Source organism: Natator depressus, chromosome 12, assembly GCF_965152275.1.
Source record: "Natator depressus isolate rNatDep1 chromosome 12, rNatDep2.hap1, whole genome shotgun sequence".
In the NCBI taxonomy this organism is placed as follows: domain Eukaryota; kingdom Metazoa; phylum Chordata; order Testudines; family Cheloniidae; genus Natator; species Natator depressus.
This window is the reverse complement of record NC_134245.1, coordinates 6,619,168-6,677,690: the sequence shown is the minus strand read 5'-3', so window position 1 is coordinate 6,677,690 and position 58,523 is coordinate 6,619,168. Positions and strand designations below refer to the sequence as shown.

General features: G+C 50.8%; 3 protein-coding genes across 8 annotated transcripts; 2 read left to right on the top strand and 1 right to left on the bottom strand.

Moving 5' to 3' along the window:
- Nucleotides 1-1,553: 1,553 nt before the first annotated feature.
- Nucleotides 1,554-40,178, top strand: SPMIP8 (sperm microtubule inner protein 8). 2 transcript variants are annotated; one of them, XM_074968481.1, is made up of 9 exons: nt 1,554-1,642; nt 3,330-3,554; nt 8,886-8,947; nt 14,457-14,631; nt 15,998-16,059; nt 18,017-18,081; nt 18,171-18,203; nt 20,044-20,108; nt 40,056-40,178. In XM_074968481.1, the coding sequence occupies exons 2-8, from the start codon at nt 3,332-3,334 to the stop codon at nt 20,072-20,074; spliced, it is 651 nt and encodes a 216-aa protein (XP_074824582.1). In that variant the 5' UTR covers nt 1,554-1,642; nt 3,330-3,331; the 3' UTR covers nt 20,075-20,108; nt 40,056-40,178. The 2 variants fall into 2 exon arrangements, with proteins under 2 accessions (XP_074824582.1, XP_074824581.1); XM_074968480.1 differs by lacking the exon at nt 40,056-40,178 and having other exon boundaries at nt 20,044-20,610.
- Nucleotides 32,696-42,497, bottom strand: ZNF319 (zinc finger protein 319). 3 transcript variants are annotated; one of them, XM_074968475.1, is made up of 3 exons: nt 42,415-42,497; nt 40,769-40,861; nt 32,696-37,248 (listed from the first exon to the last, which is right to left on the bottom strand). In XM_074968475.1, the coding sequence occupies exon 3, from the start codon at nt 36,948-36,950 to the stop codon at nt 35,301-35,303; it is 1,650 nt and encodes a 549-aa protein (XP_074824576.1). In that variant the 5' UTR covers nt 36,951-37,248; nt 40,769-40,861; nt 42,415-42,497; the 3' UTR covers nt 32,696-35,300. The 3 variants fall into 3 exon arrangements, with proteins under 3 accessions (XP_074824576.1, XP_074824574.1, XP_074824575.1); XM_074968473.1 differs by having other exon boundaries at nt 40,769-40,920; nt 42,415-42,474; XM_074968474.1 differs by lacking the exon at nt 42,415-42,497 and adding an exon at nt 41,358-41,374.
- Nucleotides 40,908-52,051, top strand: USB1 (U6 snRNA biogenesis phosphodiesterase 1). Of its 3 annotated transcripts, none has more exons than XM_074968479.1 (7): nt 40,908-41,014; nt 44,372-44,526; nt 46,910-47,093; nt 47,722-47,775; nt 48,638-48,743; nt 49,984-50,067; nt 50,449-52,051. In XM_074968479.1, exons 2-7 carry the CDS (start codon nt 44,373-44,375, stop codon nt 50,551-50,553), a joined length of 687 nt encoding a protein of 228 aa, XP_074824580.1. In that variant the 5' UTR covers nt 40,908-41,014; nt 44,372; the 3' UTR covers nt 50,554-52,051. The 3 variants fall into 3 exon arrangements, with proteins under 3 accessions (XP_074824580.1, XP_074824578.1, XP_074824579.1); XM_074968477.1 differs by lacking the exon at nt 40,908-41,014 and adding an exon at nt 42,334-42,528; XM_074968478.1 differs by lacking the exon at nt 40,908-41,014 and adding an exon at nt 42,817-42,971.
- Nucleotides 52,052-58,523: the final 6,472 nt, after the last annotated feature.

The following is a 58,523-nucleotide window of genomic DNA, read 5'->3' as shown; positions in this document are numbered from 1 at the left end:
TTGCAGAGGACGTGCATCCATGCCGATGACGGGTTCTGCTCGATAACGATCCAAAGCAGAGCAGACCGATGCATGTTCATTTTTATCATCTGAGTCAGATGCCACCAGCAGAAGGTTGATTTTCTTTCTTGGTAGTTTGGGTTCTATAGTTTCCGCATTTGAGTGTTGCTCTTTTAAGACTTCTGAAAGCATGCTCCACGCCTCATCCCTCTCAGATTTTGGAAGGCACTTCAGATTCGTAAACCTTGGGTCGAGTGCTGTAGCTATTTTTAGAAATTTCAAATTGGTACCTTCTTTGCGTTTTGTCAGATCTGCAGTGAAAGTGTTCTTAAAACAAACGTGTGTTGGGCCATCATCTGAGACTGCTTTAACATGAAATATATGCAGAATGCAGATAAAACAGAACAGGAGACATACAATTCTCCCCCAAGGAGTTCAGTCACAAATTTAATTAATGCTTTATTTTTTAATGAGCATCATCAGCATGCAAGCATGTCCTCTGGAATGGTGGCTGAAGCATGAAGGGCATACAAATGTTTAGCATATCTGGCACATAAATACCTAGCAATGCCGGCTACAAAAGTGCCAGGCAAAGGCCTATTCTCACTTTCAGGTGACACTGTAAATAAGAAGAGGGCAGCATTATCTCTTGTAAATGTAAACAAACTTGTTTGTCTGAGCGATTGGCTGAACAAGATGTAGGACTGAGTGGACTTGTAGGCTGTAAAGTTTTACATTGTTTTGTTTTTGAGAGCAGTTATGTAACAAAAAAAAACCTGCATTTGTAAATTACACTTTCAGGATAAAGAGATTGCATACAGTACTTGTATGAGGTGAATTGAAAAATACTGTTTCTTTTGCTTGTTATTTTTACAGTGCAAATATTTGTAATAAAAATTGATAATATAAAGTGAGCTCTGTGCACTTTGTATTCTGTGTTGTAACAGAAATCAATATAGTTGAAAATGTAGAAAAACAGCCAAAACTATTTAATAAATTTCAATTGGTATTCGATTGTTTAACAGTGCGATTAATCACAATTAATTTTTTGGAGTGACTCGCGTGAGTTAACTGCAATTAATTGACAGCCTGAGTATTTTCCTGTCCCCGGAGTGACACATCAGGTGCGGTGTCCTCTGTCTTCTAAGGAGCATAATTCCCTTTTAGCTTCCTGCACTGAACATGGGTTATTACACCTGGCACCACTATGGGTGGCTCTGTGGTGTCCTATGGGATTCTGTGCTTGGGGATAGCTTTGGCTGTGGGGCAATGCTCTTTCCCCCGTCAGCGCTCTCCACTAGGGATGCTTTCTAATAGGTTGCAGCTACCCAGCCCTGTGACTTTTCTCCCTCTGCAAACAAACCAGCTCTTTATCAGGAAGCTACAGCAGCTGGCTGGAGGCTTGCCGGGCTTGGAACTTTCCTTTCAGCCAGGCTGCATGGGGGTCACCGGTTACCAGGTAACTGCAGGGACACTGCTCTGGTTACTTAGCAACCCTGCCCTCATCACCTAACAACTACTTATGATATTGGCTGCCTGTTGCTATGGGGAATAAGGGATCAGTAAACAGAATGACTGGAGTCCACCTCAGGCCTGAGACAATGCGAAGGAAGCTGAGAAAATAGGTATCCCTTCGGTTTAGGTATTTATAATTATTTACTATTTATGCTATGGCAGCACCCCAAAATGTGCTAGGCTCTGTACAGACATTTATAGTCAATCCTAAAGCCCAGATGTTGCTTTTCCTTTGCACTGTCTTTGTCATGTCTTTCGACCAACCCTGCTCACAAGGGAAGAATCTAAGGTGTCCAGAAAAACTTGCACATCCTGGGGCTGATGTCTTTCTCTTTAGATCTGCAGGGAGCATTTCTCCTGGGAGTCAAATGTGGCAGTGCAGGGAAAACTCACAATGAACTCCCTGCCAAGTGCTTCCTGAATGCAGCAAGATGCACATTTCAGAGCTTCGCTCCTCCAAGTTCAGAGGGGTTAGAAGCCAGGATTTGAGTTCAGCTGTTTTTGGAGCTAGGGGTCAGCTGGGAGGCGGTTCAGAGGTGGATATGAACTTTCCCAAAGTTTGGGAGTGATCCAAACCAGAGTGTTGATTCCGGTGGACCTCTGTGGGTGTGGTATGTGGGTGATTGAGTCGTTTGAGAGTGAGATCAGCTTACAAGAGAGACTATGAATCCTGAACCAAAATAGTACATTTAATGGTGTCCATGTTTTTCTAGGCGATTTTCACCATTGGTTTTACTGATCTCGGAGTAAGAGGTTTTCCATTGACTTTAACCAAGTTCTTCCCCAGCTTTGCAGATGAAAACAGGCTTCCAAGCTGCCATTGTTCTCGGTCTCTTCTTCTACCCCTCCTGCTTCAGAAACTCGGCGAAGTAATCTACAGTCCCTTTTTGCCTCATTTGCAGTCACGTACCCTCCGCAGATCTGAGCACGTTGTTATTTCTGAAGTGCTGTGAGGGCCATGGCTCTTTACAGCTGACCAGGTCAGGTGCCAAACAAGACCGAAATCTGCCCTCCAGTGTTTTTCTGATTCCACTGCCATTGCAGTGAGCATCTTACAATTGACTTCAGTGGGAATCGGATCAGGCCCTAAAAAGTCATGAGTGGATCCAGTATAGACCAGTACAAACAGAACAAAGCCAGGGTGGCTCCTGGAAGGTGCAGCTGGAGCTATGGAGTCACATTAGCTAGGAAGCTGATCCCAGCATCCAGGGCAGCATAAGCAGGCATGAAGTGAGGAGTGGGCATAGGGCACAGAGGACGTAGTCAGGAGGGAAGCATGGGCGCAAGGCAGGTGTTAAGGTGTCTGTGTCTGAAGATGGGCACTGAAAAAGCACCTCAAAGTAGGAGCTGCTTCTGAGAATTTGATCCTGAGTGACTAAGGCCACTGCTGTCCTGAGACTGCGTGTACACCCAGCCCTGTGCCTTCACCAGGACTGCAAAGGGGTATCTGAGCTCAGAGCGTGGAATGTTCTAACAGGTCCTGTTTAATCACCTGCCTGGTATGCCTGCAGCCCGCCCAAGACCATTTGTGTTTTGAAGGGATTTATTTAGGGGCTCATGGAACACCCAGCAAACATTCATTGGGCCATCTCCATTTGATAGGTTTGTGTATTGTTCCCTTTGCTATCATACCGGCAACAAAACAGGGAAACAAACCATGCCTCACCTCTAGGGGATAAACTGGACATCCTGTACACATCACGTTATCAGGACACACAGTCTGTCGGTCAGGATAGATGTATAGCCGTTAGCAAATAAGTGCCATGATTTTCCACGTGTCTCTTTCATTTTGCTCTCTCTTTGGCCATTTACAGCAATGGCCCAAGTAATTGATTTGGTACCATGGCCTGAAGATGGCCATCGTGTCTACACGGCCCCAGCTGTGCTACTGCCCCTGGACCCTAGGAAAGTCATGCTGGCTGGAGTAAAGGACAGGCTTTTCCACCCAGACCTGCCAACCATACGGCGAATGGACATGGACTCAGCAGGGAACAAACTCCCAGATGAACATTCCAGGACAATCACGGCCTGCACCAAAGGTAATGCCATCACTGGGCTTTGATATACTCTCTGGGGAGGCAATGTGGGCCTGTGGATAGTGCACTGGATGGGGCCTCAGGAGAATGGGTTTTATTGGTAGTGCTTCAGTTGGACCATCTGTAAAATGGAGAAAATGATCCTCACCCCCTTTGTAAAGCGCTTTGAGATCCTGGGCAGAGACGTGCTATATAAGGTGCTAGGCAGCACTGTGGCCTGCGGGCAGGTAACACCACCCTTTCTCAAGCGCTGACATTAGCCTATAAAACAGCAGCCTGGCTTTCAAAGGTGCTGAGCCCCTACGACTCCTAGGGAAGTTACCGTGAGCTGTGGATGCTCCGCACGTCAGAAAGGCAGGCCGCAAGGTCTCCGCCTACCTGCAGCCACTGGTAACCCAGAGCACTCTCGTAGCCTAGGTCACATGGACACTGCAGCGAGGCACGAATGTGACTTTCTTCGGTAATGTCATGCAGTATCTGGGCACTGGGTGAGTCCAGCATAACCCAAGGGACTCAGCTAAATACATAGCCTGCCCTTGACTACTTTACTGATGTTTGTATGAAGTGTGCTACTGGTCCCCAGACAGACCATTCTACCAACCTGTCTTCAAATTAAGATCAGGCTGGTTTCAATAATACAGCCCTCCCATCCCAGGGTAACTTCTCACTTGTACGCATGCGCTAGCAAGCATGGCATAGGCCAGGGGTTCTACTGTAATCTTTGCCCTGGCTCTACAGAAAGATGATCTGAATCTAGATAATACTTAGGCCTGCCATGAGGGCAGGGGATTAGACTAGATGACCTCTCGAGGTCCCTTCCAGTCCTACACTTCTATGGGCTCACCTGAGGTTTGCAGAGCTGGGCACACCTCGTTGTCTTTAGGCTTATCCCTGAACCCAAAGCCAGCAGCTTTTCAGTTTTTTGGAAGATGAGACCCCATGCCCACGCCTCGCAGGACAGACGTGGATTTCCGTCCCACAGGAACAGCCCCCATTCACTATCTGTGGTTCAGATTAGCTACGATAAAACCAGATGTGTTTGTCTTAGAAAAATGACAGGGGGGGAATCAAAGCAAGTAAAAGTTAAGCAGAATAAGACATGACTGTCTAGACTTCATAAAGTCTACCTAGCCAGGCCAAATCCCATAGCTAGCGTCTATTGATCAGTTCCTTTCATCTCGGCAACGGCCTAGATTGCTCTTGCCAGCAGCAGGCTGGGTTCAGTCCGTTCCAATGCATGTCTCCCCTTGGCTAAGGCTTGTCCCCTCTCTATTTATAGATTCCAGCTCCTTTGTTTTAGGGTGTCAAAATCCCTGGTTGCAATGTCAAACTTCCAGCCAAGGCTCCCTGCTCAATTAGCACGAGACATTGCTCATTAAGTTTGTGATCCCTGCTCCCCTAAACTGAGAGCAGTTCCTCCCCAGTTAGCAGCTGCAGTGTAGTTAGCATATCAAAGAGTATCACCGCCTCTTAGACAGTGCCTTTGTTTTCCTGCCTGAATGAGTGGGGTAGCATATTTCCTTTACCTTGTCTATACACAGAAGTTGATTTGAATCAGCTGAACCGAAATCAGTTTAAAAACTGATTTAGGGCTTGTCTACATGGGGAAATTTACCAGCATAATTATACAAAGCTCTATAAGGGGTTAAGCGAAACTGGAAAAAGACACCTTCTGGAATAAGGGTGCGGCTTCACTCAGATAATCAGCACCTGGGTTAGCCTAGTCTGGGTGCGAACAGTCACATTACAAAGCCTTACTGCGTCCTCACTGGGGCTGAACTCACCTGTGTGTGTCAAAGACTCCTCAAGGCACATCCCATGGGTCTTTGTGCTGCAGAGCACTGAACTGCTCTCAGAGTAGCAACCGTGTTAGTCTGTATCCGCAAAAAGAAAAGGAGGACTTATGGCACCTTAGAGACTAACCAATTTATTTGAGCATAAGCTTTCGTGAGCTACAGCTCACTTCATTGATGAAGTGAGCTGTAGCTCACGAAAGCTTATGCTCAAATAAATTTGAACTGCTCTGTGAGTCTTTCCCAGTGAATTTGTGGACGAACTTAGAATCATAGAATATCAGGGTTGGAAGGGACCTCAGGAGGTCATCTAGTCCAACCCCCTGCTCAAAGCAGGGCCAACCCCAACTAAATCATCCCAGCCAGACAACTTGTTTGTCTTACTGGGCACAGGAGGGGCTTGTGGGAAGGCAATGGACAATGCTCAGCACCCGAGGGGTTTAGCCTGCATCCTCACTGCAAAGCGGGCCTTACCAGACCACGTGAAAGTGGCACCCAGGTTTTAAGGTGTAGCCCAGGCTGAGGCAGCTAGCCTGGGTGGAAAGAGGCACTAGAGTTGAGTGAGCGGGTTTTGTGTGAGAGGGGGCTCAACACCCAGTGAAGAGCCAAGTGCTGCAAAGACATCCCGAAGAGTGTCCCCACAGGGAGTGATACTCCTCTAACTATAGTGATATAATTATACTTGGGATAGTTGTACTAGTGACTTTCCCCATGTACACGAGCCCATCATTTAACAGGCGCAAACCTCTATGTAGACACACGTATCAAGTTACAGCTAGCTCTGTTGGTGTAGCGTTGTGCCTGCCAGGCCTTGTCCGCTTGAGGAAGTTGTACCAATTTACCCCCCAAAAAGACAATCCCTGCCCACAGGGCAAGCTCACCTCAGGTTTTAATTTACAGAAAACAAATTAACGCTGCATTCAAACTAGCCACCAGGGTGTTAAAGTCCATACCATGCACACTCGTCCTGCACAGAGCCCCGAGGCCAGTGTCGTCAAGGTTAGGCCCTGACCATGCTTTACGGGTTAAGGCCAGGACGGAGAGCTTTCTTTCCCTGCACTGGCTTCACCCTGACAAGTGACAGACTTTTTATCTAGCCTGCTGGGTCCTGATTGGCCCACGCCTCCTGCCAGGCTGATCATGGGAGGCCACTCTAGGCAAGCACTGGAGGTCTGAACTTGTGGCTCTTCTCTGCATGGGGGGTGCCCCAAGCTGGCTGCTAGCAAACACCTGGAACACCCCGTAACACGGCCCCAGTGAGATTCTCACAGATTCATAGAGTTTAGGGCCAGAAGGGACCATCTAGTCTGATCTGTAGGTCACAGGCCATTAAATCTCATCCAGTGACCCCCCCCCCATGTTGAGCCTAGTGACTCGTTTTGGACTACAGCAGCTCCCAGAAAGGCGTCCAGTCTGGATTTGAAGACAGCAAGAGCTGGAGAATCCACTACTTTATGTGCAGGCCAGGCCTGACACGCCATCTGAAATGCACTGTCCTTCTTGAATAGTGGCAATATGTTTGGACCAAGAAAGGCTCATCTTGTCACAGATGACATCATCCTAGGTCACTGTCAAGTGATCCTCACAGTCAGGTGAGGACAGTCGTAGTGCCTCCTAGTGGTTGCAGATGTGAGCCGAGAATGCGGCTAAGAAGAGGGTGCACAGTGCGATTTCAGGGGGCCAAGCCTTCCTCTCTACACCAGCCGTCTCGGGGTGCACTTCCATTTGTGGTACCAAAGGGCGGGGGCTGCCTGTGTATCCAGGGGAAGGGTGTCATGCTCTCTAATCTTGAGGCCTAGTGACACAGAGCTGAGACCTCAGGCAGCTGCCTGCGCCCCGTTGCCACAGATCCTAGTGAGCCTCCCACTTGGCCTCTCACTAGGACTGTTGTGAGGGGGATCCAACCGTCTATGCTCTGGGTCCCCTGGTGGGTTCAAGCCCCTGTAGACCAACAAAGTTGAGCCACTGCCCCAATCCAGGAGTCACTATGCACACGCTTAGGGCACAAACGTTCTATCAGGCAGCCCCCTCCGAGTGCTGGGACCTGCCGTCCACGCCCCCCAGGGAACAGCGCTGACCCTTCGGACTCCCTGTCCTTAAACACACCCCCTTCCAGAACTCCACCCCAAAGGTGCAATTCGTGAAGCTTCTGCTTACAGTCTAACTCTCTCTGGGACACGCAGTAGTTGCTAAGCAGTCAATATGCGTACACGGTCCAGTCGAACTCCTTTCTGTACCAAATAAGGCACAGGAGACAGTACAAAACGATCAAACATCCTAAAGGCAGTGTGTCCCTCCCTGCTTACCCTCCCTTTGGCGAATCACCCATGCTTCACAAGGCAGGGTCAGTCCTCCACCCCCTTGCCTGCCCTGCCCCTTGCAACAGCCTCCTTCATCTTAATCTGGTACAAAATGACTCTCTCCCCCCAGTTCAGTTTTCCCCAGTGAGTCCCTTTATAGACTCCTGCTGGGGTCACCTGCCGCTCTTGTTCTGCTTTTTGGTAATTTTCCACTTCTCTCAAGCACCCCCCAGATGATGTCTAGAACAAACCCATTGTCCCAAGTTGTTTTACTTCCACCAGCTTGTCCAGTGCTGCTGATCACTCACCGGGGTCCCTGGCTTGGCAGAGACACGTCACAACTCTGCTAACTCTGGGTGGATCCACACTAGAGGCTTTCCTTGACTGTAACTTCCTGATCCAACTTCATCAGATCAGCCCCAGTTCAGAAGCAGTGCCGACAGAACTTCGACTTCATCGCACCCATCCATGCTAACATAGCCACTCTTGTTACCACTGCTGGAGGAGCACCCGGCTGGCAGGCTTCTGAGGCAGTCTAGCACATAGAGGGCCTCTGCAGCCCTGTCTGTGCTGAAGCCTCAACACAGTTCCTGCTAAGCTGGTTTTTAACACTATTATTTATTTGTAGTATTTCAGAAGAGTCTAGAAGCCCCAATAAACATCAGGACCCAGTTGTGCTAGGTGCTGTACAAACACAGAGTGAGATAAGCTCCTTGAACCAGGGAGTGTATGTCCTAAACAAAGACAGATGCAGCATGGGAGGGGAAACGGAGGGAAGGAAAGGGGAAATGACTTGCCCAAGATCACCCAGCAGGTCAATGGCCAGGCCAGGCAGGAACCAAGGTCTCCTGACATCTAGCCTGGTGTCATACCCACTAGACAACACTACCCCAGCATGGTTTTAATCAGCAGAGGTGGGGCCAAACTGTTTTAAAGCCATTTTCTAAAGCCCCATTCAGAGTGTTCCACTGCAGGACTCCAGGGGTCACCCTTGGGAAATAGGATCACTCCTAGTTTCCAAAATATGTTCTAAAATAGTTTGGCCTTTTGCCCTCACTGGCTGGCCAAGCTGTGTCTGGAGCCAGTTCAAACGCAGTTTTCGAACAGGCTCCAAAGCCCAGTGTTTTGTCTTGGACACACTCCTGGGCCAAACAGGTGGGCGAGGCCAAACCTGCTCTCCACTCTTTGGAAATGACCAAAAAGGCCGCGGTTCTCATTTCTCTCCCTTCTGTTTCCTGCAGAGGATTTTGCCAACGCATCCTTCACTCTGGTAGGAGTCCCCAACAAGCACCTCTCATCGCTGGTGAGTCACTTCAGCCAAATGAAGCAGCATTATGAGGGACACTTACACATCTGGTGACTTTCTGTCTAGGTCCTGGCCTTCATGTAACCCACTTGTACCTTCCCCTCCCTATAAGCTTAATCCTGAATATCACCCAGATCCACCTTTGCTTAAGCACTGAGGGACCTTCAGACATTAGCCAGCATCAGCTGTTTGCTCGGCCCTGTGCAAACAAATAAGGAACTACAGTCCCTGTTCCAAGGCACTTACAATCCAGAACAGGTACAGACAAACCAGCTTATGTCTACACTAGGATAATGTTCTTGAATTTGGCAATCAGTTTCCACCACTGGTTCCCAGCTTGTTCCCCAACTGGGGTTGAAAAGAACATGGCTGCTAGTAGACAGAGGCAAATCAGTTTCAATACCAGCTACAGAAACATGCCAAACACCTCCTTCCAACCAGGGCAGAGTATCCCTTCTGGCATGGGTGTCAAACCGATTGGTCCATTTGTTTTCAGCCCTGGTTGAAGGAAGATGTGGGGAGGGGACCTATGGCTGACATCCGTTGCCCTTGCCTACACTGGACTATTCAATTCTCCCACCATTGCTACCATCAACACAGTTCCAGCAGCAGGAGCCTGAGTGTAGACAGGGCACCTGCGTCCTGTGGCATCTTAATCACCATGTTGGACCAGACCTGGGCAGGGTTAGATGACAGGTAGGTAAAACACCAGCAGGGGCTCCTGAAAAAGAAAAACAGTCCAACTCTAGAAGAATGGTTCACAAAAATATGGAAGGTGGTTATGATGGGAAAAATAATGCACCAGTTACATACTGCGCTGGGGTGTGCACCTGTGGTGGGATGTCTAGACCCCTCACTGGACAGCAAAGGGTTAAAGAGCAGTTCTGGGCTTGGGAGATCCCGCCCCTGTGCCCTTGCAGAGCATGCGCCAATTGGAGGCAGGGCTTAAAAGGGAGCTGGCGGCCAGCTCAGCTGGGGTAGGGAGGAGTTGCTCTGAGGGTGCTGCAGGAGGATGGAGCCAGAGTGGGAGAAGGCATGGTGGTGAGCGGCGGGCCGGAGCTGGGTAGGCAGCCCCCGAGATAGCTCTTATGGGGACAAACAGCAGCATGCTGTAGGAAAGGTTTCAGAGTAGCAGCCGTGTTAGTCTGTATCTGCAAAAAGAACAGGAGGACTTGGGGCACCTTAGAGACTAACCAATGTATTTGAGCATAAGCTTCCGTGAGCTACAGCTCACTTCATCGGTTGCATTCAGTGGAAAATACAGTGGGGAGATTTATATACATAGAGAACATGAAACAATGGGTGTTACCATACCCACTGTAATGAGAGTGATTGGGTAAGATGAGCTATTACCAGCAGGAGAGGGAAAAAAACAAAAACACCCCAAACCTTTTGTAGTGATAGTCAAGGTGGGCCATTTCCAGCAGTTGACAAGAACGTGTGAGGAACAGTAGTGGGGGGGGGGGGGGAAATAAGGCTTGAATAAAGACTGGGAATGGATGTGTCATTACACAAACATGGGGGAAATAGTTTTACTTTGTGTTATGACACATCTACTCCCAGTCTTTATTCAAGCCTTATTTTGCCCCCCCCCCCCCCCCGTTCCTCACACGTTCTTGTCAACTGCTGGAACTAGCCCACCTTGATTATCGCTACAAAAGGTTTGGAGTTTGTTTTTGTGTGTGGTGTTTTTTTTTTCTCTCCTACTGGTAATAGCTCACCTTACCCATACCCACTGTAACCAGAGTGATCAGGTATCAGTGGGTATCACCCATTGTTTAATGTTCTCTGTTGATATAAAATCTCCCCACTGTATTTTCCACTGCATGCATCCGATGAAGTGAGCTGTAGCTCACGAAAGCTTAAGCTCAAATAAATGTTAGTCTCTAAGGTGCCACAAGTACTCCTGTCCTTTTTGCTGTAGGAAAGAGGGGGATTTGAGGTGCCCCAGGGTGGAAGATGCTGGATGGGCCCTGAGTTGGAACCCAGTTGAGCAGGAAGGCCTGAGTTCCCCTACCCCTCCTACAGCAGTCACTGGGTGGTGGACCATGGACCTGAACCTGTTCACAGCTGCCCACACTGGCCCTGAGAGAGCTGAATTAGGCCAGGTGGGTCCAATCAGCCAATTAAGCTGCAAAGGGGGGAGATTTAGGCTGTGTGGAGAATGCTAATTAGCGGGAAGCTCACCTGTGAGGGGACAGTCAAGGCTTCTGTAAAGCCAGGAGTCTGGTAACAGTGAAGGCTGCAAAGAAGAGGCCTGAAGACTGCCTCCCGGAGGGGGGCACACCTGAGAAAGAGGTTACCTAGCAGCCTTAAGAGAGGGGGTCTGACTAGGAAGACTTCACTGGAGAATGAAAAGCTTGGGGAAGCATAGTAGGACAAAGTCCAGGGAAGAGAGCGCTACGGTAGGTGTAGCCATAGCCCTTAACTACTCACTGTAGGGCTCTGGACTGGAACTCGGAGTAGAGGGTGGGCCTGGGTTCCCCGACCTCCACTGCAGAATGGCCGTGCTTGGGGCAGTGAATAGGAAGAATGCAGGAGTGACACAGGGCAGCGGGTGTGAGGCTGCCTGATGCTGCTTGGGGAGAGACACTTTGAAAGACTCCCCTGGAAGGGGGATCACAGTGTGAGCTGGCTGGAGAGCTGAGTCACGAAGCCACATTGCAACTCTGTGAGCAAAAGAAGAGCTGCAAAGGTAGAGGAAGAGAAAGGGGGTGCTGAACCAGGTGGAGCTAATCCCCAGCATCGCCAGGAGGCGCCACCCAGCAGTGTGCCCTGTGACACATACCCAGCAAAATAGAAGATGCTCAGATATTGTTACCATTTATTCAATACTCAGTGTACACTCACTTGCCCCAAAAAACAGCACATCTGTTCAATTTTTTTTTTTAATAGTAACATTTGACAGACATACCTGGTCAGAGATTTCAACCAAAAAAATCACACACAAACCCCACCCCCCCAAACAGTAGATGTTCTCCACTAGGATGAACCGCTGGTGGCAGAAGTTGGAATTTTTAAGGGGAAAAAATATTTAAGCCCTAATTCTCATTTGTACTAAAGCCACTTTTAGCTCTCCAGCAGCTTAAAGGGTTTTTCTGCTTGCTTTAAAACCCTTTACACCATCTTAGCATAAATGAGATTCAGGGCTCTAATGTAGACACATTCTTGGACAACTGGTGATAAATATCCCTTTGTGATAAGGACATCAGCTGCCAGGAGGGGCAGGACTCATTGCTGAAAGGCTTTGGGGAAGAACTGTGTTGATAAGGGAGAGGAGGGGGAGAAGGAACAGTGGGATTGGAAGTGGCAGGAGACGAAAAGGTGTAATAGAAATTGTAAATACACTTGTTTCTTTGATATATTTGGCCCAGATTTCTCCTGAATGTGGGGTGTGTGGATCTTGTTCTCTCTTCGGGCACTGGGGGGCAGTTTGAGCTCAGTTTTGCTCCATGGCGCTCTCTCCCAAGGCTTAGCTTTCTCAGAAGCTAGTTACCTGCCAGGAGCAAACAGAGAAAGAGGAACTCGTTTCTAAGCTCATCCTCTAAGCAGGATTTCCCTATGCCCCACTTCCCGTCAAAGTTGGATCCATCTGGCTTTTACTCCAAGCTCCGTTAAACTTCTGTTAAACTTCCGTCTTTCCTGTTTCAGAACAGGAGTGAGTAGCTTGCAATCACTTCTTATCAGCTCACGCTCTGACTAGTTAATTCCGTTGCCTCTGTGTTTTTTGTTACCATGTGCCATAACTGTGGGGCCTGGAGATTAAGGCAGCAGGACAGTTTCTGCAGGTACTGTTATCTGAGGATTTTAGAAGCCAAAGTAAGCCCAGAGAGCAGCTATTCATAAAAAACTTTAGAGAGGTAAGCAATGGTGGTTTTGCGGTAGAAGAAGGTAAGGATCCTGGACTGCACCATAAAAAGCTGTTTGCAGTGAGTGAATTCACAGAGAATGCAGGCCCTCATTTCAGATGCTCAAACCCCAGCTTAGCCCCAGAAGTGGGATCATTTTCAGGGCGGGTAATATGATGCCAGTTATTAGACCAACATACGCTTTGCAATACCCCAGCTGACAGTCGTCGGGACAAAGGGGCTTCTCTTTGCATATTTGTTGGCCTATTCAAAGGCACTATGTTGTTTGTATTTGCATTGGTTACTAAAAGTACACATTTTCCCTATATAAAGGCCATGTGTGATGGAGTGGGCCGAGCATAGGAGCCAGGAACCCCTGATGTCTAATCCTGGCTTTGACACTGTCTGGCTTTAAGCATGTCACATCACTTCACAGTTCCTCAGTTGTTCCTATTTGTAAAATGGGGATAATACTTTCCCTGTATCACAGAGTTGTTATGGAGATTGATGTTACTTGACAGTTCTGTAGCACTTTCTATCCCAGGCTCCCAAATTACATTGCAGGCACTGATGAGTTGATCTGCAGAAACACTACAAGGTAAGTATCTATTAGCAACTCCATATCACAGATCGTGGGACTGAAGCACACAGAGGTTAATGAGACATAGCTATAGGGAGTCAGCAGGGAGTCACTAGCAGATCTCAGAGTAGCAGCCGTGTTAGTCTGTATCAGCAAAAAGAACAGGAGTACTAGCAGATCTGCTGGCTCCCTGTACTCTCCCTTGGCCCAGACCCTCAAAGGTGTTTAGTTGCCCAACTCCCATTGAAATCTTTTAAGGATCTAGGCCCTTAAGTGCAAGATTGTTCTTCCTCCATTAATCAGATAAGGTTCACAAGACTTTGCCAAGTCTATAGCATTCTGATTTACACATATTTGCTGCATAAAAATAAGCCAACTAGCCAAGAATCTGGAGCCAGGCCCCTGCCAGGTGGATGTGGATCAGTCTGACTGTCAAAGGATACCAGAGTGAAAAGATGGCTCTGGATTTTCTACTTGCTGGCTCCAGATTAGGGGGAAGGGGAGACTAAACCAGGGGTTTTCAAAATTAGGGGGATTAAACCAGTAAATTAGGGGGACTAAACCAGTGGTTTTCAAAAAAAATTTCTGGCGACCCAGTTGAAGAAACTTGTTGATGCCCGTGACCCAACGGAGCTGGGGATGAGGGGCTTGGGGTGCCAATGGGATTTTGGAGCCAGTGCTCGGGGCAGGGGCAGTGAGTGGAGCCCCGGGGCCCCCCCACCTAGGAGCCGGACCAGCTGCTGGCTGCTTCCGGGGCACAGCGCAGTGTCAGAACAGGTAGGGACTAGCCTGCCTTAGCCGGGCAGCACTGCCACCGGGACTTTTAACGGCCCGGTCAGTGGTGCTGACCAGAGCCGCCCCGGCCCGGTGCCTTCCATTGCGTCGTGACCCACGGTTTGAAAACCACTGGACTAAACTCATGAAATGGGAGGGCAGTCTATTGAATTGGCCTGCAGGTCAACAGCATGGGTGGGAAGCAAAGGGTTCAACTTTGCTTCTTGCCCTGAACCCCACCCTTCCCTGCTGAGCTCCCAGCTGGGAGCCTGGCGTAACATCCCTTTTTTGCTTTGCTACTCAGGGGATGACCGAGCTGGGCCAGTCCCTCACTGCAAGGTACCGAGCAGGGAAGATGGCTCCGCTCACTCCCAGCACTAACCACGAGGAATGGCCAAGCTACACACAGGCGATGGCTGACTGGTCACGCTTCATCTCCTCTGCTGGAGAATTCAAGCTACCCAGCGTGAATAAGAAAGGTACAGCCAGGCACATGGGAGGGGCAAAGCCTCCCTTTGAAGGAAGGGAAAAGCCATCGTCAGTTCCTCTCTTAGATAGGCAGCTCGACGACCCTCCTGCCTGCCCATTTGGGAGACAGGCTCCCATGCTGCCTACTCCTTTTGAGGTTTAATGACTGGAGACTCTTCCAACGAGCAAGATGAAGCCAGTCCAAGACTTCACTGATAAAATGACAGTTGTGATATTAACCAACACGGCACCCCAAGAGCTCCGAGGGATTGTAGGGGCCACTGCCTTGTGGCTTGCCCAGGGGGTTGTAAGTGTGGCATTTCCACACGTACATGCTGCATCAGAGCCAGCCCATATGCACAGTAAACTGCCCTCTCTTTTTGGAATAGCCGTGCTGTCAGATCAGACTACAGAGCCAGCCGGAGACATAGATGAGCTGGATACCGAAATCCATTCACTCTCCCTGTATTTTCCAGAATGACTTGCTCATAACCAGAGCCCCGTATAGAATGTGATTATGCAGAGTTTTACTTTTAGTTGCCACGTCTGTGGTATTCTAGATTCTTTCCTTTCATAGTAAAAATATTAAGTCTCTAATCCTGATGGCAGTGAAGAAAGCTTTCTGGGTGTGGAATGAACATAACCAACGCAGTGCCCGAGCTGGCTCAGAAAGGTGCAAAAGCTCCCATTTGTCTCCATGGGGTGTTAACTCAGGAACTTAGTGATGACAAGTCAACACCAGTTTGCTGATCACTTTTGCAGAATGTGCTTCTGCCAAACCGTCCCCAGGCCTTCCTACGTGCCAAAAGCCCCCAATGTACTGCAGAAATTGGCAGCAAAGTGGCCAGGGCAGAGTTGAGGGCAGTGTAAAATGAAATGAAATGAATATCTAAATATGTTAGCCAAGGGCACTCAGATGCTCTGGTGATGGGCACCACATCAGTCCCGGGCTGGCTAGGGCAGTGAAGGGGAAAGGACAGGAGGGGCCCTTGCTTTATTCTTTCATTTTACATGGACACTGGCAAGCAGGGCAAAGCAGCTCTCTTGACAGCGCAAAGACCATCAGTGTGGACATGCTGGCCAGAGCTCCCTCCACCTTTCTCCCTCAGCACACACAGCTAGGGAGAGGGGGGCAGAAATATTTTAGGCTCTTGCTGCCAACCTTGGAGGACAGGAGCCTAGCATGCAGGGGGGATATTCACCGTGAGGAAGTCAGTCTTTTCGCATTCCCAGGGGTTGCCATGTGGCGTTCTCCCAGCATGCCCTGTTGCCTGGGTATTGTGTGGGGCTATCAATTCAAGCCAGAATTAAAATATTAGCGTGTGAGAGGGCTGGGGTCACTAGTGATAACATGTGCACCGTTCTCTCTCCCCCCAGTGCTCGGGTTCAGCTGTTATGCCGTCAGGTACTTAAAGCCAGACGTCTCTCAGACATGGAGGGTAAGGAGTTCTCGGTGCCACTGAATTGCCGTGCAGCTGCCTCCTGCTGGGAGCCCTGGGGATCACACGTTGCCTGGGGAAAAGTGGAATTTACGTTTAACCTCCTCCAGACAGGCATTTTGCATCAACACATGGGATATCCGCCACGACCACCCCGTCCTTTCCGTATTGCTCACTCTGATGGAGGTCCTGGCTAGAGGGGAGGAGAATTCTAGGAGTTGCCAGAATGGAGAAATTGAGACCCACTGGGTTAGTGGAACACTGTCATGGGCAGGAGGTCAGACTAGATAATCACGCTGGTCCCTTCTGCCCTTAAAGTCGGAGTCTAATTCACTTCCAGAGCCAGTTGGCTGATGCTGGGGAAGGCTCTTACTGTAGCTTCATAAACGTGGGAGGAGGAAAGGGCCTTTCCTTCATAGCCTACCAGACTCCTCAACCCCCCACAAGGGTTCTCAGATTTCTCTTTTACCAACTACGACTCGAGTTCATATCCCACACTGGGCTTTACCACTGCAGAGAATTCCATTTCACCATTCCCCACCCCACAGCCCTCCCCCCGGGATCCACTAATCCAGCCTGACTCTGTCCACAGGTACAGTTACACTCACGCCCCCATGTATGTGCACCGGGGGGGCTGCCTGTATACAAGTCAGGTCCCTTGGGAGATTTGGGTCCAGAGATATAAGGAAAAGCTGTCTGGCCGTTAGACTGCGGGAGGGGAGGCCAGGAAAAGGAAAGGAGCAGGCAGCTGCCAACTGGCAGGAGTATCTTTATAGTACCAACACCATCTCACCAGTAGCAGCAGCTGTCACAGCCCTGGGCTGCCTAAATCACAGGAACTGAACGGGAAGCAGCTCCAAAGTTCTACATTTCCTTCACAGTAATAACTCCCACCACTTCCAGACTGGACCTCCTCTCCTGAAAGCTTCTAGAGTGCTCTACAAGTTGTACTTCCCATTCCCTCGGCACTAAAACGCAGCCACCTCTGGGGTGGAACATGGGAACCCTTCTGCACCTGCCACAAGGTTTTTTGCTCTTGTTTCAAGAACCGGAAGCCCCATGGGCCCACCCCTGACCACAAGAATTTAGGTTTTACATCTCATTTGAGCAACTGTGAGCCTGGGCACCAGAGGCAGACAGACCTTGCTGTCCCTTCTAACCCTATGATTGGCTCAGGCCTGACTGAGACAAGAGCGCCACCTGTTGAAACATGTGCACCACTACCTACAGCATCTGGATTTTCCGTGATTATGTCCCATCCAAGGTGTGACCTGTTCTAGCACTTACTAGCTTCCAGATCTCACCATGTTTTGGAAGGAGGTCTTCCCTGGTCACAGAAAAGGTTTCTAGGTACCTTTATTCTTGGGAAGTACCATTTCAGTTCCTTCTCTTGAGACTAATGCAACCTGCCAATATAAATCAGCTGTGACTCGACTGAAATCAATAGAATTACACTGGGTGGGAGAGGAGAATAAGGCTCAGGTCCTAGATTCTAACATTAGGCACGCAGCAAGTCACCCAGGGGGGCTGCTACAGAAACCAATGGGAAACTTGACTTCCACACGTAGTGGTCAGGAGAGGCTGGACTCTCATGCAGTGGTCCCCAAACTTTTCCCTCTTGCACCCCCCCACCCCACCCCTTACCAGTAATGGAACATGGCCACGACACCCCGGGCCGGGAGTGGAGTCACAGCCGAGGGCCGAGCTAGGGCCAGGGCCAGAACAGAGCGTGGGGCAGAGTGGGGCTCCCTCCTCACCCACCCGTGGGGGCTGGCCTGGGCCCCGCCATGCTCCTCAGATGTTCCTCTGTGCCCCCTTAGGGGGCACACCCCACAGTTTGGGGACCACTGCTGTAGTGGCTGGCCAGGTGGCAGCAAAAGGGTGCAGCTGGAGGGGGAGGGGGGTGCTACGTGGTTACAGTGACCATTTCTGACCACTCTCTGCACTGTCCTTCCAGTACTGCCTCAATCAGAACCCCAGCCTGGACAGATATGGACAGAAGCCCCTCCCTTACAACAGCACGTAAGTAGCCCCAGGTTCCCTGACCCAGGCTGCCGTTGTAACCCCTTTGTGCCTTTCTGTGCCTTACACAGTCTTCTGTTCCTTTGCAGCAATACTTTCAGGAGCTTTGGGTCAGCCTACAGGTAAACAGCAGAGATGCTTCTGAATTCAGCAAGTGGGCCAAGGCGAGGGGGCGAGATCTGGGGGGACAAGTGAGGGAGGCAGGGTTGGGGGAGATGGGCTGAGCGCTGAGGGGAGGGAGTGCACGGAGGGAGGTAATGTGCTCTCTCACCCTCGGGAAGTTGGCTGTGGGGAAGGAGGAGAATAATCTGCATACAGCCCCTTGTCATCCTCCCTCTGCCAGATATTCCCTGAGGGCCAGACAGTAAACTCTATACGCTCCCTCGGGGACTACGCAGGTGAATAACTGCTCACTAATGGAAGGAAGGGGTTCACAGTCAGGATCAGAAGCACACCAGCACCGGCCCCATGCTTACAGCTGGGGAGGAGACAAATGCCACACGCACCCCAGTTTTGATTTGCAAGTGCTAATTGGACTCTGCGTGTGCACACATGGTCAAGGGACTAGCTGTCCTACTTTGGCTTGCTGCTGGCTGGGATAGTCCTAACCCATCTGCCTTTAGCCTAGCCTACATTTGGACAACACAATGCTACTGTGCAACTCTGCCATCACACTGGACTGCTGGCAAAAAACTCCCCCCATCATGGGCCTGTGCAGAAAGCTAGCATAGGCAGGGAAAGCAGTTAGGGAATCATTCAGCCCCTGACTCCTTGCCGTTTAACATCTTTGAGCCTGTAAGAAGCACGCGAGCATACCAGGGCTGTACAGACTTTACAAACAGTATTGTCTACTGCAGCAGAGTATTAATGCCACACTGTTGAGAAGTTTACAGCACAACACTCAGACTTTAGACGCTGTGGTCCTTACACCAAGTGCAATTCCTCCTCCTTGTCAGTCACTCGTATTCTGCTTTAACACCCAGGATTGCTGTAACTAAACCAGCATGGGGGTATCTGGAAGTGTAGCTTGTTGTGGGCGCTGTCACAAGTTACATTTTTTTCGTTTCAGGTTTCAGAGTAACAACCGTGTTAGTCTGTATCCGCAAAAAGAAAAGGAGGACTCGTGGCACCTTAGAGACTAACCAATTTATTGGAGCATAAGCTTTCGTGAGCTACAGCTCACTTCATCGGATGCATCCGATGAAGTGAGCTGTAGCTCACGAAAGCTTATGCTCAAATAAATTGGTTAGTCTCTAAGGTGCCACAAGTCCTCCTTTTCTTTTTGTTTTTTTCATTTGCAGAGTCTTGCATTTCACTTCTCCACCTCAGCATGCTCTTCACATAGCATGGGCTTTCCTGAGGGATTTTTTTAAATTGAAATAAATCCATTTCAGGTTACATGCTATGTAAGAAATCCAGGTGCCAATTCCAGATAACTCCGGTTAGGTGTATGTGCTCAAACATTGATCCCATGCCAAAATGAATTACTCTGCACGTGTATACATGGAGCATCTACCAGTGTGTGCATGCAAGCCATTCGAATCAACACACTGGTTTGTGCAAGCTCCTGCTAGGTGTGAGAGAGAGAGCCTAGTACCCTAGGACAAGACAAGTTAGTTCCAAATATTAGAGGCAGGGGCATGTTTACTCTGCACTTTAGAGGAAGTGAATAGGGATGCAGCTTAGGGCACTGCTAAGAAGAATAGGGAGGAGAGCGGAGGTAGAAGGGACAGAGAAGGGGAGGGTCCCTGGCGTGGATAGAGAATAGGTGGGACTCTGGGAAGGAAAGAGAGGGAGAAGAGGTTTCTCTTAGGAACAGACAAGGGGAAAGGAAGTGCTCCATGCGGGGAAGATGGGCCAACGCCCAGTACAAGTGCTTAGAGGGAAGGGGGATCACCTAGTGAAGGCATTTGAAGCCATTTGTTGTGCTTCATCAAATGCTGCGTCTGTTTTCCTTCCCAGCCGCTCTCACTACCTCCAGCCCTGGCGCTAGATGGCAGGAAACAGGAAAGAGTGTGGAGCCAGAGGTGAATCTACTTGGCCTCTGACAGCCAGGTCCAACAGCCAAAGCGCACAGGATCCAAGGGCAGCCGTGGGGAAGGGCAGGAGATACACATTGGTTCCACTTCCTAGCAAATAAAAACCACTCTTAAAATGTCTAAATATAACGAAGAGAGGATGAGGGAGGGACTTCCCGGAGGTTTTCAGACCTTTCTCTCCCCCACCCTGCCATTCAGCCTGAGCTGTGAGGAAACCAGGAATGGAAAGTTGGTGTGAGCTGGAAAAGAAAGATGTTTGCTGGACATTTTCAGAGATGCACCAGTCAATTATATGCAGAAGCACCAAAACGCCCCAGTCAAAGATGAAGGCACCACTGCGCTAGGTGCTGTACATATATCAAAGATACAGGCTCTTCTCCTTCCCTGCTACTCACATGTAGCTCAAACAGAGAATGCTGGGCACTGAGGCAACCCTTGTGTCCTATCTGTTGGAGATGTCCATAGTGTCCCGGTTCTCTCTCCCCCTCCCCCCCCCGCCATCCATCTAAACCTGCTAGCATTTACTTCCTGTCATTCACTGGGATAAGGCTCATCTCTCCCCCACCCAGCCCCGACCTCCAGAGCACTCTGTGCCTCCCAGGGCCAGGGCCCTCCCCCTCCCAGCAAATACCCTGTCTGCCCAGAGTCCCTGCGAGAGAGCCATTTCCATACCATGGCGCAGAACTTCCCAGCCCAGCTCTCTGTGCCTATTGGATAGCGTCATGCCTAGCAGCATTCTGCACGGTCTGGCAGAGCAGATTTAGGAATTGTTGGAAGGTGCCTTTAAAATGGCCACAGACCTAGGCTGACCCAGTGGAGCTCTTTAAACTTGGGTGAGTCAGCCCCTCCGTGCCTCAGTTCCCCGCCAGTGAAATGGGGATGGATATTTGCACTGCCCTGCCTCTCAGGACTGTCGTGAGGATAAATACCTGAATTGTGCAGGGCTCAGATGCTACAGTGATAGGGTACATGTCTTGCTCCCAGTTAGACAGACAAACTGGGCATAACAAAGCAAGTTACTGGAGAGCACGGAGAAGCAGCACTGGAATCGGGCCCTGCTGAGCGGACAGTCTTCGGACGGATGCCAAGGCCAGAAATGCATGGCCCTGTTAGGAGCTGGCGAGGAAAGGGCCATTGCATTAAGTTTTACACTGACCCCTTGCTTAAGAGACGTTCCCGGGCTAGAATGCTACCCGGAGATGGGTGCTAAGGGAAGGCATGGAGCTGCATTATGCCAGCAAGAAATAGCCACAGTATGTTTGATGCTTAACCATGGGGCAAAAATAGATCCCTTCAACGCCAAAGTGTCTAATTTCTGTGGCTAACGCATTCTGGCACCTCCGCTTCGGTTGAAATTGTAACAAAGGGCAGCTGCCGCCGTCCAGCGACCAAGGGCATCAGCAGCGACTGGACGCAGGAACTTCAGCGCCAAAAGCACAAGCCCCTACCCCCCCCCCCCCCCCCGAGCGACTTGGAACGAAGCTGCAGCTGTTTGAGTGGCTAGTGCAAGACATACTAACTAAGCCAGCCCATTTCAGAATCACCTCTTGGTAGAAGATGCCGAAATGGAAAGAATTCAGAAGGCTTTGAGTCAAAGACTAACATCTTATCCTGGAGTTTGGCTTGGAGAAGAGTGGACGCAGACACAGGGAGGTAATGCCAGGGGTATATTAATTCTTAAAAACCTACACCAGAAAAAACTTGTATTAAAAAGGTGGACAAGCACCCACACACCAAATGGCTCAGTAAGAAAGGCCAATAGTGGCAGATGGGAGCCCAGTGCTAGGCAATGTCCCATAGTCCCGGGAACTAGACCTTCATCTCTATGAAAGGGCTTTAGATTGAATTTGGTTGATTCGTTCTGGCACAGTATTCGTGGCACGCCCGTTGATTAAAACCAGACCGCGCAGCTCACTGGGCATTGCTGCTGTCCTGAAACCCTGTACACAGTCCAATGGAGCGGAGCACTGCCTGGGAATCTATAGACCAGGTTTCTTATCCCAGCTCTGCCAATGACCTGGTCAAGTCACTTCACCTCTCCCTGCTTCTGCTTCCCCTCCCTCCCTCCGTCTTGTCCATTACACTGAAAACTCTTCAGGACAGGGAGCGTTTCATACCCTGCATGCACAGCACCTAGCCGCACTCTCAGTGGGAACCTTGAGGGTCCTGTAATAACCGGGGTATGAAATAGCGTGAAGCACCAACCGCCAAGGACAGGCATGGGGAAAAGATCACGAAAGAAACCACAACAGCAGGATGCTGGAGTAGCTTTTAATAGGGTAATTGTACTAGAGCGATGCAGTCCTAACCCAGCAACCACAGCCACTCCGCTCCACACAGGGCATATCACAGCAACAGCTGCTCGGTCACAAGACAGGTAACAGGGCTGGGGCAAGTTGGTGCCTGCGATGTAGTTCTATTCCGGGCTGTTCACATTCTGCCTCACCCTCTCAAACACAAGGACAAGCGCCAAAATCCTACCTGAAAGCTACGAATGCTTTTTCGGGACAACTAAAAAGCCATTCGATGTACGTTAAGCCTGTGCAATTATTGGTTTTGAGGAAGGATGAAAGGAGTCTGTAAAATGAAGGTTATCCCTTCTCTGCTTCAGTATATTTCAGGTGGAAAACACATCACACGTTTATACAGAGCACAGTTCTGTCACCCGTGTGCGGAGCAGTAGGATTTACCTGCAGGAGGTAGGGGCATCTCAGCGAGAGACCGGATGGCAGAGTCAGGCCCAGAAGAGAGCAGGCAGACACCCCAGCTGTCTAGTTGCTTGGAAGATCTCATAGTACTTTCTTGTTCATTGATGAGACCCAAGAGTAGCAGGGAGGCTTCTGTTACCTGCCATTGAACAAGGCATTGCCAAGGGCATTTAACAAAATGGAAAAGAGACTAATACTTATTTCTGTGTGGCAGGCCCCTCCAAGCAGGGTTAGAAGGAGCTTTTGGTACAGAAATCAGTGTTCACCAATTCAATTGTGCAGTTAAAACCTACCTCAGAACTTTGTGTTGCTCAGTCCACTCACGCTGCTGTAAAGGCCATGTTCATTGCCTGCAAGGAGCCTTACCCCGACTCTACATCCCCGAGAGCTTTATAGGGGCACCAATATAATGGCTACCACAGCTCTGATTCGAAAGGAAGTTTCAGCTCATGCTGCCCATGCCTCAGTGTGTTTTGACGAGCACAGCGGTCTTGTGCCTAGGGTCAGTTTAGAGTGGACAGGCTAAGTTACTAGAGAGCAGGGCTTTAGAGCCATGAGGAAGGATAAAAGAGGGAGATACAGTGCTCTTCCTGGTCTATCCAGGGAAGGTGGATGATCAAAAGGCAACTTACAAATAACAGGACATATCTGTTTCTAAGACAATTAGGAGGTCGAATCGAATACAGTATTTCACTTTCCAGCGAGCTAGGAGTAACAGCACAGAACATTACCAGCTCCTGTCAGTAAACAGTGACCCCAGTCCCTGAAACGGAGAGAAGCCTCCATGATCTTTGACACAGGCCCAATTAAAGGGATTGCACAGAAAGGTGGAAACGAAAGATACAAGCCGAGAAATAAAAGCCCTTCAGTACTTTCAAAGCAGTATGAAGCCTTTCAGTTGAGTGGATTCCAACCACTTCCCCACTGGTACTTAGCTGATTGCTTCCATTGGAGCCCTGCATCACAGTAGGATGGGAATAATGCCTATAAATATAATAGCCTCTGATGCTACTCACATTCCCACCTGTGTGGCACGCTGGTTTAAAGTTAGACTGAGAATGACAACGGAAGAGGTTTTCAAGGCCAGAGCCAGTGAAAAGATTAGGAGTGCTTACCTTACAGAGGAGACGACACAGAGCAAACACGTTAACGATACACAAAACATCGAGTGGTCTGGACAAGGAGGATTGACTGGACACTGCTACCCACCCTCTCAAACATTTTAGATGTGGAAAGTGAGGCAGCGAGGGGACGTGCCCATGGTCACTCAGCTAATCAGTGTCAGAACCAGGAACAGAACTCTGGTCTCCTGATTTGTGGAATGGGAAACGCAGTAGCCCTGAAGCAGCACTGAACAATGCAAATACCATCACAGACAACACAAGCAGTAGGAGAATTCCAGAGCAGCACCACCGAGTTACTCAAGGTGGTGGTGGGGGGTAGACACAGAAGAGGTTTTTCCAATCACAGAACAGCCTTTTTCAAAAAAACAAAAACAAAAACAAAAACTAAGTGTGATGAGAAATGGTCGCCGTTGTGGATATTCTTTCTAAACACCTTTCCATGACATCATTCATTTCTCAAAGACGTTTTCTAAATTACTGAAACTCCTCGTTGACCAAACCCCAGTTTCCAGTAACAAAACAGTGTTTTTGGTAAACGACAAATGTCTATCGCAGTTTCAAAAGCTATTGCAAAATAAAAGAGGGGGACCCCACCAACTTTGAACCCTGTGAAACAGGAACCACTTCAACATTTTGAGCAGAGTCGTGTTCCCACCGTTTGGCCAGCTCTACTTATTACTCGTTAGAATTTAGTCAGCTCTTAACCCTTTGATTTATGCAGATTTCTTGGTTTTATCATTATTTCGTGAATTCCAAATCAAAAGACACTTACTCTGCAAAGCTGCCAGCGTTTGCGGGGTGAACCTGCCCCAAAGACATACAATATTATCTGATGCTCTAGAACAAAGTTCAAACAGTTCCATATTTTAAAACTCTAAAACACAATTTAACTCCCCCCGCCCCATGTCTGGCTTGGAAATAACCTTACAAAGAATAAGGAAGCCAGGCAGTGGTGAGGGGAACCCCCCCCCCGCCCATTTACATCAATAATTAGACACAAGGCTTGAAAAACATGCCACAGAAGTTTTAATGCATGTGGTCAGAACCATGCTTCTCTCCCCTCCAAAAAGCCAGGAACCCCAGCAGCACAGAGCCACTCACTCAATACTGACCCAGAAGGGAAGGCAGCCACCTAGCTGAATTGCCAGCACCACCTTCCTGAAGGATCTAGGCCAGGGGTTCTCACAACAAATTTTTTGCTGGCCTCAGAGTGCGGCCACCAATTCTTGCTGGTGGCCGCTCTGACAATTTTTTCCTAAAATACTTAATTAACTTTAGGAAAAACAAATAAATATGCACATATCCATGTCCAAATCATTGTAATTTATTTATGTAGGGGTTTGGTTTTTTTGCAGACTCAATAATAAAAATAATGTACAGTTGTCCCTATTCTTTACTGGACCTAAAGAGAATAGAAATACAAAAGATGCTTTGCATGTTTTGCTTCTTTGGGTTTTTTTTTTTTTTTTTTTTTTAAAAAGACTTGCTAGCTAGTAAGTCTGCTATTGTGAAAAGTGATGTTTGTATTTTTGTTAATATCACTTTTCACAGCAGACTTACTCAGCCCCGGCAAGCTGAGGAACAAATTAAACCCTGGATGGGGAGGTGGGTAAGGAGGCTGGAGGGCCGGGGCGATGGAGGACTGGATGGGGAGGTGGAAGCGAAGGTCAGAGCGATGGGGGTGAGTCTGGGGTTGGAGCCTGGAATCCTGCTGCACAGGTGAGGGCTGGAGGAGGCAGCAGGATCCAGGGGCAATGTGGGGGCGTGGGGGGACGGGTTGAGCCCAGGGCCGGAGCCTGAAGCCCTGGGACTGGGGGACAGAGCCTGCTGCTGCATGGCCAGAGCCTGCCGCCCACCACCCCAGGGCAGAAGCCCAGAGCCCAAGCCCCACTGCCCCCAGGAAGGTGGAGAACTCACACTGGTTGCCTGCTCCTAGTGTTAGTGGCTCCAGAAGGGGGCAGGGACCAACCCCTGCTGGCAACCCTGGGGAAGGGGCCTCTGCTTTGTTCTCCCCCCTCCCAGAATCACCATCCAAGAGGCTGTGGCTGCAAGAAAAGCCCACGGTGGCCACATTTGAGAAACGCTGATCTAGGCCTTAATTAAAGATTTCCCAGCCATATGATACTGCCCTGCCCAGGTTAGGGGGTCAAAGTCTCCAGCAAGTCTCCCTTCACAATAAAGGATCTAAGCACGCAATAGATCCAACTTCTAGGATACAGAACTGGAACATTTCCCCTCCCCCTCCAAACCAGGAAAATGTAACATGCTGTCCACATAGTGCAGTGACATTATGGGCTGTTTCTAGGAAGCCAAGAATTTCATTCACTGATACAAGTGCTACTTAACACAGACCTGGGTTCTGTTCCCAGCTTTGCCACAAAGTCACTTTCCCTCTGTGCGCCTCCTTCCCCAACCTGTAAAATGCAGTGACTACTTACCCTTCTTTTGTCATAGTGCTTGGAGATCTAGGGCTGTATATTTATAAGCAGGACCATTTAGAAGGGAGAAATGTTTTGAAGGTGCGACTGCTACAGGATAGGATCCCGAGGGAGACACCTAAAAATGAGGAGGAAAACTGGCTACGTTTGTTGCAGCGCGAGTTTTGATGTCAAGAGATCCCTCGTTCCTGATCCGGGTCTCTCGTGTTCAGAGTTACACAGCCCTGCCATCTCAGCCCCCCCTGACATTAATCGTGTGCTGCTGGACTGTATGTTCTCTCCCAGGTTTAGATCTCAAGGAGGGTAGGGAGGAAGCGGGGCCACAAACAGGCAAAACGTTTTCCTCTTTGCATCTCCATTATCTGGCCAAAATAACAAAACCCGCATGACGGAGTGGGTGGAGGGGAGAATAACTTCGTGCATTTGAGAATTTCTGGGCCTGGTTTCTGCCCAATTCACCGCCAAACCACAGAGTCATTACAATGCGATGACTAGATGAGCCTTGAGGGAGAAGCAGAGCTCCTTTCGACGCTGTGGGAGCCTTCCCTGGAATCAGAATCCTTGGAGCAGGAATCGATCCATTTCACCAATTAAACCGTTACTAACCGTACTGGAGCCACAGAGCGCCTAGAGCCATCGCTGCTAAGCTGGCGGCAGTGGAAGCCTTTGACCATAACCTTCCATCCAGGGAAAGCCAGCAGGTGAGACAAAGGAAAACAAAGCACTCATTTCTAGCAGGAGTAGAGCACATCAGAACTTTTTCCTCTTTTGTTTTAGTTTTAGCAGCCTGAATCCTGAACGTTTTCCCATTTCGTGACCTTCGGTATCAGCAGCCCACGCTCTTGTTTTTCCCCTCCACAGATGCTCAAAAACAGGAGCAGCCCCAGAAGTAGATTTACAAAAGAAGAGTAAACGCCATGGGAAAGAGGGGTCATGCGTGACGTCCCCCTCTAGAAACCTTACACACCCACAAGAAGGTATAAATAACTATAAATTTATTAGTAAAGCAAAACCATTTGACAATCACACAGGAGAGCTGGACGTGTTAATACAATATATATACACACACACGCACACACGTATGGGATACAGTCTTAACACATGGAGAGCAGTGTTAAAGGCACTGCAAGCCACACCAAAGCCTCATCGCTCACGAGTACAATCTCACACAGCCCTGCCAATTCACAGGCATGGAGTCACAACCATCGGTTATGCGGATCCACCTATAACCTCACCCCATCAGAGACTGTGGGTGGGCCAACAAGCCCTCTGCTACTGACCCGGCTCCACTGCACCGAAGAACTGCCCCTGAAAAGAAATCAGATCCATGGATCATATAAAACTTTAGAGACAAGCACCTGGAGTTAGGGGTTAGAAATCCACCTTGGGGTTCTGGCAAACGGATTCGCTCTCAGAGGTCTAGGGATGTTGGGAAGCTCAGTTCCTGGATGTCTGTAATGTGCTTTAAGATGGCCAGCAGGGAACGTGCCATAGAGGAACAAAGTGGATCCCAAATCACAAGAGACGCTCAAGTTGCCAGAACCCAAGACGGAGTGGTAGCCCAAAATTCATACTTGCCTGTCCTTATTGCATCTCTATGGGATGTCTGCATATACAGGAACAGAAATCTTCCTGCGAGTTAACTCAGCGTGTCACAGCTTGATCAAGAATAGTTAACATTCAAGGTTAAGGTTTTTGCATCATTAGTTAACACCCAGTTACCAGCTGCAGTCCTGGGTTGACTGCAATGCCCGAAGGAAATAAAAAAGTGCTCTTCTCCTCCCCAAAAACATCTCGCAGGCAAGTTATTCCAGCGGAGAGCCAGGAGACTGTGCCAAACCATTGTCACACGCCGCTTTTGTCCTCATCCATCCTCCAGTGTTTCCCTTTATTGTTCACTTTCATCAGCACCAACTCCTCCAGAAGCCACATGGCAACCCAACGCTGAGCACACACATTAGCACCCAGCTCTAAGAGGGACACCCTCGCTCCGCATCACGCCCCTACACAATCACTGAATATGGGACCAAGATCAGACAACTGTACCCAGGGCACAGGTCCAAGTAGATTGTACCCATCACGGTGAAGCCAGGATATCCTTCCACCTTGAGAGCTACAGCGTGACAGCCCCACCGGCAGTAGTGGGAACAACCATTTAAGGAGAGATTGAAGTTTTTTAAATTCCGTCTTCACAGTGTCAGCGTGCATCACGATACACCGCTACCTGACCATTTCTACCCCATGAACCCTTTAGGGCCCTGCACTAAGTTACTACCTAGATTTGCCTTGACAGTGTCAATGGACATAATTTATTGGAGAAACTGCAACTCCTCAGGCCATGTCTACACTACCGCGGTAAATTGATCTAAGTTGCCCAACTCTAGCTATGTGAATAATGTAGCTGGTGTCAACGTAGCTTAGGTTGACTTACCACCCTGGGTCAATGGGAGACACTCTCCCGTTGACTTACCTTACTCCTCTCGTTCCTGGTGGAGTACCGGGATCGATCGGAGACCACTCTGCCGTCGATTTAGTGGGACTTCGCTAAACCCATTAAATCAACCCCAGTGCATCCATCGTCGGAGCATTGAGCCCACGGTAGTGTAGAGACAGCCTCAGGCTGGCACCTGTTTTACAGCTGTGCTGACCAGTCTCCTCTTAGCTCCACAACCTCAGTTTCCTAAACAGGAACATTGGGACACACTTTCCCCATACTTTGTTGCCAACACCCCCGCATGCAAGGCTGAATTGACATGCCCAGGATGGAACTGACCCTAAAAGAGAATGAGGAACAGGGCTGCGTAAATCCTTTCCTAGCTTTGGCTGTGCCACTCAGGGCAATGGCTCTGTAGACCGCAATTGAGTTAGTTGCTCAAATCCCACTGGAATTCAATGGAACTGGGCACCTTCCCCATCAGGTTCCTTTAAAATCCCCACCATTAGAGGTCTTCAAGTAAATGAGAACTACCACTAGTCTCCGAAAGGTATTTATTTTAAAGAAATCCATAGTAGAAAAATAATCAAAATGGCAAAAGGGAAAAAGGTACCACCCTTTACAAAGAGCAAAGCCAACATACGAGGTGCAAAGCAACCCCGAGGTGGTTATAAAAGGATAATCCCCAAAGACGGCTGAACAGCTCACAAGAGACATGGGGAGGGAGAAAACAGAGATGTCAAGGCCTCCTGTGGCTATGCTGAAAGAAGGGAAACAGGAAAAGGGCGGAGGACAGAAAGAGATGGGTAAGAAGGAATCTCTCCTTCCTGGAGGCAAATACACAGCTATGAAGAACTGAACACATTGTCTGCAAGCCAGTCGCCCGGCTGCAGAGGTACAATGTAGGCACCCCCCCACCACCCCACCTTTCTATGAGTTTCCAAAAGTTCCGTCTTTTCATTCCTATTCTTCTGATCTTCTAGAGAAACAGCCACACGCAAGACATACCCCCATCTAGCCAATAACATCTTACAGCTATTGAGCTATTGCGCCTGGCTTCCCGCGCTCAGGGAAGCTAAACTCGTCGGTGAACAATATTTTATCAAGGCTGAGTTACAGCTGGCCAGGACTGTTAGGTACCATGAGCAGACGCAGCAGTATCTTTTGAAGCCAGGGTGTGGGGCTACGGATACCCCAGCCATGTCTCTCTATAAACCTCAGAACGGAAGAGAAAGGAAGTGCAACACAGATACAGAGTTTAACACGTTTTACCCCATAGAGGCTTTGGCCACATTTGCTCTTTGGTTTGAAAGTAAAATGTCAACTGAAAACAGTCAATAGCGGATGAGCCCTTCCGCCCTGTAGGATGGTGTCATCATAACCCACTTTGGAAAGCCAGCCATTGTATCGGCTTCCTGAGCCCCCCAGAAGCAGAACCGGGGGGTTCTCTTGCAAGATTATGTTCCACTATTTCTACCACTTACTCCAGTTTAAAAAACAAAAAACCTGACTCTGAAAGGCACAGCAATGTAAACCAACCCTCTTCTCCCCAACCTAAACATCTTTAAGGGAACACCTTGTAGTTAAACAATTTTCTTTACCTAATAAAAATCCAGGGCTATAGCATCAGTTCTACCACGTAACTTGTCCCCACCCTGCCCTCATCCCAGGAGATCAAAGGTATGGCCACATACACCTGACTAGTAATCTGCTCCTGCAACAGATGCTGTCATCAGCTGTTAGGACAACCAGCTTTAAGTGGAACTGGACTGCACTGTTACCAAACAGAACACGCCAACTGTAGTCCTGAAGCCACACATAGAATCACAGAAGTGTAGGGCTGGAAGGGACCTCAAGAGGTCATCTTATCCAGCCCCCTGGGCAGAGGCAGGAGCAAGTAAACCTAGGCCATACCGGAGAGGTATTTGTCCAACCTGTTCTTAAAGACTCCTACAACCTCCCTTGGAAGCCTATTCCAGAGCTTAATTTCCCTTATAGTTAGGAAGTTTTTCCTAATAGCTAACTTAAATCTCCCTTGCTGCAGATCAGGCCCATTACTTCTTGTCCTACCTGCAGCGGACACAGAGAACAACTGGTCACCATCCTCTTTACAGCAGCCCTTAACATATTTGAAGACTCAAATCCCTCCTCAGTCCTTCAAGACTAAACATGCCCAGTTTGTTTAACCTTTCTTCATACGTCAGGTTTTCTGAAGTTTATCATTTTTGTTGCTCTCCCCTGGACTCTCTCCAATTTGTCCACGTCTTTCCTAAAGTGTGGTGCCCAGACCTGGACAGAGTGCTCCAGCTGGGGCCTAACCATTGCCGAGTAGAACGGGGACAGTTACCTCCTGTGTCTTACACATGAGACTCCTGTTAGTGCACCCCAGAATGAAATCAGCCTTTTTTGCAGCTGCATCACACTGTTGACTCATTCAATGCGTGATGTGCTATAACCCCCAAATCCTTTCCTACAGTACTGTCACCTCTCCCATTTACCAACTATTAGGGCTCCTGGGATGCATCTGCACTACCTCGGAGAGCTGGGTAACAGCCCTGGGTGTGACTAGACCTGAGAAATGCATGCCTCCAGCTTGCAGGGTTGCAGCTATGAACTGCATTTCCACAGACAGATTGGACATAGATTCAAGAGATCTTGGGCCTGGTTCTGTTATACTAAGACCCTTTTATGGTGTTCTGGCAGCATGAAGGTGCCTTAAAGTGGGTGGAAATGAGTAGCCCCCTTGCAAAGGGCCTCCCCAGCCACTACTGAACAAGTCTAACATTCCTGTAACACTGGCATCAGGGGCAGGCCTCTGATGTGTATTACCAGCTATTTACTTCACAAACGAAGAGTCTCTGGCAACTACAGTCATACATCAGCATCCTCCATCCCTTAAATGTGTAAATAAGCATTCCCTTCTCAGAAAAGGGCCAGATCTCTCAACTACACAATACAAGCCATCCTCTCCATCCCCTTCCAGTTCATCACCAATCATCCCTGCTTTGGGGACTAGCTTAGAAATAACTCACACAGCAGGAAAGACAGAACTGCTGTCTTCTGCCACTGCTGAGTTCAGCTGCCCACTCCAGCACTGAGCAGCCAGGGTACCAGCTACACGCTGGGCTGCCTAGCTCCCTGCTCCCGCCCTGAACAGTTCAGCAGCTCATAGATTTCCTGGCTGGAGCAGACAGCTAACACAGCATGAGAGAGCACCAGAGCCAGCGGGGAACGCAACGAGGGTTAGCCTGGGTTCACATACTTCTAAATTGGCTACAAAAACCAGGGAGAGGTACTGAGCTGAGAACAGATCCTTCGCATCCAGAGCTAGCTGGTGCTCTGAAGCGGATGGGACAGAGACCAGAGTGGGCGGAGAGGAAGAGGGGAAACTATCTCGTTAATAAAAGTAGTACTGCCGAGATGCAGCAGGAGTGGAGCCTTTATATCGGAAAATAATTTATCTCCCTACTTGAAAGGGGTTAGGAGACTGTAGATGCCACACCACTGCTGCCACCTATACATTCATATCCGCCTCTACAGCACCCCTCGTATCTCTTGTGGAGGGTGTGGTATTTGCCACCCATAATAAATCTATTGTTTGCTGTTTAACTACAGTAGAACCTCATTCATCCACTTTTTGGTCTCTCCATAGCCAAGTTGAATACAGTAGCTGGCAGAGCACTAAGAATCATAGAATCTCAGGGTTGGAAGGGACCTCAGGAGGTCATCTAGTCCCACCCCCTGCTCAAAGCAGGGCCAATCCCCAATTTTTGCCCCAGATCCCTAAATGGCCCCCTCAAGGACTGAGCTCACAACCCTGGGTTTAGCAGGCCAATGCTCCAACCCCTGAGCTCTCCCTCCCCATAAGAGCAAGGTCTGCTCCCCTATCTCGGTGGTGCAGTTTACTGCAGAACATTTACCTGTAGGTTCTGAACTATCAATGCTTCTGGCTGTCAAAACAAAACGAGGGAGGACACTGGGAGCCATTCTTGATTTTTAATTTTAAGTGGGTTTATCATCTTATGAGCCAATCCACCAGCGTTGGTGGTTCCCAACGGATGTCCCAAAGGCATTAGTGCAAAACGCTCTGCAGCGGGAACAAAAATAGTCTCTATAGCCAAGTGTATTGCATGTCGAACAATTTGGTTCTTTAGTTCTCCCCTCACATCCTGAATTTCAATTTCCATTAGCAATATCCCCTCCAATGCCACCTTTCCCTGACTCCCCCAATCTGACCCACTTATAAAGACAACCTGAACAAGATTAGCTTTTCTTGTTTGTGTTTCAGTTTTACTCCTGTAGTTAAGGATACACTGAACTCTATATATTAACATCAAAAACCAGCTACCTAGAACTGAATCTCTCTTTTTAAAGATCCAAAATGACATCAAATTAAACTATACAGGATTTCTTTTAATGAATATTAACAAACTGCTTTAAAAAAAAAAAAGCAAAATGGAAAATAAACGCAGACAGAAAACTTGGTAGAAGTCGGTTCTACATCTCTGAGGCAGCGTGAAATACGAAGAGCACTGACTGAGTCACTCCTCCTGAGGTGCCAGAGGTTCATTTAAACGCCTTAAAGCTGCTCGTGAGGAAAACTCGGCCCTGCTGGGACCTGTTCCTTCAACTGTTCCAGCCCCCTGTGGAAATAAGCTCTGGTCCTCTTTACGGTGCTGGAAGCAGACACGGAGTGGGGGATCCTTTGAGAGAAAACAGGTATGACTTAACCTTTTACAGGGTTAATGTGGGTTTCTGTCACCCACAATGGAACTGCTTTTGTGGCCCTATCCATTTGGGCAGCATGCAGGTAGTCTGACCACCACTGCTCTCACTAGTTACAACCAGTGTGCCCCGAATTCAAACACTAGCCAGCCAAGCTGGTGGCAAGGAAAGGATTTTGGGTAATGCAGCAGGCACTCTGGCCTAGGAAGTGCCAAACTTTAGTTGAAGAACCCTGGGTCGTGAGAAGCCAACAATATTCTGTAAATGACAGCTTTTGGGGCTGGATCAGCCCTGTCAATGGGAAAACAGAGGATGATGACTTTTTTTTTTTTAAAATGGTTCCTGGCTGCAATATAAAGATGCAATTCCCATGAAGGATACAGGTGGGATAAGGGGCCAACAAGAGGGGCCCACAGGCACTCCCAGAAAGGAAAACATTCATCCCTGACCCTCTGCTAACCTGCCCTTCCCAAGAAGCCAATTACACAGGAGAGAATGAATTCTCCCCTACTCACTGTCTGATCGGAATAAAAAGGTCATGCCCCAAAAGATCACAATTTAATGCCACAAAATTTGGGAGGTTCAATTACAATCCCAAATCCTCAAACTCATTTCTAAACAAACAAACTTCTCTTTTGCTGATTTTTTTTCAAGTTGTATTTTAAAGAGTAGTGTTTTCCCTATCCCGTAGTGTTTTACTGCTGATCCCACTCAGAGACCTCTCACTTTCAGCACAGAGCCCCCTGAGGCTGGGATCGTATGCCCCTCCAAGTGCATCACTGAGTAGCACTATTAGAGAAGGGCTTGCTTTGGCAGCAGTTTTAAGTCTTAATAGCAGAGCTATGCCTCAAGACAGCTGAACTCTTAGGAAATTCAGAGACTCTTCCCAGGTGAGCAGCTTGCAAACTTAAGGTTCTCAGCCAATTATAGAACCAGGAGTGCTGGAGATCTAGAGGATTGACCTAGCCAACTTCTCCAAATACCGTCCAGCACTCATGTAACCCTTAGACTGCATCAGAGTTACTGGGGGGTCAGGTGAGAGGGAAAGGATCCTTTGCAGACTTCTACAGCCAGCAAAGACTGGAAAAGCAGCAACGGACTTAGTACATTTGCAGCACAGCAGTCCTGATGCTGTTCCCTCCTGCTCACTCTAGTGAGAGGAATGTCTGGAGAGCTCCAAGGGCCATTTGGTCAACCAGTGCTACTGGCTCAAAACTGCTTTTAAGCAACTTAACTGTATTTGGACTAACAAGCAGGAAGGCTCCCAAAATGGAAGCCTGCTGTTTCACTGCCTGGGGGAGAAAGTCGTGCCTGGGTCTGGCTTGTTCCTGAGCCTGTATGAAGGCCAGGGACAGTCAGCCAGCTCTCTCAGGGAAACTCGTTACTAGGTGGTGCGTGTAAAGGGCTACAGTCCCCGGGGGCGGCTGAGCAGAGACCTGCAAACTCACGTCCCTTTGAACTGCAGGTGCAGTGTGAACTACAATCCAGAAAAGGACAAGCAGGTACGGGATTTGCTTTCACTATTTCCTCCCCTTCTCCTCCACTCCTCTGGATTCTTCACATACTGTCCAGCAGATCAGTAAGACACTAATACAGGTGGAATAGAACAAAGAGGCCATAGCACTGTCAGCCAGGCCAGCAGCCCATCTCCCACTGCCCCACCTGGGTACGGGTATCGATCCTGTATGCTCAGGGAAGGGACGCGGGCGGGCGAGGAGGTTGGCATGCACCCCGGAGCCTGCCGAGGAGGCTCAGGGCAAGCAGGCCGCCACCTGGTACGCCCCCTCCGCGGTGTGCTGGACGCTGTGCTCCTGCAGCAAGCCCAAGTCCAGGAACCGCTCCCCGCACCACATGCACTTGTACTGCTGCTCCCGGGCGTGCACGCCGTGGTGCTTGTTGAGGTGCTCGCGCTGCTTGAAGGCCTTCTCGCACGACGGGCACTTGTACGGCTTCTCGCCCGTGTGCACGCGCCGGTGCCGCTGCAGGTCCGAGGCGTACTTGAACCGCTTCTCGCAGTCGGGGCACTTGAGGGGCTTCTCGCGCACCGGGTCGCAGCGGTGCTGCACGAACTCCGAGGAGGAGAAGAAGCGTCTCTCGCACAGCGTGCACTTGAGCGGCTTCTCGGCACAGTGCGACAGCTGGTGCTTCTGGAGGGCAGAGGCCCTCTTGTAGGACTTGTTGCACACGGTGCACTTGAAAGGCCGCTCGGCGTTCTGCACGCACTTGTGCCGCAGCAGCTCCGAGGACTGGTTGAAGCCCTTCTGGCACACGTTGCACTTGAACAGGTTCTCTATGCCGTGCACGTGCTGGTGATAGACCAGGTGCGAGGGCTGCACGAAGCCCTTCTCGCACAGGTTGCACTTGAAGGGCTCCTCCGCCTTGTGGGTGCGGCGGTGGCGCATGAGCGCGTACTGCTGCTTGAAGCTCATCTGGCAGAGGTCGCACTTGAAGGGGCGCTCCTCGCTGTGCGTGCGCTCGTGCTGCCGCAGGTCGGAGGGGCGCTTGAACGACTTGTGGCACTCGCCGCAGCGGAAGGGGCGCTCCCCGCTGGGCGTGCACGGGTGGTGCAACAGCTCCGAGGACTCCTTGAAGTGCAGCTCGCAGACGCTGCACTTGAAGAGGTGCTCGCCCGAGTGCGCGTACATGTGGCGCACCAGGTGCGAGCGGTGCTTGAAGGTCTTCTCGCACACCGTGCACTTGTACGGCCGCTCCGAGCTGTGGGTCCGCTTGTGGTGCACCAGGTGCGACGACTGACTGAAGCTCTTGTCGCACAGGGTGCACTTGTAAGGCTTCTCTCCGGTGTGGATGCGCTCGTGCCGCGAGAGCTCGGACAGGTGCTTGAAGGTCTTCTGGCAAATGGAGCAGCTGTACGGCTTCTCCAGCGAGTCGAGGGCCTGGGAGGGCTCCGCCTCGGGCGGCTTGTAGGTCTTCTCACAGATGGAGCACTTCACGGCGCTGCCGTTGTGGACGTTGTGGTGTTGCGCTAGGGAGGTCAGCAGGGAGAAGCCCATCTTGCAGACCCCACACACGAAGGGCTTCTGCTCCACCTGGATGCACTGGTGCTCAAGTAGATCAGTAGCCTGGTGGAAGATCTTCAGACACTGAGTGCACTGGAAGGAGCGGTCGTGCCCTGGCAGGCACTGGTGCTCATGGGGGTTGGACAGGTGAGTAAGGTCGTGGCCGCACACACCGCATTTGTGGGATGGCTCCCCAGCCTGGATCGGAGGGTGCTGGTGATGCTGCGGATTGGGGTCTGGTTGGAGCAGGATGCCGTAGACCGCGCAACCCAGAGGGTTCTCAGCAGTGCTCGAAGGGATCGAGTGCTCCGGGAGTGCTGCTGTCCCGGCGTGATGTTGTTGCTGCTGTGGTTGTGGCTGCTGCTGCTGCCAGCTTTCTGACATGCTTGGGAAAAAAAAATGGGGTTTTAGCAGACACAGCTTCAGCTTTTCGGTCGAGGGGAGCAATTGAGAAGATACTGATTCCCAGCAGCTGGTCCTCAACTGGGGGCGGGGAATCCAGCCCACGCTCTAGATCTCAGGATCAAATGAAAAGCACTCCCTTTCGCAAGTTTTTTGGGTAAACTAAATGGAAACCAGAAGCAAAAAAAAAAGCGTCTTGAAGACAACAGGAGGCCCTTGTCCGTGTTGACCCAATGCACTCACGTTGGCAAAGGTGAGGAACACACTCCAAGGAACAATTCTGCAAGGAAAGAAGACAGCTCACATCAGTTCCCACAGGTAAGCAAGACAACTGTTTGTTCAACCCTTTAATCCACGGATCAGACTAAAAATAATCTATTATACCTATTCTATCCAAGCCACACTTACACAGAAAAGGGGGAAAACTAACTGAACCAGGAGGAACACATACAGTCTAGGCCAAGTTTACCTAGGACCAGAAGGGACCAAGTCCTGCCCTGACAGCCACACTCCCATTAGACCGCCTTTGTCCTAAGGACTAGCAGCCTTGTTTTTTGGCTCCCTGCATTTTCAATCAAGTGTGGTGGCCCAGAAAGGGAGGCATGGGTACTTGTGGCTGTTTCAGTTTACAGAGAATCTGGGGATTCTTTTGTCCCCATTTGGGGCTCAGATTGAGACTATCTAATGACCTGTCACCATCTCTTTCCTAAATTCTCAGCAGAGAAAACTATGTAGTCAACTGGATTAATTTAATCAACGTTTCAATTTCAAATCCCCATGCATTCACTTGTTATGAAACCATTGGCTAGAGATAGCAAAAGTGGATTGCTCGCCAAAAGACAAGCCCGACCTTTCTAATTATTTCATGTAAACCTCACTCAAGAAGACATACAGACCCTACTCCGACTAAAAATACTGCCCTCCACAAACCCATATGAAAAAATCACTGCACAGGAGCGTGACAGGATCTGCTGGGGTTCAACACCTACTAAAACCAAAATGTTGTCCCACTGTTGTGCAGTCCAAGGGGGTAGATACACACTGCTGTATGCTAAGAGTCAATCAAGTTTTACACTGAAATATAACATCACAAGCAGAGTCCACTCTGATCCAGTTAGGACTGGTTGAGTACCAAAGGCTCACTGGGGGAAAACAGTCTCTGATATTTCAGGATTTACTTCCAATCCCCAACTTTGTTAGTGTACCTGACACCACAGCTGTAGAAATGAAACAGCCTCTCTAAAGAGGGGATTGAAGTGAATAAGATTTCTTCTTATTTTGAGACTCGGAAGAACAAGAGGGCTCCAGGGAAACAACTACTCTGCTTATGATGGGCCACACGACATTAACCCATGAGACTAGAGCGAAGGCCTACTTACAGACAGATCACAGTACCCAAAAAAGTGTTTGTAGCTATATAGGTCTTTTAGCGAACGTGGCCAGAGTACATAATGTGATTGGTTGGTTACAGAGACTGCCAAACTGCTGAAGGGAGGATCACTGGAGCCTACAAACTTGTGCATAATTTACTCATTGCCCCCAATGAAAGGTATCACATTTTCTGCCTCACAAAGACGACTCAACCAGAATTGTAACCCTTCCCGACGCATAACATGGGACTAAGAAAATTTACCTGCTAGTAAGAAGACTAAATCTATTACAGATACAAGAGAAAGACAGTGAGGTAACAGCGAGGCCCAGGAGCAGGCCAATCCCCTGGCAAGAATTCCAACACCACCTCTTGGGAAGAAGGAGGGTACCGATATTCCTACTGGACCACTATCCCAGGCCCTGCTCAAAAGCTCCATCTTTCATATTAGTTTCCCATTAACAGGCGACTTTGGATTCAGCAGAAACTGATGGCTTAGTCTCCCACTCATAGCTGCAACTGTCTCAAACATCAGTGGCAAGTGGCAAAAAAAACAACCCAAAACTTCAGCTAGCCCACCATGGCATTCAGCTCAGATTGAGCTGCACTATTTTGGTACTCAATAGGATGCTGCACTAACCAATTTGCCTTTACAACATTATATTTAATGGTGCACTATTCAGAGAAGCCACCAAACTCCTTAGGGCTGGCAGCTTCACTGGGATCTCCCTTTCCAATCCTGCACATTCCACCCTATCCCCAGCTTTAATTTAGAACTATTTGTACTAAAAGAATATCTGCAGTTACACTAGCTGGAATAAGACTTTAAGAATAGATAATCTCATGTTTCAGGGCATAAGCCAACCACTAACTGCCCAGGAAGAAGAAGAAAAACTTCCCCTGTGGGCAGGTTTAATCTATAGTTAGTTGTTATGCAGTCTGATAGATAAGCAGAGACCGCACTCTGGACTATGGCCTGATGCAGTATGGAAACGGCTAGGTACTACCCAAACAAACAAAGCCGTTAGGAATACCAACCTGGGTATATTGATATAAACAAACAAGTTAATGCAGATGTTCAGTCTGGCTCATCCCTTGGTGGGACACAGAAAATGACGACACTTTAATACAGGGGTGGCCAACCTGCGGCTCCGGAGCCAGATGCGGCTCTTCAGAAGTTAATATGCGGCTCCTTGTATAGGCACTGACTCTCGGGCTGGAGCTACAGGCGCCAACTTCCCAATGCGCCGGGGCGTGCTCACTGCTCAACCCCTGGCTCTGCCCCCACTCCACCCCTTCCTGCCCCCTCCCCTGAGCCTGCCATGCCCTTGCTGTCCCGCCCCCGCCCCCCCGAGCCTCCTGCATGCCATGAAACCATTGATCAGTGGGGCTGCCGGTGGGTGGAAGGCGCTGAAACGGGGGGGGGGGGGGGGGGGGACACACGACTGATATGGGGGTTGCTGACGTATTACTGTGGCTCTTTGACAACGTCCATTGGTAAATTCCGACTCCCTCTCAGGCTCAGGTTGGCCACCCCTGCTTTAATAAGAGCGTCAGAATGAAAGAGGTACTCTCAAGCTGGAGAAGAGGCTCGCAATGTAGCCATCTGAAACATAATCTGGCCCTTCTGCACAATAATTTGCACCTTCCGCGCACCACTTCTCTTGCCTTTTTGTTATGAACCTATTTGTGTTCTGATCCCCACCTCTCCATTTCAGGCCCAGCTTCACTTCCCGATCAGCCTCCAGGTCACAATCACAGCACCAAGTCCAAGTAACTAACACATCACAAAGAGAAGAGTAACTCCAGAGTGCAGGCCAGCAGCGGAGGCTACATGCAAGAGAGGAGGGCTCAGAATCCAACCCACATAGATTCACAGCAGCAAGGGGCATAAAGGAAATCACAGCACAGGCCTGTGCCTTAATTAAATGGTCTGTTCCCGCAGGTTTACTCCAGCACAAGTGTTCCTCTGAGTTTCCTGGCGTTTGTCATCTGCAGCCTACCCTTAATGTTAATATGCTTATTAAATATGTTTAACAATTCCCCAGGAAAAGATACAGCTAGATCTTCAGACGAAACCAAGCACCCTCAGCTGCTACTTGTTCCTCAAAGACATCTTTACCTTTTTACCCTACAATCTAGTAAGCTACCCCACACTCAGCCCTCTATTCAGCTTTCACCCTGGTGGGATCAAGGGAAACCCAGTGCTGACTAGAACAAACTACACCGTTATGTTATGGAGAACTCACAAGATAGTTAAAATATGTAAAGAGAAGCAGGAAACGCTACAAATACCCCACTGAAAGTCCTCTTTGTAATGAGCGCAGAGACATGACAGGAAATAAAGCCTCCCCCTCCATGCCATTCATATTACACCCCCTGTCCAACCAGACCTTAAGGTGAGACGTCCAAACCACGAAGTTTAACTTACAGATCAAAAAAAGAACGTGTTTCCTTTACTTGGAAGTAAAAACCCTCCTCTTTCCAGACCGTGTCCTACGTGTGAAGCTGGGGACATTTCCAGCTGGGAGGAACAAAAAATGCAGGGGAAGGGAGAGACATGAGACAAATCTGGGAGTAGAGCTGGGGAGGAAATAAACAAAAACAGACCTAATTAAATAACTGGACTCTGTCTCAAGGAGGAACCGCTCCCGGGCTGGGAGGAGGAGGAGGAGCGGTAGGGCGCCCCCGGGGACAGGCTGGCCCCGAAGAAGCGGGTCGCGGAACCCCACAGCCCCCAGCGCTGGCTGGGGCCGGGAGGGCCGGGGACGCCCCCAGGATTTGGGACACGGCCCCCTGGAGAGCGGAGCGGCGGGGATCCCCCAGCGACAGCGGAGGGAGCGGGGCAGGGGGACACACCGGGCTACGGGCAGCCCCACCGTGCCGGGGACCCTCCAGCACTCGGGGCGCGGAAGCCCCAGGTCCGGGGGGGAGCCCCCAGCAGTGGGGGCGGGGAGGCCCCGGGTCCCGCGGGGGGGGGGGGCGCCGCCCGGCCCCGGCGCTCCCGGCTCCCCGCTCACCTGCAGGCCGGGCCCGGAGGGGGTGGGGCGGCCTGTGTCAGCCCGGCTCGGTCCCGGGGGCCGCGGCCTGCGGGCTCCTCCCGATCCCCGAGCTGGCGTAGCGGCCGCGGCCGGCGGCGCAACCCGGAGAACGGGGGCCGAGGCGGGGCCACGGCGGAGGAGGCGGAAACCAGGCGGGCAGCCGGCGGCTCGGCGCTGGGGGTCCCGCTGCCGGGTGGGGCCCGCTGGACTCTGGGCGGCGGCTGCGAGCCCCGGGATGGAGGGAGTCGGAGGAGGCGGGGCCGAGGGAGGGACCGGGGGGGGGGGGTGCGCCCTGCCGGACCGCGGGGGGAACCGCGCGCCCACACTGCCCCCTGCCGGGCCGCGACGGGAACTTCTGGGGGCCGCTTACCCCGGGCACTGAGGGGCGGGGAGAGGGGGGGGCTGATGCCCCCGGGCAAGCTGGGGGTGGGGGGGCTGGGGCAGTGCTGCCCCACATGGACGGGGCAGGGGACATTTTGGGGAGTTCTTGGCCGCGACAAAGACACCCTGATTGCAGGGGCCCAGAGGGGGGTGCAGCGATCCGAGCCCCAGGTCATCGGTCTGAGACGGCCCCTCCCCGCACCCCCTGTAAACGGGGCGCCGGAGGCTGGCCCCTGCTGTCCCGTAAAGCTCGCAGGTCACTCATGATCCTCCCCACTCCGGTGCCCACTCGCGGCTGCACGCGTCCGGCTGCGGGGTCGGCCTGGATTCCTCGCTCCCGGCAGGAGTGGGGGGCTCCCGGGGGGGGGGGTGCCACTGGCGAGCTGCCCTCGGGGTACCCGGGAAAGAGCCTCTATCCCGGGAGCTGCTCGTGCGCAGCACCCCGCCCCAGGCGCAGCAGACAGCAGCAGCCCGGGGTGAGCGGGCGGATGAGGCCAGGGCGGGGGGGGTGGAAGTTAATTCCTTCGCTCGCTGAAGAAGGCGGCAGAGAGGACCCGGTTCCTGCTCCCAGCCCGGTGACTGCTTCCGCGCCCAGGCCCAAGCCTCTTGCCCCCCGCACGCTCCGCTGGGTCAGGGAAAGCCCGGGTCCACCCACCGGGGATCCGGAGTCCTTCTCTACGCGCTCCGGCATGGGAGCCGCCCCTAGGAAGCGCAGCCCCGGTCCTCCAGCCACCCCGCCGGCTCCCTGGCCCCTCCAGCCTCTCGCCAGGTCGGGCCCCCGCTGGCTTCTCGCCCCCTCTGTGGACTCGCTCCAGCTTCCTGCTCCACCCCCCCCCGCTCCACGCGAGAGCCTCCCCCGGCGGCCGGGCGCCCCCCCTGCGGCGTCCCTCCGGCCCCGGGAGGGGTTCGCTCGCCCCAGCCAGGCGGGGCCGCGGGAACGGCGCGGCCGGGCCCCGAGCGCCGGGGGACGCGACACGCTGCCGCACGGAGGCGCCGCGGCGGGGAGGGAGGGAGGCGGCGGCGATCCGGCCCCGGCCCCGGCCCCGGCCCCGGCCCCATGAGCGGGGCGGCGCTGGTGGGCTACAGCAGCAGCAGCGGCTCGGAGGATGAGTCCGGCGGCTCCCCGCGAGCGGCGGCGGGGCGAGAGGAGGGGGCGGGGGGCGGCTCGGCGCGGGGGGCGGCGACCCACGGAGCCGGCCCCGCCCAGACCAGGTGGGTTGGGGGCCGGGGGGCCGCCTGGCGGAGGGGGGGCCCCGGGGCGTGCCGGCCGCAGCTGCTCGCGTCCCCCCCGCTCGGCCTGTTGCTTCGCACGGAAGTTTCGAAGTGGGAGGAAAAGAGGGATCGGGTGGGGCTCGCCCCAGGCCTGACCCGCTGCGTCCTCTGGGCCCGACACAGCTCTGCCCGTGGCCCTCAGCCCAGACCTCCTGCTGTTACTCCTGGAGCCCCCGCTCAGGCTTGTCTGCACGGGGTCATAGCCCGAAAGAGCTGATGCTTAATAGCCCAGTCCAGGCTGAAACCCCCTGAAATCAGGAAGTGCTGCAGGTCTGGACAGAGCACTGGCAGATCTAGGGGCTTGTCTACATGGGGAACTATCGTGAAATAAACTAGAGTTTGAATTTTAAAGTGCAATAGCTATTATCTCCCCCTGCGGACACAATTATTCTGCACTAAGAGCACCTTTGGCCCGTTTAGTTTAACCCACTTTGGAAAGTCTGCTCGCTCCCCTCAGTCCTGGCCTGCAGTACCTCCGAATCTAGGCCTGGACTCCCCCTTAACGCAAACACACCCTCACCCAGACCTGTAATGAATGCCCTTTGCTATTTTATTGCTGGATCTCTGCTCGGTGGCCTGCTCTGGTTGTGCTGAATTGTGTAGTGGCTTTTCACTGTCGGTGAGTCGGTTTGACAGGCCGATGTTCAGGGCAGCAGAGTGTTCAGGGACTGTAAGATGTAGGCCTGATCGCAGGGCCGGGTGTTGTCACTTTCCAGTTTGTCAGTGGCAGCCAAAGCTTGGTCGCTGGTGCGTGGTGTTGCATTTGGTAACTGAAGTGTTTTCCCGAATTTAAGTGTTTGAAATACAGCATCATGAAAGTGTCTTTGGGAAAAGTGTGAGTGCAAAGCCTGTTTGGGGAGGAAATAAGAATTGATTGGGGGGTATATTGCCTCTTCCCTTCCCTTTTCCAGGCCTGCAACTGGGCTGTCTGGGATTATCTGTCCTCTGCAAAACCACAAATAATATTAGCAATGGGTAGAGCTGGAGGTGACCTGTTGGGCTTCTGAATGCAGTTGGGGCTTTAGGTTTCATAAGGGGGGGATGGGAAGAGGGTTAAAACTGGTAGCACTGATTGCACAGGACCGGGCCAGGCACAGGAACCTAGGGCTAACAGATGGAGGCCCTTGCGTTGAGAGGGGGAACCCTCCCTGGCTCCAGAACTGTATAGAAGCTCTCCTTGCTGGCTGACTTTGGAGGAGTCTAGAACACGTCTGTGCAAATGAGGAAGGATAAGCCTTTGTCCATGGCGCACCTAGCCAAGGACACTTGCCTCTCTCTGGAAGTGGGCCATGCACGTTAACTTCCTCTTCTCCTCTCTCCTCCCCCCAACTCTCCTGCAGCATGCCGATTCCTCGCCTCCCTCTGCCGGACAGTGTCTTAAACATGTTCAAAGACCAGGAAGAGGAGGTCACGGATGACAGCTCCAAGCACGGCGGACGAGTGCGCAACTTCCCCCATGAGCGGGGCAACTGGGCGACTTATGTCTACCTGCCCTGTAGGTAACTTCAGCCCTGTCCCCTCTGTTTCCCGGGATGGGGACAGTGAATGCTGAGGCAGGGGAAGAAGTGGGAGTGCTGGGGAGAGGAGCGCTCTGTTCCAGTATGGGGCTGGTGTTGGCAGGAACAGATGAGGGACAGAGACCCCTGGGAGCATAGGCGCCGACTTCATGGGTGCTCCAGGGCTGGAGCACTTACTGGGAAAAATTAGTGGGTGCTCTGCACACACCGGCAGCCAAGCTCCACGCCCCACCCTGCCCCACCTCACCTCACCTCCACTTCCTCCCCTGAGCACGCCACGTCACCGCTCCTCTGCCTACCTCCTAGCGCTTGCCGCCACCAAACAGCTGTAGCAAGCTCCGGGAGGGAGGGGGGAGGAGCGGGAACGTGGCGCGCTCGGAGAGGAGTTGGGGCCAGGGCGGGCATTTGGGAAAGGAGTCGGAACAGAGGCAGGGAGGGGGCGGAGTTGGGGCAGGGACTTTGGGGAAGGGGTTGGAATGGGGGTGGGAGGGGGCGGGGCAAAGGTGGAGTCGGGGTGGGGGCAGAGGGGGGGTCAAGCACACACCGGTGGCAGTAAAAGTCGGCACCTATGCCTGGCAGTGGAGCCCTCCATGTGGAATAAGCAGGAAGAACTCGAAATGCTAGGAAATAAACACAACTATGACCTAGCTGGCATCACAGAGACTTGGTGGGATAATACACATGACTGGAATATTGGTATAGAAGGGTACAGCTTGCTCAGGAAGGACAGGCAGGGAAAAAAGGGAGGAGGTGTTGCCTTATGTATTAAAAATGTACACACTTGGACTGAGGTTGAGATAGAAATAAGACACAGACTTGTTGAAAGTCTCTGGGTAAGGATAAAAGGGGTAAAAAACAAGGGTGATGTCACGCTAGGGGTCTACTACAGACCACCTAACCAGGAAGAAGAGATGGGTGAGGCTTTTTTTAAACAACTAACAAAATCATCCAAATCACAGGACGTGGTGGTGATGGGGGACTTCAACTACTAGACATCTGTTAGGAAAATAACCCAGCAGGGCACAGATTATCCAACAAGTTCTTGGAACGTATTGGAGACAATTTTTTATTTCAGAAGGTGGAGACAGCTACTGGGGGGAGGCTGTTCTAGATTTGATTTTGACAAATAGGGAGGAACTGGTTGAGAATTTGAAAGTGGAAGGCAGCTTGGGTGAAAGTGATCATGAAATGGTAGAGTTCCTGATTCTAAGGAATGGTAGGAGGGAAAACAACACAATAAAGACAATGGATTTCAAGAAGGCAGACTTTAGCAAACTCAGGGAATTGGTAGGTAAGATCCTCTGGGAAGCAAGTCTAAGGAGAAAAACAATTGAAGACACTTGGCAGTTTTTCAAAGAGACAGTATTAAGGGCACAAGAGCAAACTATCCCACTACATAGGAAAGACGGGAAGTCTGGCCAGAGACCTCCCTGGCTTAACCAGGAGATCGTCAATGATCTAAAACTCAAAAAAGAGCCCTACAAAAAGTGGAAACTCGGTCAAATTACAAAGGATGAATATAAACAAATAACACAAGTATGTAGGGACAAAATTAGAAAATCCAAGGCACAAAACGAGATCAAACTAGCTAGGGACATCAAAAGAAACAAGAAAACATTCTGCAAATACATTAGAAGCAAGAGGAAGACCAAGGACAGAGTAGGGCCGTTACTCAATGAGGGGGGAAAGACAATAATAGAAAATGTTGAAATGACAGAGGTGGTTACTGACTTCTTTGTTTCGGTTTTCACCAAGAAGGTTGGTGGCGATTGGACGTCTAACATAGTGAATGCCAGTGAAAATGAGGTAGGATCAGAGTCTAAAATAAGGAAAGAACAAGTCAAAAATTACTTAGACAAGTTAGATGTCTTCAAATCACCAGGCCCTGATGAAATGCATCCTAGAGTACCCAAGGAGCTGACTGAGGAGATATCTGAACCATTAGCAATTATCTTTGCAAAGTCATGGAAGACAGAAGACATTCCAGAAGACTGGAAAAGGGCAAATATAGGGCCCACCTATAAAAAAGGAAATAAGGACAACCCGGGGAATTACAGACCAGTCAGCTTAACTTCTGTACCTGGAAAGATAATGGAGCAAATAATTAATTAAGCAATCAATTTGAAAACACCTAGAAGATAATAAGGTGATAAATAACAGTCAGCATGGATTTGTCAAGAACAAATCATGTCAATTCACCCTGATAGCTTTCTTTGATGGGGGGAAGCAATAGATGTGCTATATCTTGACTTTAGTAAGGCTTCTGATACTGTCTCCCATGACCTTCTCTAGGGAAATACAACCTAGATGGAGCTATGGGGGAGGGTCAGGCTCTAATCCCGCTACTCTTTTCCCTGGCAGGTGAAATCCAGGAGGAATTGCTGGAGCTGCGGGAGCTCCTCGTTTCCCACGCCCGCAGGTACACGGTGTCGCTCACTGCCATGGAGGAATTCCACGTCAGCCTCTCCCAGAGCGTGGTGCTGCGCTACCACTGGATAAACCCCTTGGTCCAGTCCCTCAAGGAACACGTAGCCTCCTTCTACAGGTAGGAGCAGCAGAACCCTGGAGGCGCACTCCCCGCGCGGCCCTCTCTCCTCGGGTCACTCCAGCCATTCCTAACCTCTCAGCCTGCTCTGACTCTGGGACTCCTCGTGATTCCCCCTGACAGGCTGTGGATCCCGGTTAATCCAGTGTCTTCTCTCGAGACCCCTACGCAGGGGGCTAGATCCTGCCCCATTGAAATCAACGGGAGTTTTTCCTTGGACTTGAATGGGTGCAGAATCTGACACCAGATTAGTCTGGCGAGCAGGCCAGGGGGCTCTGGGGTGAGGAGCAGTGACAGTGTTGCATTGTCTTGTAAATTTCTTACCAAAGGTCTCTCCTGAGTTCAGTGCTTACAGCTGGCTTGGAGACCCCCTGGACACAGCCTCATGCTGTTTTGATGGCTAGGCTTGAGAAGTGCACAGCAGAGTGGAACCTAAGGGGGGGTAATGCCTGATCCCACCCCCAGGGAGCTTCAGTTTGGATGGATTCACCCTTGCTAGAAACAGGCCTTTGCCCATGCGCTTGGCCAGCAACAGGGAAGCCTGGCTGCAGCAGCTTAATGGCGGGGCACTTTGCATCTCCTCCTTTGTTTCTTTCCCTAGTTGAATTGCTGCTTTCCCCTATTTCAGGTTCTTCTGTACGGCCAGCCAGGTTAAGGTATATACCAACCAGTGCAAAACCAGGTGAGTGAGTAGCACAGCACCCTGCCCTTTTCGAGAGCACTGGGGAGTAGGGGAAAGCTGGCACTAGGAGGGGTGGATGGGGCGTGGTTCATGCTGTGTGCAGACCCCTTGATCAGCGCTAAGCAGCTTGGTAGCTGTGTGGGATCATATCCATTTGTCCCAAAAACCTGCTGCTGTCGGTTTTCATAGCCGTCCTCCCAGTTCCCCCCATCACTTCCAGGCTGGCAGCCCAAAATATATTGATAAATCCAGTTATCTGACTGGGTCGGTTCATGGCAGCTCATTGAGCTGGTACCTTTGCCTGGTGGTTTCACCTTGCACAGCAGAACCGCAGCTCTCATTCAAAAAAATAATGCAAGTCTCTAGCCCTTTTAGCTGCAAAGGTGACTTCAGTGCACCCAGTCCAGTGACATCTGCCTGAGTCTGCAGACAGCCTGAAACAATAGCCCTGACAGAAGAAAGAGCTGTCCCAGTCATCTCAGTTGTGTGTTAACTCTGAAGCCTAACGACAGTGATTTAAAATGTTGAGAATGTTAACTGTTTCATTGCTGAACAAAGCACATGAAAAAGGAGGACCATCGAACTAGGAAAAGTTGCTGATTCCACTGTGAGTGCCGGCTTGTGTTGGTGTCATGAACGGGTGGAACTTGGATAGCCGGTGGAGTTTAGGAGAGCTCCGCTACTTTTTTCCCCTCAGTCTGACATATGACCCCGGGAAAGGATGGGGACTTGGTTGCCCTTAGCAACCTGCCCAAATTCATAGGGGACTCCAAGGTAGGGTAGTAACACGGCTCTTCCAGTGCGACAAAAGTTTGCTCGGAGGATCTTCCTGCACTCCATCTTTCTCCCTGTTGGTGCGCAGGACCTTTGTGGGCTTGGAGGTCTCGTGTGGGCATTCTCAGTTGCTGGAGCTGGTCTCGGAGGTGGATAAAGTTATGGAGGAGTTTGATCTCCCAACGTTCTACAAGGTAATGGTTTGGCTCTTGTCTTCTGCCTCTTCTCTGCCTGTCCAAAACCTCAAAGGGAGGCCAGAGCTCTTAGCTGCCTCCCTGGCTTTAATATAGAGGCGGTGGGAACAAGTTCATAAGGGGCTTGAACTTCAGATGCAGCAAATAAAAGGGAGTGGGAAAACATATCACAACGTGAACTCGCCTCCTGCTTCTGTCCTCTCTCCACTTCTGCCCCTTCCAAGGGGGATCCTGGTTTGTCTGCTCCCATGTCACTCATTTATCCTGCTTTCCGACTGGTGGCCATGCTGGTCATTAATTACTGCCTCCAATAGCACCAAGCGCTCAAGGCCCTGTGCAGGGCATTTCCTGGCAGTCAGAGGCTGACTGGATCAAGGGCCTGAGGTCACTCACTGTCAGTAATGCCTGGAGGTCGGTATTGCCAAATGAGAATGGGGCTAGCACAAGCCTTTCACTTCACGGTCCCATCCCGCCCGGGACTGTAGTGATTTTTATTCATTACCGTCCAATGGCCCTTCTGTGAAATGCGTTTCCCGGGTCTGAGCCCCATTCCCAGGGGACAGGGGGACATGTCACGGAAACCACCACCAAAACTGGCACCTTGTTGGCAGGAGAATGGCCTAGGGTTGTATGGGCCATGGAGGGTCCTGCCCCGGTCATCTTTGAGCCACATTGGCAGGTCACTATGCAGGAAGCTGGCACTGATGCTGCCCGTTCTGTGGACAGTCTCCTGAGCTGCCAATCCAGCATCTTTCACTGTGCCTAAATTCACTTACAGGGTTTGGGGGTTTTATTAAATAAACTCTGATCTCTGAGTCTATGGACTGAGTTGTGTGCTTGCTTCTGGCTCAGAGGTATCAAACAACTTCTCAGATCTGTATCTGCGTAGAGGTGTTTTTCCACATGTTATGAATACATCTTGCAAAGCTGAGAGACGCTAGGCAGGGAAAGCCAGCCTTTGCTATTGATACCAGAGGTAGGCAGACTGGGAGCCAGGATTCATGGTATCTAATCCCCTCCCTGACACTGACTCGCATTGGATCCCTATCTGTAAAGTAGAGATGATGATGCTTACCTATTTCACGGTGGATTGTGGGGCTTCACACATGTAAAGCGCTCTGAGACCCTGGGTGGTGGGACCCTACAGGGCTGAGTTACACCAGCTCTCTGACTTTGCAGCAACCTTGCCCTGAGCTGCTGTTCCATCGCTCTGTCTGAGCTTCTGTATCTCTCTGTACAGAACCCATCATTCCATATCAGCCTGGCCTGGTGTGCCGGGGACCTGACTGACAAGCTGGAAGGGCAGTGCCTCCAGGAGCTTCAGGTAACTCCCCATGCAGCTGTCTACTGGGATTGGGGAGGGGGGGGAACAAGTAACACACCAGCCAGGTGTCTCCGGAGATGAGGAGGGATTCAGGTAACTTCCCAGCCACGTATCTTCAGCTGGGAGCCTTCAGGTGACTGAATTGTAAACCGTAGAGAGATGAGAGAAGAGAACTTTTTAGGTGGGAGTTTGAGTTTAATTCCGCTTCTCTAAGGTGGTTTCTTTATGAGCTGCCTGGGAAGCCTGAAGACCTCCAGCTGCTACCTCTTCATAAGGAGAGCCATGGTCTGTGTGCTGTGAGTGACTGACTTGATGCGCGGGCAGCCCCCTGAGCTCACACACAGTGACGCTTCCCTTATGGGCCCTGGGTATGTTTTCCAGGAGATTGTGGATGGGTTTGAGGACTCCGCGTTCCTGCTGCGATTCCAGTGGGATCAGATCCGCTGCAGATCTGGGAACAAGTTCTTCTCCTTCCCTTTGAGGTAGGAGATGGAAAGCCACGCACTCCAGCGGCTCCAACGCCTCTGCTAACTGTTGGACAGTTTGGAGTTTCACATGCATGCCGAGTTGCTCTTCTCAGCTCATCAGCCTAGGGAGGTTTGTAGCCTCAAGCCAGGCTGCTTTTGTTTGAAGCCGCTGGCCTAGGTGTGTGTATATGTGAGGCTGTTAGGTTATTGTGCTGTGTAGACTGCCATCAACATAGGCAGTTCTAGGCTACCTGTGGTTGCCAGATGTGCTGATGTTTTAAGCTGTAGTTGCCTTCTAGTGCAGAGGCGAGGGAGGTTGCTAAGGGGGGAGTGTTACACAGCTGGAAATTGCACTGCATTGCTAAAGGGATCTAGAGCATAGTTACTGTCCTGAGCTCTGAGTCCTTAGCTATTAACTGCAAGATCCAGGTGTGCAGAGTTAGGTCCTTCTCTCTGCCTATAGCTGCCTGGGGACAAGTCCCCTTATGAGGCTCCTCCTCCCCGATGCCTTTATTGCCACACTGGAGAAATTGAGCATCAAATCCTCAGTCCTTGCAAGTCCAGGTGGGATTAAATCTGGCAAAGCGGAGGAAGGCCCTTGACTTTCAGGGCTAAGCAGCCTAACTCCAGTTTGGGACTAGTGGAAAGTGTTCAGTTTAAACTGATCCACAGAGAGACTTTGTGGAGGAGAAGAGCAGCAGGGCCCCGATTTTTAAGAGAATTTTAAAAGGCACAGGGCAGGTTTTTATCTTAAATAGGAGGCTTGTCATACTGCCATAGGCCCAAAAGAGGGCAGTGTTGGTTTTCCCAAGTGAACTGGCTAGCAATAAGGGTATTTGGCAGCCCTCTGATCATACCCAAGTTCAGAATTACCTGCTGTTGTTTAGCTTAATTTGGGCAAGCCAAGAACATCGGTCTCCAGGGCAGGGCGCACCTTGCACCAGGACTAACTCCACTTTCAAATGAATCAAGCCAACTGGGTCCTGTAATGACAGCCCTGGACTGTGAACTGAACTTCAGCTCCTGAAGAGATCCTGTGCAGATCCTGTACTTTCCTGCTCTTGACAGGTGCTTTAGCCTCTCAGCCATTCTGGAGAGGGCAGGCAAGTGCTGCCTGGTATCCATCATTCCATAGTTGTCTGCCAGAAGAACTTGAGGCTTTTGTTTCATTTCAAACCCTGGATTCTAGTTGCCATAAAGTTGTTTTCCTGGTATATTCTGGACCTGTAGGGCCTGATTCTCAGAAGTGCTCCCCTTGACTTCAAAGGAAATTGTGGGTATTGAGTGCTTCTGAGAATCAGCCCCTCTGTGGCCCTTCCCTCCAGTGAGATAGCAGGGAGGTGGTGTCACTGGCCAATGTGGCTTCGAGAGAGACCAATGTCACAGGGGATTCATTGCCATTTAAAATCGTGTTAAGAAGTCCTTTATGTTTATCAGCTTCTTATCTGCAATATTTGCTTTAAAACATTCTTAATGGATTCCCTGGATTGGTTTGTAGGGGCCAGGAGATGAAATTCGCTGTTTAAAATTTTGTATTAAATATATATATAAATAAAACCTTCTATTTCTGCCTCTGGTCCCTGTGTCTGTGTTTTCATACAGACTGAAGTCTAACTGTTCTAGCATGTATTCATTTTCTTCGCAGCCGGTAATCTGACTGTCTTGAGAGCTCAGTTCTGTCAAAGGTTACTTCAGTCTATGCAGCCTTGCACTGAGTTAATTCTGTATGATCCATGGAGTTTAAGGGTAAGATCTTGGTATCAATGGAAATTTTGATTCTAGTGGGGCCAGGATTTCACCCCAAGTGCGCAGTTATACCAGCAGCCTTTAGCAGGAAACACTTCAACTCTCTTTCCTCCCTGAAAAATAATCCAGGTATCAGGATCTACCAGCTGTTCCCAAACAGTGATGTCTTGAGAAATCACACTCTGTCACTATTTGTCATTATTAGGAACACTGCCCCACCACTCCCCCCTGTACACAATGTAGTAATAATTTTTAAAACCCTTGGTGAAATGAGGTCTTTATTCCACCCTTGTGATGGTGTGTCTGTGTGGCCATGCCGGATGGGATGTGGTGGCATCAACCCATGTTCACAGTGTGGCTTTCTGTCCATGTGAATGTGGCTTGCCCAGGGATGCACAACTTCACTGCTGGTGCTGCATGATTGCTGTTGTTAACAGGTTCCCCTGAGGAGGGCAGCACCCAACCGTTGTGGGGGAGATACTTTGTACATCTCTGTGGCCTGCCGTTGGAGGATCTCAATGTGCTTTACAAACAACAATAATATAAAACACACCCCCCTCTCCACTCTCATGGATGAGTATCCTTAGCCACAATCCTACACATGGGGACTGAGGCTGGATGAAGTCACTTGCCCAATGTCTCCCAGTGAGTCAGTTGGAGAGCTGGGAATTCTGTCCAAATCATGTCCCCCTCTCCTGAGTTTTAACTTCATGGCCTTTTTCCCCCCTCATCCATTTGGCCCTCTTTGTAACCCATTAGCCACAGGGGGTAAAATTCTCTGTCTCATTTGCAAAGTGTCTTAGACACTTAGCAGCCCAAGACCCAGTGACTTTCAGGGAGATGACGGCTCGGCAGCCACTTCTGAACAATGTACCCCTATCCGCTTTACTCATGGTTTGTCCCCACTAGCAATGGGTTAATGTTCCTTTGGTAACCATGAAAGCCCCCGGTCGGAGTCCAAAGCCAGCACATAGTGCCTTCATGTTGCAGTGTAGGCAGGATTCCCTAACTGTGCCTCTGTAAATGGATCGGCCACTCCTCTGTTCTCCCAGCTCCCTGTGTGGTAGGATGTCCCAGAGGTGTCTTACTGGTGTCTGTCTGTGCAGGTCTCCCCCAGTGAGGCACTATGGGACAGCTGGCCAGGCTTCCCAGGATTTACCGATACGAACCTGGTGAGGCGGCAGGGTGCTTGGCGCGGAGGCGCGCACACAGTTATCACAAGGTCATTGGGTGAACAAAGCTGCTGTTGTCCATGCTGAACTCCTGGGTGTTCATTGTCACCAGGTCAGCAGAGGGCTGCAAAGGCCCAGTTGCACTTGCAGTGTAGACAGGGCATGAGGCTGGACAACAATGGTCTCCTCAGTTGCTGGAGGCCATGACAGGAGTTGTATTGCGAGGTGAATGGGGAGGGCTTTCAGGGTGGGACAGCTAAGAGACCCCTGTAGGGTGAGGAGAGGCTGGCTTGGTAGTGATCAGGATCTCAGCAAGGCCCTGTCTTGCTCAGTGTGTAGGTTGGTGGCCTGTGAAATGCAGGAGGTCAGACTAGATGATCTCTGGTCCCATCTGGCCTTCAACTCCACGACCTTGTTCGTAGGAAGCCCTTGACACCTCACAGGAGCAGACGGCAAAATCGGGTGTGGCTTCCCTTGCCACCATCAGTGCAAGTACACCTATGCTTGTGCAGCCTGTCCTAGCCCGGCAGGGCTGGGGCGTGTCCCCTCCCATCTTATCCTTGGCAAACAATGCTTTCTTTCCCTGCTAGCCACTCCTGGATTCATCTAAGGGAGGGAGAATGAACCTGGCTCCCTTATTTGCTTCCTTGCCTGTGCACTAGCCTCATTACTGCTGTCTGCTCCAGCTGGAGAAGCAGAGCTGTTTAATTACAAGTGCTGGAGCCAGCAGTGGGAAGACACCACTCCCTGTCTGATTGCTCCGCTCTTCGTGGGCACGTGCTGGGCAGGGCAGGGCAGAGCAGAGCTGCCTCACAGCCCAGGGTTCTTGCAGGTGAGACAGAAGCACGTCTGGATCTCCGTCACACAGAGTAAATAGAGTGATGTCCATGAAGGCAATGGAGATGTTCTGGATTTACACTAGGGTGACGAAGCAAAATCCAGCCCTGCCCCTGGAGTGGCTTGCTCCAGTCGCTTGGAGCTGGGTCCTCCAAAGACACCAAGTGGTTACAACATCACCCAAGCACTGAGAGCTTTCAGGTCAAGGACTGGAGCATCATCACCTCTTGAACGAGGCAGCACTCATCCCTGGGATGCTCCAGGGCAGTTATGCTAGGGATGTAATTGGCCCAACAAGGGCAATAACTGGAAGTGAATTGCCTTGTGCATCTGTAGGGTCACACGCTGAAATAAACCCGCTGGGAGATGGCTCAGCAGGACATCAGCGGTACGTGCGAGAAAGGGAACGGTTGTGTTGCGAGGCACGTTCTGCACCTCATACAGCCTTGGCTGGGGAACTTCCTGCAGAACTGGGCTCCAGCGTCTCAGCTTTCATTTTATTAAAAGCTCCATTTCCAGCCCTAATGGTTGAGAAGAAGACCTTCCAACTGTGACTCAGGTGTGAGTGAGGCAATGATGCCTGTCAATTTGCAGAGACCCTGAGCCAATAGCCCAGGGAGGTTTGAGCTACTCCCATTTGTCTCACTGGGGTGTTGACTCTGGAACGTATTAATGACTCTTTATGTGTTGACTATTTCCCTGCCAAACTTTTTAGCAGAAACGGCCCAAGCAACAGTACCAGATTTCCCCCCCCCCCCCCACACACACACACACACACATTGTATCAGGCTCTCTTTCTCTGTGACAACTCCTACACTCCAGGTCTGTATGGTCAATACAAAGATCTACCGCCCGTTCAAACTGGAATTGTGGGGGCAAGATACATTAAGTGGACTCCAATTTCAAACTCCAAACCAGAACTGATGCTAGAGGAACTGTGTTATTCAGGCTTGTATTTAATTCAATAAATCCCATTTTAAATATATATTTAAAAATATATTTTTAAATGCAAGGGGTCTGTGCACTAAATTTAGATCAAGCTCAAGCTTGCTGCAGGGGTTCATTATTGGTTGTAAAATGCTTTGAGATCCTCTGAGAAAAGACACTAGAGACATGTACATTAAAGTGAAATAAACCTTAACTTTACCATTATAACCAGAGAGGCATTCAGAGCATCAACTGCTACCTTGTTCCCTGCCAACAGAAGACCGTATCCCCAGCAGAGCTTCCAAGAACCAGAAAAGGGAAAACAAGCCAGTACTTTGCTGTTGGTAATCTATTTACATGGAAGGTGCCCAGATACAAGTGATGGACAGCAAGGCAAAAATCCTTAGAGAGAGAAAGAGAAATGTGCAAGGTTTAATTCTGTGCACATGGCCTCCCCCTTGTGCATGACACACCAGGGGTTTTTGCCGGCATGGGGGACAAAGTCCAAGCATTTAAAACACAAAGCAGAGGTTATACAAACAAAGAAACAGTCTCTACAGCCAGAAAGCCCCTTTCCCACCTCTCCACCCTCCCACGCACACATGGGGATAACTTTGCACCCACCTCAGTGGAATTTTAACATTTTCAAGAGCATTCGCCTTAGAGAGGACAACAAAGTTGGCACGTCGTAGCCTACGCTGTTCGATGCACATGACAAGAGCTTGCAATGGAAAAGCCTCCTCCACAACTGTTGGGTCACGACCACTGCACCATAGTACCTAGGCCATAGCACCTGTACTGTTCCGCAGACACGGGGCAGCCATTTTCAAAAGTGACCACTGATTTCGGAAGGCCTCAATTTTTCGCTGCCCAACTGGAGATACTTTCAGAGGTGCTGAGCACTGGCAGGTGCCACTGACTTCAACTGGCATTTTGGGTGCTCAGCACCACTGAAAATCAGGCCCAAGTTAGCCCCAAATATTTGAGACACCCAGAATCAGTGGCCACTTTTGATCATTTCACTCAGCGTTTATGGTCTCATTGGTTCCTTTCATGTGTTACCCAGGATCTTAGCAGTCTACTCAATCCTTTATGCTCACAGCTATAGTTATAGTGTAGCTGTGGACTGCGGTGAAGGAAGGAGCTTTTCCTTCAGTCTAGGAACTCCACCTCCTTGAGCGATGGGAACTAGGTCAAAGGAAGCGGTTTTCTGGGGAGGGGGGGTGGATTAAGTCGGCATAGCTCTGGGGTGCTGGAACAATGTGTATAGTGGGAGTGCTGAGAACCATTGAACCCAACTGTACACCCTGGATATAATGGAAACCCTTTCAAGCCAGGGGCTGTGGCAGCAACCCTAGGTCCAGCACCTTTTGGCATAGCTGTGTCGTCCTCGGTTTTGAGTGTAGACCGGCTCCTGTCCAGTATCTCTGAAGCCTAACTGTGCCTGTGTGTTTGCATGAAGCTTTGGCTGTGTACATATGTGTGAAGCTCTGTACAAAATTTGTAGCTGTGTGTGTGAGAGTGACTAGTGGTCTGAGGCAGTGTGGTTGTGTGTGGACTGGAGCTGCTACTGATAAGAACAATCAGGAATCTCTCTGCAGTTAGAATGAATGAAATTCCAAGCTCATTCTTCCAACCTAGCTCTGGGTGGTGGTATTTCTATTTCATTTTCATACCGTGGTGAGAGGGATCCACATAAGAATATGGATAGTGTAAGTGCTGGCCAATAAATCCTCACTGAATTGAACTGACTGTGTGTCTGGAGGGGATGCTAGTGTGTATTCATGGGTCTGCATATGAGCTGGGGGTCTGGGTGTAGGCAGATGATAGGGAGAGTGTGTATGATTATGGCTCTGTGTCTGTGAGTCTGCCTGTGTGTCACTAGGGTCTGTGGGTGCCTGTGTGTGTGTGTTGCTGGGGCTGTGTCTCTTTGTGCATGTTGGGGTCTCATGGTGTGTGTGTGGGGGGGTGTAGGAATATGGGGGAGTCTGAGATTGCCTCTCTGTGTGTATAGGGGTGTGTCAGTGTGTAGTGATCTGAGGGTGTGTGTACTTGTGTATGTAGGCGTGTGGGTGCCTCTGTGTGTGTGTGTGTGTGTAGGGGGTCTAGAGTGTTGCCTGTATGTGTGTGTAGGGGTCTGAGTGTGCATCTGTGTGTGTAGGGAGCAGGGGGATCTGAGGGTGTGTGTGTGTAGGGGTGTGTCTTTGGGGGGAAGTGAGGGGATCTGAGGGTGCCTGTTTGTGTAGGGGTGTGTCTGTGTGTGAGGGTGTGTTTGTGTGTGCATGGGTGTGTCTGTGTGTAGGGAGCCAGGGATCTGAGGGGGGTGTGTGTGTAGGGGTGTATCTGTGGGAAGGGGTGTGTGTGTAGGGGTGCGTCTGTGTGGGAAGAGGTGTGTGTGTAGGGGTCTGAGGTGTGTGTGTGTGTGTAGGGGTGTGTCTGTGCGGGAGGGGTGTGTGTAGGGGTGTGTCTTTGCGGGATGGGTGTGCGTGTAGGGATGTGTCTGTGTGGGAGGGGGTGTGTGTAGGCGTCTAAGGTGTGTGTGTAGGGGTCTGAGAGGTGTGTAGGGGTCTGTCTCTGCGGGGGGGGTGTGTGTAGGGGTCTGAGGGGTGTGTGTGCAGGAGGGGGTGTGTGTAGGGGTGTGTTTGTGCGGGTGGGGAGGTAGGGTTCTGAGGGATGTGTGTAGGGGTGTGTCTGTGGGGGGGTGTGGAGGGGGGTGTCTCTGCGGGAGGGTGTGTGTGTAGGGGTCTCAGGGGTGTGTGTGCAGGAGGGGGTGTGTGTAGGGGTGTGTTTGTGCGGGTGGGGAGGTAGGGTTCTGAGGGATGTGTGTAGGGGTGTGTCTGTGGGGGGGTGTGGAGGGGGGTGTCTCTGCGGGAGGGTGTGTGTGTAGGGGTCTCAGGGGGTGTGTGTCTGTGAGGGGTGTGTGTGTGTAGGGGTGTGTCTGTGAGGGAGGGTGTGTGTGTAGGGGTGTGTCTGTGCGGGTGGGGGGTAGGGTTCTGAGGGATGTGTGTAGGGCTGTGTCTGTGAGGGGTGGGTGTGTGTGTAAGGGGGTGTCTCTGCGGGAGGGGGGTATGGGGGGTGTCTCTGCGGGAAGGGGGTGGAGGGGGGGGTGACCGTGGCTCTCCGCGGGGTGGGGGCTGCCCAGGGCTCGCGGGAGGGGAGGGGGGGGAGGGCTGGCTGGCTGGCTGAGGGGGGGTACAGCCCGCCCGCTCCCGGCTGCCCCTTTAAGGGCCCGCCCAGGCCCCGCAGGGAGGGCAGAGGCGGGGCTCGCCCCGCTCCCCGGCCGCTCGCGCCGCACACCCAGCCAAGG

Coding starts and splice junctions, on each gene's coding strand:
- ZNF319 (XM_074968475.1), bottom strand. CDS start 36,950: ATGTCAGAAAGCTGGCAGCAGCAGCAGCCACAACCACAGCAGCAACAA.
- SPMIP8 (XM_074968481.1), top strand. CDS start 3,332: ATGGCCCAAGTAATTGATTTGGTACCATGGCCTGAAGATGGCCATCGT. Junction 18,082..18,170: donor CCCCTCCCTTACAACAGCAC/GTAAGTAGCCCC, acceptor GTTCCTTTGCAG/CAATACTTTCAGGAGCTTTG. Junction 18,204..20,043: donor AGCTTTGGGTCAGCCTACAG/GTAAACAGCAGA, acceptor TTTCCTTCCCAG/CCGCTCTCACTACCTCCAGC.
- USB1 (XM_074968478.1), top strand. CDS start 42,817: ATGAGCGGGGCGGCGCTGGTGGGCTACAGCAGCAGCAGCGGCTCGGAG. Junction 47,094..47,721: donor CACGTAGCCTCCTTCTACAG/GTAGGAGCAGCA, acceptor CCCCTATTTCAG/GTTCTTCTGTACGGCCAGCC. Junction 50,068..50,448: donor AGTGCCTCCAGGAGCTTCAG/GTAACTCCCCAT, acceptor TATGTTTTCCAG/GAGATTGTGGATGGGTTTGA.